The sequence below is a fragment of the Myotis myotis genome, unplaced genomic scaffold, assembly GCF_014108235.1.
Source record: "Myotis myotis isolate mMyoMyo1 unplaced genomic scaffold, mMyoMyo1.p scaffold_m19_p_4, whole genome shotgun sequence".
NCBI classification, from domain to species: Eukaryota; Metazoa; Chordata; class Mammalia; order Chiroptera; family Vespertilionidae; genus Myotis; species Myotis myotis.
Window position 1 is genome coordinate 13,083,092 of NW_023416346.1, and position 60,948 is coordinate 13,144,039.

Here is a 60,948-nt window from a genome sequence, read left to right on the forward strand (position 1 = left end):
AAGAACGGAAAAAACGGCAGCCTTCAGTTGACTCAAAGGCTGTTCACCCAACCACCACTGTTAAGAAGAAGGTAACCAAGGGAGTAGAACAACCGACAAGCATGGCCTTCCCACAGGAGCCGTGTCCCATTGAAACAGGAATGATGGTCTGGTTTAAATTTCAAAATCACCCGTTTTGGCCAGCAGTAGTCAAGAGTGTGAACCACACGGAGCGGACGGCCAGGGTGCTTCCACTTGAGGCAGACATGCACCATGACCAGAGTGGCCTTCGAGTGCCTCTTCGGAGATTAAAGCACCTGGAATGCAAAGCGAAGGAGAAGCTGCTGAAGAGAGCCAGGAAGGTGTTCGAGCAGAGCGTGGACTGGTGCTTCTCCCTGATTTCCCACTACAGAGAAGGGCTCGCTCAGGGGTCTTTCGCAGGCTCTTTCCTCGACTACTATGCTGCCGACATCAGCTACCCACTGAGGAGAGCCGTCCAAGAGGGGGAGCTGTACATTGCCTTCCCAAAGGTGAATTACGCAGACCTGGAAGATTCTGAGGAGGAGAGCTCCCCGGATGGGAGGAGGCCCCGCAAGAAGATCCTCCCTGACCGCATGAAGGCCGCTTGGGACCGAGACAACCAGAAGCTCGTGGACTTCATCGTGAAAAGGAAGGGGGCCGACCACCACCTTCTGGACATCCTCAAAGGCAGGAAGCAGTCCAGATGGCTGACGTCCTTTCTGAATTCAAGCAGGTATGTGATCTGCGTTGAAACCTACCTGGAGGATGAAGACCAGTTGGATGTTGTGATGCAGCATCTACAGGAGATCTACAAGCACATAGACAAGAACAAGTTGAGTCTGACCAGAGATGACAAAGTGAGTTTTGTCCTGGAAGTCCTTCTGCCAGAAGCCATCATCTGTTCCATCGCTGCCCTGGATGGGGTAGATTACAAGAAGGCAGAAGAAAAGTACCTTCAAGGGCCCCCTGTGCATTACCGGGAAAAAGAACTCTTTGATAAAAATATCTTGAAGAAAATAAGCAAGAGACCAGCAATCAGGGGCAGGGCTAGATAACTCTCCCCCTCCACAGAGAGACTCTTATTTGTATCATTAGTTAGAAACCCTGGCTGCACAAAACATGTGATCCCTCCATTCTCTATAGCATGTAAAGTCATTCTGGAAACTTGGAAATATGCTGAATTTGTTAAATATTGCCAATACTGTACTTCTCTCTGCTTGCTCAGATGTGTAACTGTCTGCACTTTTTAATAAAATCACTTTTGTATATAGTTTATTTCTATATATATAAAAGCCTAAGCAATGGTCCAACCATTAGACTGTCAGACCGGTAGCTATGATGTGCACTGACCACTAAGGGGCAGACACTCAATGCTGGAGCTGCGGAGCTTTGGTGACTTGGCAGCTGTAGTTCTCAGGTGATGCACCCAGAACCAGAGAGGAGGGAGCCTGATTCCAGAGTGCAGCACCTGAGAACTGCCCTCTGCAATCTGGGACCCCTCGAGGGATGTCAGAGAACCAGTTTCAGCCTGATCCCCACAGGCCAGGCCGAGGGACCCCACTGGCGCATGGATCTATGCACTGGGCCTCTAGTTTTCATATAAGACACAGGCTCTTGCATTACATGAAAGAGCTCTGGTAGCAGGTATTAAGCCACACTTTTTAAAATCTGAGATGTATTTTACAGAAACATCACAGGGCTTGCTCATCCTTTTGTGATTCTTTCCTAAGATAATTCCTGAGAGATAACTAGAATGTGTATATACAAGGAGAGGAAACAGAAAACACATTATTCTGAAATAAAAATCTTGATTTCTAGTTTGAATCTTGAGTTAATTATCTAAATATCTTGTGAGGCCTAGAGAAAACTGGAGATGGTTAGAATATGTAGATGAAGTCCAAAGGCTGAAATATTATATTTTCCTAAAATATAATTATTTTTTAGTTTTGAATGTGTTAGTTGATATACCTAACGGAACCTAGGAAATTATTTAACTAGAAATGACTAAAAATAACTAGAGTAACTAGTTGAAAGTAAGATTCCACAAATCACTTTTCAACACTAAATGCTTATTTATTGTTGGAATAATGAATTAGTATTATAGGTAAGTTATGGTATCTAGATGAGTAGTTGGAAGCCAGGAATTAGAAACATACTCCTCTCAAATGTATTTTTTCTCTTTAAATTAATTTGTTAGTTTTGTATTTCAGCTATGTATTTCTAGATAACTAGCTAAATAGAAATTACTAAATGTAATTAGAATAAAGACTTAGGGCTGAAAATCATGCTTTTCTCAACTCTAAATTTGTATTTCTTATTGAAATAACAGAGTAATATTATAGGTGATTAATGTTACCTAGGTAAATTGTTAATGGGATAACTAGAATAGCCACTTGATGTCAGGAAATGTCAGAATAAGAGTTTCTTTCATAATCCACACCCCCACACAGAACATTGATTTTGACGATCGTCCACACATGAGACTCTGTGAGAGTTCAGGAGTCCAGCAGAGAAGTTCCTGCACACTGTTGGAGCAAAAAATCTGAGAATAAACAGATTGAAAGGGGTAATAAGGATGGTTTCACTTTACCTGTGTCACTCCTTTCCCAAGGTGGAACAGCTCAGTACCAAGACAGTCTCTCTCAGCCCATGATTTCTTCCACAGGGAAAAGTGAGAACATTGAGTAATCAGACCCAACTTCCATAGCTGTGTAAGATGCTGTCCAAGATGCTCACTTCTTTTTTAAATTTATTTTTAACTGCAGTTGACATTCAATATTATTTTATATTACTTTCAGGTGTACAGCATAGTCATACAATGTTATAATTTATAAAATGATCTCTCCAATTATTCTAGTACCCACCTGGAACCATACATAGTTATTACAATATTATTGACTATATTCCCTATGCTGTACTTTATATCCCTGTGACTGTTTTGTAACTACCAATTTGTACTTCTTTCTTATCCCACACAGAATAGTGAGGTGATCTGCATGGGTGAGGAATTGGGAAGAGGGTGTGAGAACATCAGGGCTTGAAATCCAACAAAGGAGCCCTACTAACCACTTCATGTTTCATTCTACTGACCAGTTAATGGAATCTATAAGGAAACTCATCCATGAAATGATGAGGACACCTCACCTGCAGACCCCCCAATTGGTCAACAGGCACCCTCAATGCCCCACATACCTCATTGTCCCCAGGGGCCAGCTTCTGGAGTGCACATCTATGGACAACAAGTGAAAGCCTTTGCAAATGGCTACTTAGCACATGCAGAAAGGAGCACAACAATTTTACCAAGCCCCCCAAAATGAAGGTCTATGAATTCCTGATAAAGAATTCCAAACAATTGTGGTTATTTTACATTTTATTTTTTAGTTAAATTTATTGGGGTGACATTGGTTAATAAGATTATATAGGTTTCAAGTAAACATTTCTATGATATATGATCTGCATATTGCATTGTGTGCCCACCACCCAAGGTCAAATTATCACCATATATTTGGCTCCCTTTACCCTTTAGTACCCCCCACACCTTTCCCTCTGGTAACCACCATACTATTGTCTATGTCTATGAGTTTCAGTTTTATATCCCACATATGAGTGAAATCATATGGTTCTTAGTTTTTAATGACTGACTTATTTCACTTAGCATGATATTCTCAAGGTCCATATTTTAAAGAAATGAATGAATGAGATGGTAAGAGTAAAACTAGAGAAATAGCAGGGGTACTTAAGTTACAAATGAGCTATGACCAGCATAAAAAACAACCAGAAACAAAACCAAAACAGCCATAAATTTTCCAAAAACAACAACTCCCAAGGTCTTTTTAAGTTATGTGTAAAACAAGTTGTCCAAGCCCCTCTAGTAAAAGATCCTTGTGGTTCACACAGCAGTGCTCTCCAAATATCTTATTTGCTCCTCTATGTTTCCCAGTCCCTCTCTCTCCCACCCAAACTCCATGCAGTTAGGAAGAGTCATGTGATTAGTGCTGATCCATGGGCTATAAACTGGAATGCTGTGTGTTGCTCTGAAATCAAAGCATTTGAGAGCTGGTGTGGCCCTTGCCGGTTTGGCTCAGTGGATGGAGCATTGGCCTGCGAACTGAAGGGTCCTGGGTTTGATTCCAGCCAAGGGCTCATGCCCGGGTTGCGAGCTCAATCCCCAGGGTGGGGTGTGCAGGATGCAGCCAATCAATGATTCTCTCTTATCATTGATGTTTCTATCTCTCTTTCCCTCTCCCTTCCTCTCTGAAATCAATAAAATAAAATAAGAGCTGGTGTGCTTTGTTCTTTGAATATGAGGAAGTCATATGTTCCAGAGGAGAAAGCTACAAGGTAGTACAGCCTCCATTAACCTGGGTCCCTAAATGACTCTGTGGAGCCAAGACCCTTTGTTGATTTGTGATGAACATGCAGCATGGGCAAAAAGAGTAAGATTTTGTGATAAGACACTGGGATTAGAGGCTGTCAGTTCTTAATCATAGCCTGTTCTACCCTGACCAATCCCCATAGTCTGTATTGTTGTGATCTGGTCACATGGGGCTAGTGAGCCCTAGTTCATTATAGTTTTAAATAACTATAGATGACATCATTTCTATGGTTAATAGACAACACAAGTTATTTTTTAGTTCAGGATGACTTTTTTTCTTCTCTCAAGAGGCAATATGCATAGTCCAAACTCTGGCACCCAACTGCCTGGGCTTCTGTTCTAGCTTCTCCATTTAGAGTTTCACTCACCCGCCTCCTAACCTTACCTGAATAATGGATATGATACTGGAATCTGGGTTCATGAAGTTTAAGAGTTAAAACATGTACCTTGTACACTTGAACAGGATGTGAGGTAAATGTCCTTCTGGACATGATACTCATTGTCATGTGCAGAGCATTCTCTTTTCCTCCTCCCTAAAAACACCAAATTTTGACTAACCTGTCATCATACTCTGCTAGCCTCTACCCTTACTTACTGCAGTCACTGACTGACTCCAGGTCAGTCCCCCTCTTTCCTAGCAGACTGTTGCTCTTGGATGAATGTTCGTACTCTCCTTCAATCCATGATGAGGGTTGGCTCTCTCCTCCCTCTACCTGATGTTTATCTTTCCTCTCAGTACCTCTTCCTCCCCTGGACCTGAAGTTTTACAGTTCCCAGGATTCTCTTCTCTGTCCTGTGTTCACTCTATACTCTCCCGGAATAATCTCATCCTGGATTCAACTATGACCTCTAATAATGTCTTCCAAGTCTCTACCTCTAGCCTCTACCTTTCTCTCAAGCTTTACATTCAAATTTCTACGACTACTGGAAATTCCATAGTCATCTCATTTTCAGTGTGTCCAAAACCAAACATTAAACATTTCCTTCACTGCCCTTGAAATTCCTTCCAGAAAGTAAAACTCCAATTCCACCTACTCTCTGCATGCCTTGCAATTGTGCATCTCCACTGCTGACATTATTTCAAATGTAATTTACTGGTAATCCACAAATATGTAACAAGCATCCAATACAGTGTCATACTCCATTCAGTTGAATCCCAAAACTGTATGGCTGCCTCGTGTATACCTGACCCAGGAGAAGCAAAAATGAGAAATAGTCCTGCTCCATCGTGTGTGTGTGTGTGTGTGTGTGTGTGTGTGTGTGTGTGAGAGAGAGAGAGAGAGAGAGAGAGAGAGAGAGAGAGAGAGAGAGAATATACATAGCCAAGTGATTATAGTATGGGGCTGAGGTAAGTCTAAAAACCTGAGAGGGTGAATCTACTAAGGGAAAGATTAGTGGATCAGAGAAAGTTTCACAGAGAAAGTGACATTTGAATTGGGCTTAGATGAATGGATGGGGTATGTGTAAGTGTATGTGTGAAAATATATATGTGTGTGTGTGAGAAAATATGCATGTGAAATAATGAGTATGAGTGTATGTGAAAAAAGTGTTTGTGATTATGAGAACCTTGTGAGAGAATATGTGTGAGGATATGTGTGTTTGCGTATGTACGTATGTGTGAGAACATGTGTGTGAATGCATGCATAAATCTGCAAATAAAAATGTGTGTGTGGCAGAATGTGTATGAGTGTGTGTGTAAGTGTCTATATGTGAGGGCATATGTTCATGAGAGAAAATGAGTATGTGGGGAGCATATATGTGTGTCAGTAAGAGTGTGAGTGTGCAAGAGAACATGTACATGGTGTGATGTATGAGTCTGTAAGTGTGTATGTGTGTGAGAGTGGGTGAGTGCATATGGGTGTGTATATGGGCAGGCATATATATATATACACATAAGTATGTGTGATTTTGTAAGCGTGTATGTGAAAATATGAGAGAATGTGTATGTGAACATGTGTGAGAGAGAATGTGTGTGAGAATGCATGTGGAGTGTGAGAGAATGTAACTTGTGCTTGAGTGTGTATGTGTATGCTTACGTGTGTGCATGTGTTGGGGGTTTGGGGAAGAGCATAAGAGGAATTTCAAACAGACAGCCTGAAAGAGGACAGAGCCAGGCATGGGGTGATTTCTAAGGGTCATCTTTAATTCGTTCTTCTCTTTATTTGTCATCACCAACTGAGCACCAGTCTCACCCCATCCTCTGCTCTGAAGTCCCATGACCACAGGTCAGGCATTGCTCATTTTTCACTACTGGAAAATGGCTTACTTAATTGGCTTCCCTGTTTCCACTCTCTCCTCTAGACATTAAGCCTCTGAGGCTTTTGATTTCCAGTCTGGGGAACTTTTCTAAAATACAATACAGACATACCTTGTTTCATTGTGCTTCACTTTGTTACACTTTACAGATACTCCGTTTTCACCAACATTGAGGCAATACTCTCCACCAGCAAAAAGATTAGGGTTCAGTGAAGGCTCAGATAATGTTTAGCATTTTTTTTTAGCAATAAAGCATGTTTTAACTAAGGTACATATAGTTTTTTAGACATACTATTATTGCACATTTAATATATTTTTATTGATTTCAGAGATGTGTGTGTGTGTGTGTGTGTGTGTGTGTGAGAGAGAGAGAGAGAGAGAGAGAGAGAGAGAGAGAGAGAGAGAGACATCAATGATGAGAGAGATTCACTTGATTGGCTGCCTCCTGCATGCTCCCTGCTGGGGATCGAGCTCACAACCTAGGCATGTGCTCTTGACCAGAATCAAACCTGGTACTCTTCAGTCTACAGGCCAACATTCTATCCACTGAGCAAAACTGGCTAGGGCCTACTATTGCACACTTAATAGACTATAGTATAGTGTAAACATAACTTCTACATGTATGTCCTGTGGTCCCAGCCTTCCAGCACTCTCCAAAATATCCTGGTTTGGACAATAAAGTGTATAGTTGCTCTTGATAGAGCTATCACATAGAAGGTGGTCAATAAGTGTTTGGAAAAATACAGGTGGGGCAAAAGTAGGTTTACAGTTGTTCAGGTGGAAAATAATACATTTAATAAATAATAATACAAGAATAAACTCTGTTTTGCGTAATCACAACTGTAAACCTACTTTTGCCACACCTTGCATAAGATTCCTCAGGACACATCTCAATGAGTTCAGCAAGTTAGACTGAGGAGGGGGACCCTTAACAGACAAAGTATTATTATTTTATTTAATCTTCACCCTAGAATATTTTCCCATTGATTTTTAGAGAGAGTGGAAGAGAGAGGGAAAGACAGAGAGAAACATCGATGTGAGAGAAACACATTGATTGGTTACCTTCTGCATGGGCCCCCGACCAGGGCCCAGGCCAGGAGAAGCCTGCAACTGAGGTATGTGCCTTTGACCGGAATCGAACCGGGACCTTTGGTCTGCAGGCCGGTGCTCTATCCACTGAACCAAACTGGGCAGGGCAGTAGACAAAGTATTCTCATCCCCAGAGCCTACTCTTTCACACCTCCTCTCTGCAAACTTCCAACCTTCCAGCTGATGACTTTGTCCCATACTTCACTGAGAAGACAGGTGCAATGAGCTAAGAATCATGTCATCCACTACCATTAACCCTACCCACTGCCTGTGTCTGTGTCCCTATTCTTGCCTTGGCTTGGTGACTGTGGATGAAGGGCCTCAGACCCTATCTAAGACCAGCTTCCATCCCTTCCCACTTCCCATAGACATATGCTCATACCCTGCCCCCTTCCTTTCTCTGTACCATCACCTCTCTTTGTATTAAATCTCTCTCATCAGCAAACACGCACGCCCTATATCTCACAGCACTAGAAGGCTCTTTTGTCTCCACATTTCCCGCTAGTGACAGCCTTGCTCTCTGTGCCTGTTCTCACCAAAACTCTTCAGTAAAGTCACTTGCACAATTGTGCTCTTCCTCCTCCCCTCACTACACATTGGAACACTAGAGAGTGGTGGAGAGGATGAAGACACACTAAGAAATAAGGAGGCCATGGTGAAGATAGCCTTAGGTTCACCAAGTCCCAGGCCTTTGGGGTGGCCAGGACGCAGTGACAATCCCTCATTGTTCAGATGGGGGAACTGAGACTGAAGAGAAAATGGACTTGCCAAATGTGATGGCATCATATGCAGTGATGGCATCGCATATGCAGAACTGAATCATGTTCATTTTCCTAGTTCTCAAATATCCCAGCTGCCTTCAATTATTAAACTTTCTTTTGTGGGTTCTTATGGTTTTAGTTCCATAAGTAGTAACATGAAATATTATATGCCAAAGAATTTTAGCCAGACTTATAGGGAGTAAAAATCTAAAAGTACACCACGGCCCTCTTGCAGACCCACACACTGTATTCCTCTCCCCAGTGGTACACACTGTCAATATTGATAATGACAAAAATTGTCACACTTTACTGAACTGCCTCTGGAGAGCGTGCTGCACTTCCTCAAACTCTCATCTGCCCTGGAGGTGAACTTGCCTTAGGCCAGTCAATAATGAACTTAAAAGAGCTTAATATTCACTTGGGGAATGTACTAAAAACCACTAAACTGAACACTTTAAAAGCATGGATCTTATGGTATGTGATATTTTAAACTTTTTATTGATTTCAGAGGGGAAGGGAGAGGGAGAGAGAGATAGAAACATCAATGATGAGAGGGAATCATTGATCAGCTGCCTCCTGCACGTCCCCCACTGGGGATTGAGTCTGCAACCCAGGCATGTGCCCTGACTGGGAATCTCACCATCATTTCTTGGTTCATACATAGGTCGATGTTCAAACACCATGCCACACTGGTCAGGCTGGAATGTGATTTTTAATCTCAATTTAAACAAGATAACTCATAAATATTCTATATAATAAAAGCTTAATATGCAAATTGTCCCCTTAGGCGGTTGTTTGATGGGGAGTTCTACCACTCGTTATGATGTGCGCTGACCACCAGGGGGTGGCACAGAACATGGCGGGCATCGGCAACATGGTGCTGGCAGCAGGTGGCAGTGGAGGCACTGCTGGCCCTGATGGGCTCTGATGAGAGTAGGACCACAGCGGGATGGTGGAGCAGGTTAGCGGGTGGTGCCAGGCCAAGGCAGTGCGAGTGGGGGCCTGATTGCCCCGCTGATCACCCCACAGACAGCAACCAGCGGCTGCAGCACTGCCACCCAGCTCCCAGGCGCTGAGGGAGCCAGGCGGGGGGGCAGGCAGCCCCAACTGATGGCCCCCCATGGGGGGATGGTGGAGCAGGTGAGGGGGCAGTGCCAGGCTAAAGCAGGGTGCCAGGCGGGGCTGTGGGGCTGCAGGGCTGTGGAGAGGCTGGGAGCGCGAACTGGGGCCCGATCTCCACAGGTCACCGCGAGGGACCCGACCCATGCAGGAATCCATGGACTGGGCCTCTAGTCTCCAATAACTCAATACAAAGTAAAAAACAAACACCAAATCATTTTGCTGTAATGTGGTGTGATTAAGGGTGATTTTCAATTCATTGAACGTGATCTTTAATATTATTTCATCCTTAAAGTGAGAAAACGTTCACTACATCCCTCTTCTAATGTGAAAAGAGATTCCCTAAGGGTGCCATAGGCTTGCCCCCCTGAAGACTTTGTCTCAATAGGGGAAGAGAACCTACTGGTGCAGTGGTTGGCAAACTCATTAGTCAACAGAGCCAAATATCAATAGTACTTCTTCAAAATAGACTCGCCCAGGCCAAAAACTGACTTCTGCGCATGGGCCACGAAGTTTCAATCACACTGTACGCACGCCCGCACGTGGTACTCAAGGGGCCAAAGAACCGCATGTGGCTCGCGAGCTGCAGTTTGCCGACCACGGTACTGGTGTAATGGGATAGTAAGAAGCTAGGAAAATTCCTGGGCAACTAGAATGGGGAAACTGAGACAAGAAAATTAATCAAGGCCAAACAGTTTGGGCAGCTTGAAGTCAGCTTGCGAATTGCAAGACCTTATCTTCCCTCACCAAGGACACTTGAGAGCAAATGGTTTATACCTCTCCTCCCTAACCAGAGAATACATAGCTTAATTCACCCTGGCCTGGGAAAATAGAGAACAAAGACCCAATTAATGCCATCTGTGCTGGCTAAACCCAAGGACAGATGAAGTCGGGGAACAAATAACAAAAACCCCACTGATGCCAGGCAGACCTAAGATAAAAGTAAAACAATGAAACAGACCAAAGAATAATCCAAAACTCCCCTATACGCTCATTTTGATGCATCAGCATATTAACAGTGGACCTGGCGGCCGGCCGGTATAGCTCAGTGGTTGAGTGTCAACCTATGAACCAGGAGGTCATGGTTGATTCCTGGTCAGGGCACATGCCAAGGTTGCAGGCTCGATCCTCAGTATGGGGCGTACAAGAGGCAGCCGGTCATTGATTCTCTTTCATCATTGATGTTTCTATCTCTCTCTCTCCCTTCCTCTCTGAAATCATTAACAATATATTTTTAAAATGCACCTGGAAAGCTGATGAATATTCTTCTGAAACCCTCCCCTAAGTTTCTCCCCTGAAGGAAAAAAAGATAATGAAAAGCCCTCAGGACAAAGGCTCAATGTGGACTCACTCTAGAGCAGCGGTTGCCAATCTTTTGGACCTCACGGACCACTGGTTGGCAACCACTGCTCTAGAGCACACCCATGGCTAGTCCTCCTAGTACAGCTCCCACTTGTCTCCCTTTCACTGGCAAGGTACATGGGCCTTTCTGTTTCTTGAAAAGGTCTCTCTCTCAGAGGTTGCACCCTTTTGCTCCTTTCACTTGCCCAAACTCAATTTTTCCTAGTCTTCCGAAAACTAGGGCTCCTCATCCTTCCCTCATTTTTTAAAAGTGGCTTTTTAAAAATATAAATTTTTATTGATTTCAGAGAGGAAGGGAGACTAGAGATAGAAACATCAATGATGAGAATCATTGATCAACTACCTCCTGCATGCTCCCCACTAGGGATTGAGCCCACAACCAGGCATGTGCCCTGACTAGGTATTAAACTGTGACCTCCTGGTTTATAGGTCGATGCTCAACTACTGAGCTACACCAGCCTAACTAAAAGCAGCTTTTTAAACCACCATGTCTACAGTAAGCATCCTCCCTCGAAGCTTACTTTTCATCTTTTTGTCTTAACATTGACTATGATTTATACTTGTATCGATTTTTTCCTTCCTTGAGTTATTGTCTGCTCCACATGTACACTGTAAGGCCCACTGGAGCAGGCCTCTCTATGGCATTTGCTGCAGAATCCCAAGCATCATTGTGCAAGGCCTGGTCCAGATGAGGCCTTCCAGAAATGGCTCAGAATGAAGGGGGAGGTGATATCAGTAACAGGGTGGAAAGTGCTTGATGTCAGTACTCATCAGGGGCAGATCACCTTGCCTCCATGAGTATGGTGGCATTATGTAGAAATGAAATGATCATTTATTTGCCCCACTGCCAAGTCATCTGCCTTCCCTCTTCAATGGCCCCCTCACCTGGCCTCACTGCTAGTGCCCCACACTGGAGTACCATACTGGAGAGAATGGAGAGGACTGGGTCCTGCATGCAGAGCAAGAGTCCTAGGGGAAGCAGTGAGCACAAAGGGGCTGGAGAGGAAGAAGTGAAGGAAGAGAAAGCCAAGTTCACAGAGCGAATGTGGGGGACCCTTCCTATGAGTGGCAGGGACTGCCTGGTGGAAGCCCCTGGGCCCAGTTCACTTCTTTGTGGCCTTAGGGCCATGCCTGAGAGCAGGTGGGAGCCAAAGACCAGGCCCACCACGGGGCCTTTCTGCCACCACCTCTAGAAGTTCTGGCTCCACAGATGATTCAAGACTGCAGAAGAGGAAAGAGAAGCTGAGGACTCATGGCCATTGTGTTGCTGAGCACTGGCAGTTACTATGATCCTGTGGCACATGTCTGTCCAGTCTCTTTCTTGGAGATTTTAAAAAGACATGCACTGGGTGAGTTTCTTGTCCCATTGGCAGAAGCAACACATGTTCACCACTGGGAGAGTGCCAATCTCCGTGGCCCACGTGCTGTGGGTCCTTCCATCAGCCATGTTTCCTGGGGCTCTCATGGTTAAAAATCTGCCCGTGTCCCTCAGCTGTGTTTCCAGGACTGTCACTGCTAGCCACACACCTCAAGTGTCCTTCAGCCATGTTTCCAGGGCCAAGGTTGTGAGGTCTGCTGGCCTGGCCTGGAACCCCAGCACCTCCACTAAGGTGCTGTGGGGCTTCGGGAAAGTCCCTGAGCCTTCCTGTGCCCGGGGTCCTCATCTGCAGCAGATGGGTCATAGCAGCATTCACACCCCCACAGGGCTCCTCTAAGGACTCTTTAAAAAAAAAATTCTTCACCTTTAAAAAATATATATAAATATATATATATAATAAATATATATATAAAATATACATAAATATATATATTTAAAATATATATATAATATATATAAATATATATATACTTATATATTTATATATAATTGATTTCAAAGAGGAAGGGAGAGATAGAAACATCAATGATGAGAGAGAATCATTGATCAGCTGCCTCCTGCACACCCCCTACTGGGGATGGATCTGAAACCCGGGCATGTGTCCTGACTTGGGAATTGAACCTGGGACCCTTCAGTCCACAGGCTGATGCTCTATCCACTGAGCCAAACCAGCTAGGGCTCCTCTGAGGACTCTTGGGGAAAGATGCAGGCCCAGTTGCTCAGCCCACTGCCTGGCACATAATAACATTCATGTTACTTTTAGCTGTTTTTTCATAATTAAGGTCATGTGTTGTTGTTTTCTTTAATGTAATATTAACTATGTACACCTGTTCCTTAACTATTTTTGCATGATTGGCATATTCTGTCATATGCTATAATCTAGCTCAATTTAATGCCTTTGTAATGTTCTGATTTAGTATCTTTTTGCATGAATATTTATTTGCATTTCACATTATCTCTTAGAAACATCACTGGAGGATTGAAGAATATGAACATCTTTTTGACTGTTGACACATCTTTCCTAGCAGGCCTTTTGGCAAGAAACGCCAATTTGCTTTCTTAACGCCAGCAAATGAAAATACCCATTTGTTTTCACTCAAATGATCATTTTTAATTACTCTCTTACAAATGGCAAACTTACCCTCTCCTTATTTGCATTTCTCTGACAAATAATTACGGTATTACTTAATACTTAATGGCTGTTTGTATTTTTTCTTTAGTGAATTGCCTGTATTTATCAATTACCCACTTAGCTGCTGGAGACTCAGTATATTTATTCTCAAATTTTAAGACCAATTCATATATCAACCTTCTGTCCATTAAATTTGTTGTAGATTTTTACTCTATGCATCACATTTTTAAAAATATATATTTTATTGATTTTTTACAGAGAAGAAGGGAGAGGGACAGAGAGTTAGAAACATTGATGAGAGAGAAACATCGATCAGCTGCTTCCTGCATACCCCCTATTGGGAATATGCCACAACCAAGGTACATGCCCTTGACCAGAATCTAACCTGGGACCCTTCAGTCCGTAGGCCAACGCTCTATCCACTGAGCCAAACCAGTCAGGGCTGCATCACTTACATTTTAGTTGTGTTTATGGTGCTTGATGAAATATTTAAAATTTTTTATATTAAGATTTTTCTCTGTAATTTATTTTATTAATTTCAAGCTCAGAATGTCCTTTTGTTATTTTTATTGATTTCAGAGAGGAAGAGAGAGGGAGAGAGAGAAACATCAATGATGAGAGAAAATCACTGATTGGTTGCCTCCTGCACGTTCCCCACTGGGTTTTGAGCCCACAACCCGGGTATGTGTCCTGACCAGGACTCCAACCATGACCTCCTGGTTCACAGGTCAATGCTCAACCACTGACCCACCCAGGCTGGGCCAGAATGTTCTTTTCTATCCACAGAGGATATAAGTATTCCCTGATATTTTAGTCTAATATTTATTTACTTTCACCTTTAATCCTTTTGATATGTATTTCAGATTATGGTGTGTGTTCAGGTTTTACAGTGATTTTTTCCCTTTCAATAGCTAAATGTTCTGGTACCATATTTTAATCATCCTTGCATTGTGATGACTGCTGTTTCCTTTATTTATATGGTAGATATGTGTGTGTCACATATTAGTCTCTTTTTTAAAATTTTATTTTAATTGATTTCAGAGAGAGGAAGAGAGAGGGAGAGAGAAATAGATACATCAATGATGAGAGAGAATCATTGATTGGCTGCCTCCTGCATGCCCCACGCTGGGGATGGAGCCCATAACCAGGGCATGTGTCCTAACTGGGAATTGAACCTTGACCTCCTGGTTTATGGGTTGACACTCAACCACGGAGTCACACCAGCCGGGCCTACATTAGTCTTTTTTTTTCCTTTAATTAAATCTTTATTGTTCAGATTATTACAGTTGTTCCTCTTTTTTCCCCTATAGCTCCCTTCCACCCGGTTCCCAGCCCACCCTCCACCCTCACCCCCCACCACTGTCCTCATTCATAGGTGCACAATTTTTGTCCAGTCTCTTCCCGCATTCCCCACACCCCTTTCCCCCCCAAGAATAGTCAGTCCACTCCCTTTCTATGCCCCTGATTCCATGATAATTACCAGTTTATTCTGTTCATCAGATTATTTATTCACTTGATTTTTAGATTCACTTGTTGATAGATGTGTATTTGTTGTTCATAATTTGTATCTTTACCTTTTTCTTCTTCTTCCTCTTCTTAAAGAATACCTTTCAGCATTTCATTTAATACTGGTTTGGTGGTGATGAACTCCTTTAGCTTTTTCTTGTCTGTGAAGCTCTTTATCTGACCTTCAATTCTGAATGATAGCTTTGCTGGATAAAGTAATCTTGGTTGTAGGTTCTTGGTATTCATCACTTTGAATATTTCTTGCCACTCCCTTCTGGCCTGCAAAGTTTCTGCTGAGAAATCAGCTGACAGTCGCATGGGTACTCCCTTGTAGGTAACTGAGTTTTTTTCTCTTGCTGCTTTTAAGATTCTCTCTGTCTTTTGCTCTTGGCATTTTAATTATGATGTGTCTTGGTGTGGTCCTCTTTGGGTTCCTTTTGTTTGGGGTTCTCTGTGCTTCCTGGACTTGTAAGTCTATTTCTTTCACCAGGTAGGGGAAGTTTTCTGTCATTATTTCTTCAAATAGGTTTTCAATATCTTGCTCTCTCTCTTCTTCTGGCACCCCTATAATTCGGATGTTGGTACGCTTGAAGCTGTCCCAGAGGTTCCTTACACTATCTTCGTATTTTTGGATTCTTTTTTCATTTTGCTTTTCAGGTTGGGTGTTTTTGCTTCTTCGTATTTCAAATCTTTGACTTGATTCTTGTGATCCTCTAGTCTGCTGTTGGAACTCTGTATAATATCCTTTATTTCAGTCAGTGTATGCTTAATTTCTAGTTAGTCCTTTTTCATAACCTCGAGGGTCACACTACATTTATCGGCAGTCTCACCAGACTTTTGAGGGTCTTACTAAATTTATCGGCAGTTTCTAGGAAGTTCTTGAAAAACCTTAAAAGTGTGGTTTTGAACTCTATATCCAGTTGTTTGCTTTCCTCCATTGCTGTCATTTTTGATCTGTTTCTTTGTCTCTGCATTTTTTATGCTTCCCTGTGTTGGTAGAGTGGCTTTGTGTGCTAGGTGTCCTATAGGGCCCAGTGACTCAGCCTCCCTAATTACCTGAGGTGGACACTCTTGGTGCACCCCTTTGTGGGCTTTGTGCACAGTCTTGTTTTAGTTAAGCCTTGATTGTTGTAGCTGTCACTGGGAGGAATTGACCTCCAGGCCAATTGGCTGTTAGAGTCAGCTGCGTCTATGGTGGGAGAACTTCTGTGCTAAAGACACCCTTCTGAGCCAAGACTTGCTTCAGTGGGGCTTTGGTGCTCACTGAGTCTGCCCCCTGAGTGTGTCCCTTATGGATCTGAGGAGTTGTAATTGGATGGTCCCATCAGACCACTGGGTACACTGGTTCTTGGATCTAAGGAGGAGCTAATTTAGCCTCTTCCTGAGGCTACCCAGCAGGAGCTATGAAGAGATCTGCAGATTCCCCTTCCTTGTTTGGTGTTTGGAGGTGCCCAAATGAGGCCCAAATGTGAAGCAATACAAGCTGCTGTGGGGCCTTGGGCCTTCTCTTGGAAGTTCTGGGTCTGTCTGGCCCAGCTGCAGTTTGTTAGGTAATTTTCAGATTGCAAAGGGCCAGGGCATTCATATGCAAAAGCCTCTGCCACAGCTTGGGTGGGGCAGAGTCTCAGGGAATAAACAGGGCTGAGCAAGCAGCTATGGCTGATCCTCAGCCCTGCCCTAAGGAGCCCTGCGACTCAGTGTCCCAGTAATTGCTGCAAGCACCTTTGAGAGAAAGCTGCCCTCGAGATCCGAATTCTGCCCGCTGCCAGACAGTCCAGTTTCTCCCTGTATAAGTCTGGGTCCCCAGAGACTCACCTGAAACTGGAGTTCAGAGCAGTAGGGGGCTTGTGACTCCCTCCAGATTCAAAAAGACAGCCGCGTCCTCAGTTGCCAGCTTTTGCTGGAGTGCGCCTCTGTATCCCTGCTTTTCCGCACCTCCTCTGAGTCTCAGTGTGCTTTTCTCTTTCCTTCTAGTTGTAGAATTTCCACTTATCCAGCCTTCCTGTGGTTCTGGATGATGTCCATTTTGTCTTTTAGTTGTATTTTTGAATTTGTTGTCCATTAGTCTCTTTTTGATCCACTCATTTCTTTGATACCAAAATGACTTGGTTACTCTACAGTCTATGTCAGTGATTTTCAACCTTTCTCATCTCATGGTACACATAAACTAATTATTAAAATTCTGCCACACACCAAAAAATACATTATATTTTTTTGCCAACTTGACAAAAAAAGGTATAATTTTGGTTTATTCACATCGGACAGCTATTGTTGTGTTGGCTGTTGTCATTTTTTCATTTTACAATCTAAGGGAAAGAGGTCAGTGCCCCTAACTAAATAGTCAGGTACTGCATGTTTTAAAAATTCTTGTGACACCCTGGTTGAAAATCTCTGGTCTAGAGTTCTATCTTGTAGCACTGATAGAAATGTGAACCATAGGCAGAAATATATTTTAAAAAACAATTTTTAAATATCAAGTTTGTTGTGAAGATAATCTGCATCATGTTACTGCTTAAGTTCCAACTTGCTTCAATGAACAGAGTTCATTTTGTAGAGTATTTTGTAGAGGAAGCTTAACTTCAGCAAGAAGTAGGAACTCCCTCCACCTGCTGTACAAGTATGAGGGCCACAGCTCCAGGTATTTGCTGTGTAAGCTGTCCCACTAATGATCGCCTTCGATTGTTACAAGGCAATCACTAAGAGGCCTGTGTGTCTTCTAAAGTAAACCAAATGAGCCCTGACAGGTTTGGCTCAGTGGGTGGAGCATTGGCCTGCGGACTGGGGGGGTCCTGGGTTCGATTCCACTCAAGGGCATGTACCTTGGTTGTGGTCACATAACCAGTGGGGGTTGTGCAGGAGGCAGCTGATTGATGTTTCTCTCTCATCGATGTTTCTGTCTCTCTGTCCCTCTCTCTTCTTCTCTGTAAAAAATCAATAAAATAAAATAAAAATAAAAATAAAAATAAAAATAAAAATAAAGTAAACCAAATGAGTAGCAGCTGTGTGGCAGCCAATGAAGGGAAAGGAACACTTGGAAGAGGCCCAGAAGTAGGCAAAGTTACAGAAGTACAGTGCGATCTGACAAAATGAGGGTTTTCAAGAAAATCTGCTCTGTCCCACATGGCAGAGAGGCATCAGAGAACAAGGGTGAGGGTCCTCCTTCAGGGGTGGCAGGTTACATGCTGCATTCATACTGGAGGAATCTCTCAAATTCAGGAGACACACTTCACATTAGGTGGAAGAAGAAACAGGAATGAGCATGAAGTTCTGATTCTGGTGGGAGACAGAGCAGGCATGACTTCAGGAGGAAGAGATGAAACTGAGGAAGGGAAAGAAGACAATAATTAAGAGGGCAAGAGTCCGAGGAGGGTTCAGCCGGAGTGACTCAGTGGTTGAGCGTTGATCCAGGAACCCAGAGGTCACTGGTCAGGGCACATGCCCGGGTTGTAGGTTCTTTCATCATTAATGTTTCTCTTTCTCTCTCTCTTTCTCTCTCAAAATCAATTAAAATATTTTTTAAAAGAGTCTGAGGAGGAATTAAGGATTGGCTCCAGAGTACAGGTTGAAGGGCATGCTTCAAAGAGGAACCTAGAAGGAGTAGGAGAGACTAGATGTTCAGCTTAATGGTCCATAGGTCCCCCAGGAACCCTTTTATTAAAAGGGGAACCTGTGTGGGGGAATAAAAACAGAATGGCTAATAAAGACTTGAAAAAAAGTTCAAAATTAAAATTGTTTTCTTTTCAAATTCGCAGGAATTTTTAAAAACAACAGTGCATGCTGGCAGAGTGTGACATGCATTCTCTCATGCACTGCTATAAGAATGCACAAGGGAAGCGTTTTGGTAAGCAATTCATAACATAAATCAAACTCCTTGATATCCAGGTACATGACCAGAGTCCGTTTATAGGTATAATGTGTAACTATATCCCTATATACTTATATGTGCAGAGAAAAAATAGGGAAAAGAAATACAGCAAAACGTTAACAATGCTTTTTTTCTAACAAGTGATTTGATTTGCTTCTTTGTACTTTCCTGCCTTTTAACATTTTTCCTACAACTGACACATTATACTTTTATGATGAAAACAAACCGGCCAACAAGAGACATTATTTACAGACTAGGAGGGAGGAAATCCCAGTTCCCTGCAACCTTGAAGCTTAGGATTGCACACACGCAAATCCAGCTCTTCTGTGAAATTTCCCTCTGCCTTGAATAGCGAGCCAGAGGAGACCTTTGTTCCCAGAATGTGTGGGCTGATGTTAGCCTTGAACAATGGGGAGGGGAAAGAGATGTGGAAACAGGAATCACGGGTCAGCCCTGGAATGTTCTTTCACACACAAGAAGAGGCGTATGTCCCACCAAATGAATGCAGTAACTGCCACAGCTTAATTCAACTGAGTTGGCCAGGGAAGAGGGGTACCACAGGTGGCTCGCAGAAGCTGACTAGCTAGAGCATGGCGCACCTGTGTCTCTCACCTGCATGAACTTGCAGGGGAGACACATTGGCTTAGATGCACCTGTGAGCCTCTGGAGCCAAACCTCGCAGGTCTAACTTCTGGCTGAACCACATACTTGTCCTGTGAACTGCACAAAATACTTTCTCAGGACCTCAGTTTCTTCACCAATAGAATGAAGATGATGGTATCTGCTACCTAAAACTTGTTGGAAGATGAACTGAGCTATATTTGCAAAGCACATATAGGTTTGCATGGCTGGCACACTGTAGAGTATACACAAGTGTCTGCTCTTGTTATTCTTTGTTCCCATTGCCTGATATTGATCTGGGATGACCTCAAATACAAATAGTGAATGTTAAGGGGTTCCTTTCTGAAGTGGAGGCAACCTTCAATCTGTCAGGGAAGCCCAGAAGAAGTAGGAACAATAAATTAGATCCTTGGGTGAAAATAAGTTAAAGGCAAACCCCACCCCAATGTCATCAATCTTCCTCACAGGCCTAGGAATTGTTCAGAAAATGTCAATTGATTTTTGTTATTGTTGTTAATCCTCACCCGAGGATATTTTTCCTTTGATTTTTAGAGAGAGTGGAAGGGAGGGGGAGAGACAGAGAAAGAGGGAGGGAGAGAGAGAGAGAGAGAGAGAGAGAGAGAGAGAGAGAGAGAGAAACATCGATGTGAGAGAGACACATCCATTGGTTGCTTCCCACACTCACCCAACCAGGGCCAGCAATCAAGCCTGAAACTGAGGTACATGCCCCTGACTGAAATCAAACTCAGGACCTTTCAGTCCGTGGGCTGACACTCTATCCACTGAGCCAAAGAGGCTAAGGCTCGATTTATTTTTTTAAAGGCCAATTCAACTTTATTTTGCATTTAGTTAAAAACAACCCAGAAAAGAAAAGAAAAACAAAAAAATGAACTAAAGTAAATAAAAAATGACCTAGGAGTGTTCTGAGTTTTTTTAAAAAAATGTATTTTAGAGGTGTTGTGCTTCACCACCTGATCCATGATCCCACTGTGAGGAATGTATCCATAGGAGTCAGGCTGATAAGTTTATAAAGACATAGTATAAGTATAAGGTTGTTTGAATTTTGTGTTTCTTTTTTTGTGTGTGTGTGTGTTTCTTAGAATAAGGAAAACCTGGACAACTCTCAATAGTGGGTTGAGCTGAACAGATTATGGTGTGTTGATAAAGTAGAATGCTATGCAGCCATGAAAGAGGGTGAATATTTGTCTACGCCTATATATTCACTGGCATGGAAAACTGTCCACAACACACTACTGTACTGAGAGAAAAGTGGCAGATAAAGTATCACAGCATGTACCTTAAAGCATCCATATGTCCACGCATAATGTGCAGAGGATGCTCAGAAGAATGCTCATATAAAGGTGGATAGTGGTTGTCTCTGGGAGGTAGTATTTCAAGACATTTGTGTTTTCTTCTTTATGTCTCTCTCTATTTTTTAATTCCTAGAATGAGCACATTTTACCTTTGCAATAAAGCAAATGTGATTGGGTAAAAACATTTAGAAACTCATAATTACATGCATAAGTAATAACGGAGATATGATGACAAAAATAGATATGCAAATGGAAAAGACTAGAAGGAAAAACACAAATTTGAAATTAGTCTTGTTGAGTAATAGAGTTATGAACAGTTTCTTTTTCTCCTACAAGAAGAAATATTTTAGTGTTAGTGTTCATGTTGCTATAACATCTTTTAAAATAATTAAAGAAGATAGCAAGCAATAATGTACCGAATGATAGCAAGGCTTCAAAAGGTAAAGAATCTGCTTTTGGAATAATTATTCAAGTGAAAGAGCAGAGTGGACTAGATTAACCTCAGAAATCCTTACAGCAGAGAAGAGCCTTGAGTAAACAGTATGGCACAACAGCTACAAAGACCACATGCTGTACAGATGACCAAGAGAGTCAGGAACCAGAACAGGCTGGCTCTGGGGGTACAGGCAAATGGAAGGAAGTCAGACAATTCCTAGACAACAGAAAGTCTTATCCTGTTTGGTGCCTAGAACTGCCACCTATGTGGCTGGGACTTGAGAACACATCAGTTCTGTTGCATAGTTACCAGGGCCATATTCTTGCAGGTGAGGAAGTAGTGAATTCCCGGAACCTGTTATTCCTTTGGGAATGGCAGAAGTTTCTGAGGATGAGGGGAGGCAGGAAGGAAAATAATATTTGTCGATTGCCTACCATGCTAGGCACTGTGGTCAGAAGTTTACATGAAACAAATCTTCACAAATACCCCTGTAAGGTTCATATCTCTTAGTATGCCCTTTCACAATGGAAATACATTCAGAGTGGTTCTTGAACTTGCCTAGCACCCAGCTTGTAAGTAGCAGAACGATTTAAGTATACTTATAAGCATCCCAAAAAAGAATATAGACAAATGAGAGATGATCACATTGGACAATGAGATCATGGGTCCTTTTGTGATGACCTGTTAGTTTTTTAAATGTTGTTATAATAGTATTAAAATAATTTCTTTTGACTATAAGTTAAAAAGGAATTGGTTTGATGAATTCCTAGCTGTCCCCCCTCCCCATATCCACTAATGTGATCTAAAATCCAGGTTAACAAAGTTAACAATGAAGATTAAAAGTCTCAAAGAATGATTGTTATGATTTTAAAGGAACTTTTAAAAAGGCAAAATAACAAAATCAAGATTTTAAAGTACAGTATAGGAAGATCTGGAAATGCCAAAAACCAATCATTAAACTCTGTAAGCATTTTGTGTTTTATTTTTTGTTTGTTTGTTTTTTTTACAAATAAGAGAATGAAAATATATGGACAGTTTCCTGAGGAGCAGTCAAAGGCCAGGGATCTTGGATTAGATGTCTCAGCCATGGCAGGGTCGATGCCCCTGCCAACAGAGCAGCAGATATCTGGATGTTGGTGTTTCCATGGGAAAGAGAGCCCTCAAAGCAGAGTTTCTAAAGGAGCTAATTTTGTCAGAGGCTGCACTGGTGAGTCCCAGGCATGTCTCCAGGGGCTGACAGGGCAGATGGACAAGCAGACCAGGGTTTGGCAAGCCCAGCCTCCCATAAGTAATCAAGCACCTCTCAGCCTCTGTGTCCCCAAAAGCAAAAAGAAAAACTGAACAATCCAGTCCCCAAGAGAAAAAACTAAGGCTGATGCTTCAAGGTTGATGCCAGCTAACATTTTACACTCCACAGGCAAATTTTGACATCAATTCCAAATGACAACACAATTTTATATTATGGTGACAATAAAGACTAAAGAGGTTTACTGGTATACTATAACTTGATCTCATATCTGTGAAAGAAAGAGCTGATCCCTTTAAGCTGCTTCTCTGCCTCAGGTGTATAAATCATGTTTAGTAAATAAGCCTGTGATCAATTAATCTATGGCAAAGGAGGTGACAACATACAATGAGGAAAAGACAGTCTCTTCAATAAATGCATTGGGAAACCCAGATATTCACATGCAAAAGAATGAAATTGGACCACTCTCTTACAATGTATAAATGCTTTGAGGCACAGAGCAGGTCTCAAAGGTGTGATGAATGATTAAATGGTGGGTGGAGAGGAGAAAGTTACAGAAGGGTGTTCTATGGGTTCTGTCTTCTTCCAAGCTGGTCAATTTGTGAGAAATTTGAGGCTAGGGGAACCAGTTCAGGGCAGGGAGGATGATGCCTTCCCTTTATATGAGTTGAGGGATGCCCAGCTGATATTGTTTAGTGGTTGAGCATCGACCTATGAACTAGATCAGCCGTGGGCAAACTACGGCCCGTGGGCCGGATCCGGCCCGTTTGAAATGAATAAAACTAAAAAAAAAAAAAAAAAAAAGGCCGTACCCTTTTATGTAATGATGTTTACTTTGAATTTATATTAGTTCACACAAACACTCCATCCATGCTTTTTTTCCGGCCCTCAGGTCCAGTTTAAGAACCCATTGTGGCCCTCGAGTCAAAAAGTTTGCCCACCCCTGAACTAGATCATGGTTCCATTCTCGGTCAGGGCACATGCCCAGGTCGTGGGCTTGATCCCCATTGTGGGGTATGCAGGAGGCAGCCAATCAATGATTCTCTCTCAACGTTGATGTTTCCATCACCTTCTCCCTCTCCCTTCCTCTCTGAAATATATATATATTTTAAATATATTTTATTGATTTTTTACAGAGAAGAAGGGAGAGGGAATAGAGAATTAGAAACATCGATGAGAGAGAAACATCGATCAGCTGCCTCCTGCACACCCCGCACTGGGGATGTGCCCGCAACCAAGGTACATGCCCTTGATCGGAATCGAACCCGGGACCCTTCAGTCCGCAGGCCGATGCTCCATCCACTAAGCCAAACCGGTTAGGGATATATATATACATATATATATATATATATATATATATATATATATATATATATATATATATAAAGTTGAGGGAGCCTTTTGATAATATTTTTGATGATACTTTTACATATGTTTCAGAGAGGAACAGGAATCCCAGCTCACCTCTGAACAGACAGAACAGACTTCCAGGAGCCCATCAACATTGCCCTCTTCTTCTGAGTCATTCTTTGAGGGGAAGAGCAGAGTCCTGGGAAGGTAGTGCTGGGGGAAGAAGAAGAAGCCATTAGAGCAGCGGTTCTCAACCTGTGGGTCGAGACCCCCTTGGGGGTCAAACGACCCTTTCACAGGGGTCGCTTAAGACCATCGGAAAACACATATATAATTACATATTGTTTTTGTGATTAATCACTATGCTTTAATTATGTTCAATTTGTAACAATGAAATTGGGGGTCACCACAACATGAGGAACTGTATTAAAGGGTCACGGCATTAGGAAGGTTGAGAACCACTGCATTAGAAACTCTGACTCTGCCTGAAGCAATCACACTCCTAAGCTAAAATTATCCACCCTGATGGGTACTCCTTACCTGTGAAATGGCACTATCAGATGTTGTACCTGCCTCACAGGCACTGTAGTCAAAATTAGATAAGAAATATAGCAGTGCTTTGCTAAGTGGAAGCCTGAATGAAAGGAATGATTGAAAGCCTGGGTGGCAGAAACCTTGGCAAGACAAGGTTTCCACCATGCAGCAGGTGACATCTGAGCTACTCCTCTATACCCAGCCCCATGAAGGGAGAACACTGTGGCTGGGCTGTCCAGTAAGGCAGCCATGGAGCCACTGTGGCAATGAGCACTTGAAATGTGAGTCTGAGTTGAGATGTATACAGGTCAAATACACACCAGATGTTTAAGAGTTAGTTTTAAAAAAAACACAACAGAATAAAATACTAGTATCTCATCGATAACCTTATATTGACCACACGTTGAAATGATAATACTTTTACATATGTTGGCTTAAATAAAACACATCGTTGAAGATAATTTCACCAGTTTCTTTTGAATTCTAAATATGGTTATTAGAAGATTTGAAAAGTATACGTGTAGTTCGCATTATGTTTCTATTGGACAGCGCTGCCTCTGGGGGAAATGCTGCCTGGTACTCCACCATGTGTCTTCTTGACATCTCCAAAGCAACAGGTGCCTTATTTCCCCCAACCTTGCAGCCTGGCAGCCCTCTGCCCCAGTGCAAAGGTTTCCTCCTCCCCCTGACTAGGAAAAGGCTGACCTGCTCCTACTTCCATCACTGCCTCAGGGACATCAGGGTACTTGCCATGCATGCCTGCAGAGAGTGCAGTTGCCCTCCCCCTCTCCCCCAACCCCCCGCGCAGCTTACCTCCAGCGCCCAGCCTCACCGCCTCACCGATCTCCTCCAGCAAGCTCTTCTCCAGCAGTCACAGGCACCAAAGCCAGGCCATCACCATGGCAACTCGGCCTGACCAGCAGCCTGTCACTGGATGGCAAGAAGAGGGCAAACCTCTGGCCTTCCTTAGACAGTGGCCCTGGAAGGACGCCAAGCCTGCCACCTGCCCACGTGGCACATGCGCCCTGTGCCACACCCACACCTCCACTCCACCCTTCCAAGCATCTCCCCAGCCCGGGTCACAGGGTCGCAGATTCCTGGTCTGGCACTTCTCAGAAGGGGGTGTTAGCCACCATTGCTCACCAAGGAGACATAGAGGCGCTACAGTCCTCCCAAAGGATCCTGGGAGTTGTAGTCCATAGCCCAGGTGCAGGCGTGGTCTAGATTGGCATAGCCCCTCCGTGGGTGGCAGGCAACAAGGCAGAAGGGGCAGAGTCAGCTGCAAGACCTTCAAGGACCGAAGACTTTGGTGATGAGCTGTTTGCAACCACGCAGCTAGGGGCTCCCGTTGGCCAAGCTGCCTGCTAACACACCTGCAGCCATGTGTGTCAAGGTGGGGATGAGGACAGTTTGGGTCCTGGACAGACATGTGGTGTTCCTGTGGACTTCAGGGGGCACAGTGAGAATTGTGAAGGTTAATTTCCGCTGTAACTCAAGGTGGCATGCTTTCCGTGGCTCAGGCACTGCACTAGGTACCGGAGAGCAGGGAACTCAAGCATAGTCCTTGCTGTCGGTGAGTTTAGCAATGACACTGCATTGGATCAAGTTGCAAGGATGCATGCAGGAAGCTACTGAGAACGGTAGCTAATCACTAGTCCACAGCAAAGAAAAAGGGTGGGGCCCAGCAGGGAACCTTCAACTAGGGCAATGCCTAAGATAGCCAGGCCTCAACCTCCGCAGAGCCTGATTCAGTTATGGGTCTATAGACCAAGTGCATGTACCAGACAGAGCCCTGCTATAAGGAACAATAACAATACCACTTAGCCAGGCAAAAGTGAATGGCTAATACTAGTTACACCAACCATCTCTCTTAACACCCCAATCCACACCAAAATTCTATTCATTCTACCTTAAAATATCTTTCAAATTCCTTTACTTCTTTACTTCTCTCCATTGCCAATATTACCAACACTAGAGGCCCGATGCACAAAATTTGTGCAAGAGTAGGCCTTCCTTGCGCGGGACCCAGGCTTCCCTCACAGCCTCAGCTTCCTCCAGAAGATCATCCAGGAGAACTTCCAGTCTAATTAGCATATTACACTTTTATTATTATAGATAGTCCAAGCCAGAAGCCTACAACAATGGAGTTTGTATGCCTCTGGGAATGTACAAGGATTAGGTGGACAAGACCACGTTTAATTTCTAGGTGTTTCATATCCAGGTGCTTGAGATCTGACAGCTTGTGTGTCTGGGCAGTGGCCTACCTACAGGAGGTGTGTATGTGGTTGGCAGACCACTGGAACCCCTGCCTGAACAGCAATCACTCCTTCCCTCCTTCCTGGGACCCAACTGAAACAGCAAAACCGACAACCCACTGCCCACAGGGAAAGGCAGGCCCAAGAGATTAGGCTCCAAGTGGAGAAAGCAGTTTCTCCAGACACAGGACTTGCAGCCCACAAAATGGGAAACGCCCCAGCCAAGCTGGATACTAGGTCACCCTTTTTGAGGCAGGTCCTTGTCACAAGGGCAATGAATCCCTTTGGCCCACCCTGCACCCTCCGTGGGAGACACCTGTAGCCCCCAGCCTCCAAGTGCGGTGTGGGCAGCGTCCTGCGTGGTGTGTGTGAGTGCACACGTGTGCTTGTGGCCTCCACTCCAAGAAATAACATCAGGTGCACCTCTAGAGGAGGTGCCCCATGCCTAGCCTTGAGGCAGGACTAGTCCATCCGGGGTGGGGAGAGGGATGGGGAGGGGAAGAGCAGGTGAAGAAGTCCCAGCTCCCCACCTCTGGCCTGAACACACCCGTGGGGGCGCACCTGGGCCCGTCCAGTATTCTCTGGCAGTCACCCCAGCGTGTGGACCCCACCCCACGCTAGAGCCCCAATGGCATGTTCCAGGAAGGGCGGGAGGCAGTGCTGGAACCCAGGGGCTACCACTTGTGCCCGCTCCCCCTCGGAGGCGGGGGAAGTAGCAGGTGACGTCAACCGAGGTCCCCGGGAGCCCGCAGTGGTGGCAACCGCCCTGCCGCGTGACCCGCGCGCGCCAATGGCCCTGCGGTCTCCGGGGCGACGCGGAGGGTCCATGCTCCGCCGCTACTGCGCCCCCGCCCCTAGTCCGCACTGCAGAGAGCGGTGGCGAGCAGGCGCCAGAGCGCTGTCCCACGTGCTGCGCTGAGACGGGAACAGGGAAAGGAAGAGGGAGAGACAGCCAGAGAGCCAGGGAAAGAGGGGCGTCCGACCCCCACCCCCGCTGCGCGTCGCCCCGCGCCCCTCTTTCTGGGACTGATACCAGGAAGGACCCCACCCCAGGAGAAGGTACCAGACTTGGGGAAGGCGCGCTTGGAACCTGGAGACCCCGCTGCCCTCCACCCGCTCAGCGGGACTGCGGCAGCCTGCCAGGGCTGGGAGCGGTGTGGGGAGGAGGCTGCGGCCCCCTTGGGCCTTCGGAGGGTGGGGGTCCAGCCTGGGCTGCAGAGGCGCTGCCAGAGGAGGAGGGGCGGCAGCAAGGGGGTTGGAGGGGGGGTTTCAGCATTAACCTGGCTCTCGCCCCGTTCGTATTCACAGGCGGTGGAGAACTGGGCTGTCTGCTGTCGCCCTGGGAGTTGGCGCAAATTTCTGTGCATCGCTCACTGATCATTCCCCCTAAGTTAGACGCCGCCGGCATAGAGAGTGGGGCCATGCCCTTGAGCCTGTTGCAGGACTGGTGCAGGGGGGAACATCTGGACACCCAGAGGTCCATGCTCATCCTGGGGGTTCCTGAGGACTGTGATGAGGATGAGTTTGAGGAGACTCTTCAGGAGGCTCTCAGTCACCTGGGCAGGTACAGGGTCATTGGCAGGATGTTCAGGAGGGAGGAGAATGCCCAAGCGTGTCTCCTGGAGCTTGCCCAAGATATCGACTATGCTTTGGTCCCCAAGGAAATCCCAGGAAAGGGGGGGCCTTGGGGAGTGGTGGTAAAACCTCGGAACTCGGACAGTGAATTTCTCAATAGACTGAACCGCTTCTTAGAGGAGGAGAGGCGGACAGTATCGGACATGAACAGAGTCCTTGGATCAGACATCAATTGCCTGGCTCCCAGAGTGGCCATATCCCCTGATTTCTGGATTTGGGCCCAGAGCCTGGGGGCAGTAGTGCAGCCTCTGCTAGAACAGATGTTATACCGGGAGCTCAGGGTGTTCTCTGGGAACACCATGTCTATCCCAGGGGCGCTGGCTTTTGAGGCCTGGCTGGAGCACACCACTGAGTTGCTCCAGATGTGGCAGGTGCCTGAGGGGGAGAAGAGGCGGAGGCTGATGGAATGCTTGCGGGGGCCTGCTCTCCAGGTGGTCAGCGGGCTCCGCGCCCACAACGCTGCCATAACTGTGAAGGAGTGCCTGGAAGCCCTGCAACAGGTGTTTGGGCCCGTGGAGAGCCGCAAAATTGCCCATGTGAAGTTTTGTAAGGCCTATCAGGAGGCAGGAGAGAAAGTGTCTAGTTTCGTGGTCCGGTTGGAACCCCTGCTCCAAAAAGCCATCGAAAAAAATGCCGTATCCCGGAGGAATGTGAATCAGACGCGTCTGAAACAAGTCTTAAGTGGGGCGAACCTTCCTGACAAACTTCGAGACAGGCTTAAGCTGATGAGACAGCGGAGGAAGCCTCCTGGTTTCTTGGCCCTGGTGAAGCTGCTGCGTGAGGAGGAGGAGTGGGAGGCCACTGTGGGCCCTCCGAGGGAGTGTCTGGATGAGTTGGAAACAGGCTTCAGGTCCCCTGCCAGGGCCTGTGATTTCCAAGCAGTGTCTTTCCCTGACCCTGGCAAAATTCTGCAGGCCGAGCCTTCCCAGAGTTCCCGGCGCAGGAGGGGCAGGGGCCGCAGGGGGGGTGTGCCAAGGGCTGGCTCTGGAAGTTTAGGAAAATGGAAACACCACACATTCTGCTATAGTTGTGGAGAAAACGGCCACATCAGGGCAGAGTGTAGCAACGCTCCCAACCGCCGCTTGGTGAGGCAGATGAGACAGGCTGCCATAGAGTCGGGAAACGGCGACCGGGCTTGGGACAAGAGCCATCCCAAGTCCAAGGCCAGATAGGCTCAGGAAGACAGGGCAGCTCTTCTTCCTACAGGCGGGGGAGACGAAAGAGATCTTGGAAGAAAAGGAAGGGGCATTCCACTCAAATAACAGAGGACTTCAGTGGGGCAGAGGGGCAGGGCAGTGAGGACCAGGCTAAGCCCCCTCATCCTCCAGCAGCTGAAAGGGACCCCACCCATGAGGCCAAACTCCCCTCGGGGAGAGACAAGCACAGGGCCCTGAAGAGGTACCGGCGATACAAGCAGGCGGCCACCACACCCAGCACGTGGGGTGCTCCAGCCACAAGTGAAGACCCCACCATGGCAGAGGCTGAAAGAGTTGCAGCTGAGGACTTTGGCGTGAGCCCCAATATCTAGCCACCCCAAACACCCACCCTGTAGACTCAAAGCCAAGAATGCCTACAGGCCCACCAGCCCCACCAAGCCCAGAACCTTCCCCTTGGCCACCCCTGCCAGAAGAAGCCAGCACCTGTGAGGAAGAGCTGCGCGGTGGAAATGGGGTGATCCCCCGGAAGGGAGGCCGCAGAGTCCAGCCCGTCTTCAGAATTATCTACACTGCTCTAGGGAAGCCCCACGAAGGCACCACCCTTGAGCCCCTGCGCCAGTGAGACCAGGACAGCCCGGCCCCAGCCTGCAGGCAGTTCCTCCCCCTGCAGCCTGGGAAGACTATAGGGGCAGGAGGGCAAAGGGAGGAGAGCCCCAGGGGAGAGCATGGGCTCAGCCTGCAGGGGGGTGGGGACTTGGGCTAGTACCACAGCTGGCTTGGGTGCGGGTGGGGGGGCGGAAATTTGTTCTAAAGCAGGAGAAGAAGGGGGGAGCAGGAGGACAGGAGAAGGAGGGGGAGGAGGAAAACTAGGAAGAGGAGGAGGAGGAAAAGGTCATTAAGAGAGGAGGAGGAAGAGGAGGATAGAAGGAGGTGAGCAGGAGAGGAGGAGGAGGAGGAGGAGAACAAGGTGAGCAGAGAAGGAGGAGGAGGAGAACAGGAGGTGAGCAGGAGAGGAAGAGGAGGTCAGGAGGAGGGGGAGTTATTGGGAGGGGCAGTGTTTTGTTCTGTTTGTTTATGCAGGGCCACTGGAGGTGTGGAGCCAGCAGGCAGGAGAATGGGAACTGGCCTGGCGAACCACCACTCAGCAGCCACCAATGCCAAGGCCAGCCCCAGCCCCAAACCCTGCCACCTTGGGCAGCCTGCCTGGGAGCACCCCTGAGCAGCATTCCCAGGCCTAAATGAGGGGCACCTGAAGACATCTTCCACCCGAACAGACCTGGGAGAGGTTAGGGGCCATCTCGAGGGTGCCAGTCGTGGGAACCTCCATTCTTCATCCCTTGGGACAGGGAGGCCCCCTCCCATTTCTCTGTAGGCCCCATGGTGACCCACATGTCAAATAATCACCCCTCCCCACACATACAGACATGGTAGTCATGGTTCCTATGCAGAGCCTCCAGGTGTGTGTGAACACAGGTGGGTGTCCTGCTCCCCCACCCCGGGGCAGCCGCCTATCAGCTCCGGCACGTGCTGGGAGCTCCACTGCCAGCCAAGGCTCTGCCAGCTCTCGTCCAGTGTCGTGAGCTCAGCCTCTGCTTTCTCGGTGTAGATTTAGGCCATCCGCTGCTTGTGCTTGTGGAGATGTGTGTGTGTTCTTCTCTGAGCAGTTCCCCACCACCACCCTACCCCAGAGACCCCAAGCCCAGCCCCAAGAGACTCCGGGAAAGATGGTCAAAGGCATGGTCGGCGCTCACCAGTGACCTTGGGAAGGAAGACTGGACCAGGACAGAAGGCAGCTGCCGGAGGCTCCACGGAGTCTGTGCTCTGATGTATCACCCTGTTGTTCCTTGTGACTCAGTTTCTTAAGCTTGATGGAGTGTCCCCTGCTGTGTTTTCCAGTGTCTCGTGTCTGTCCTGTGCAGGCCACAGGGCAGGGCCAGGCCGCAGCATATTGTTCAGAGGGGAAGGGAGCCCTGAAGTGAGTGGACATCACTAGCACTCACAGTCTACAAAGGTCAATCATGGGGCCCTCAGGAAGGTACACTATGGTGGGAGGGCCGTGGTGCGGTGGAAGCTGAGGTACCTAATTAGAGACCTCAGGAGGTGGACGTGACCTATGGGCTCTAGTGGCAGTTAGAAGCTCCTCTCTGTGTTGTTACTCCCTTTCTTCAATGGATTCAGTAAATGTTTCTCTTCAATAAAGTTCATTGAATGTTTCAGCTTAGTCTTGCCTCTGCTTTGGATAATTGAAGGAAGGGTCTGCTGGGGGTGGAGGGTTAATAGTGGCCTGGTTAACATTGGTGTATGTTCTGGGCAAGGCCCATGAGGACCGTTAAGTGTCCTAATTGCAAAAGGCAGTGGTCACCATCCAGGGAATAGTGGCTTATGGATCAGGGCAAAGGAACAGAGCTAGGTAGGCTGGGTGGTACCCATCAGTAGGATGCTGATGGGAGTGGACAGTGGCTGCTTGGATTCCTAGGGTACTCAGGGAACTCTCCAGGAATAAGGCAGGGCAAGGGACAGCTGGCAGTCCCAGGATTCCTCACTGTCTTGTTGGGGATCAGAGTATTCAGACCTGGAGTATCAAAACCAGGCCAGCCTGTGTGAAAGTGTGTAAATGTAAGTGTGTGAAAGTCTGTATGAATGAGTTTGTGAATGTGTGTGAATGTGTATATAAGGCTGTGTGAATGTGTTAGTGATGAGTATAAATGTGTTTATGAGTGTGTTGAATATGAGTATTTGTATGTATTAGTTTGTATGTTCATGTGTGAGTGACTGTGTGTGAGTGTGTGTGAATGTGTGTTTACATGTGTTAGTGTGTGTCAGTGGATATGTGTCAGTGAATGCATGTGAGCATGTATGAATGTGTACATGGATGAATACGTCTAGTGTGTGAGTATAAGTTTGTGTGTGCAAGGCAGTATGTGAGTGATTGTGTTGTAAGTGTATGTGTATTAGTATGTATAAATGTATATTTGTGCCAATGAGTGTGTGAATATGTGAGAGTGAAATGTGTGTGAATATGTGTGACTGTGTGTCAATAAATATGCATGTGTATGAGAGATATTTGGATCAATTACAGTGTTCCTATTCTCCTGTATTTTTCAGTTCTAGAATTTCTAGTTGGTTTTTAATTGTAGTTGTCATTTTTCTATTGAGATTCTTTCTCATTAGTTCTTTCATTATAATCATTTTTTCCTTTTAATACTGGAACACATTTATTTACAACTAGAGGCCCAGTGCACAAAATTCATGCATGGGAATGGTCCCTAGGCCTGGCCAGTGATCAGGGTCAGTTGGGGCCTTCCTTCCCCTGGATGCCAGCTTCCCGCTGGGGCCTTCCTTCATTTCATGCCACCCCCTGGTGGTCAGTGCATGTCATAGCAAGAGGTTGAACTCCCATTCGGTCAAACTCCCGAGGGGACAATTTGCATATTAGCTTCTTATTATATAGGATTGCTGTCTTTAAGTCCTCATGTGCTAATCCCATCATCCTTGCCATTTCTGGACAATGGGCACATTTTCCCCTTGGTTATGGATCATGTTTTTCTCCTTCCCATGTCTTGAAATTTTTGCATAGAGGCTGGATATTTTGACTGTTATGCTGTTAAGTGTCTTGGTTTTGTTGTTTCCTTTGTTTCTGTGTTGAGTTTTGTCCCAGGAGGCAATTAGTTTACTTACAGACCAGCATGAGCCTCTCAATACTTGTTTTTAAGTTTTGTTAATGTAGATCTTATAGAGCTATCTGAGTCTTCCTCCTAATATGTGTTCTTTCTGGATTCTGTAAGGAATATCCAGGGTCTCTCCACTTTGGCTGGTAAGAATACTTTGTAAGCTCTGGTATTTCTCCAGCTCACAGCTTCTGGAAGGTGTTCTGTGTCCAACCATGTGGTATCTCAATCTGAGCATGCGGAGCTAGTCTTGGCTTAGCAAGAACTTTGTGCAGTACTCCGGAGCTCTTTCTATGCCCAGGTACCTTCTATCCAGTATACTGCTTGCAAAATGGAGTAGCATCCAATTCCATAACTCAGCAAGACTGCCACATGCTGTTTGGATTCTCTGTCTCTTTTTCATAGACTGGAAAGTACCTCCATATCAATTGCTGGCCTGATCTTTGGCCCCACATTGTTTGTTTATCTTCTGTCAGAGCTCACAGTACAGTGGTTGGGTTCAAATTGTCAGAAGATATTTGGAGAGAAGGTTTGTATGGATGGGGCACAGGGTGATAGTTGGAAGGTCAAGGAGAGGGAACAGGTCCTCAGGGAGGTTGGTGGGGCCATGAAGGGCCTGTGGTGCCCATGCTAAGAACTTTGGACTGCTACCCAGATGTGCAGCAGGCCACCAGAATCTCTAGGGAAGTATCACTACCCCAGAGGTTTGTGAAGGAGAGGGATGACCTCTCCTTTCATGTCTGTGAAATAGAAAGGTCAGTGTTGGAGATGGACTAGAGGAAACATTTGTGTCACACCAGAAATGACCACAGAGGTCCAGGCGATGAGTCAATCCAGAGATCACAGAATGTTGTCGTCTGCTGAGTTTAGAGGAACACCAGAACTGGGAGTCAAGCAGATTCCTGTTAGACAGCATCTCTTTGCAGATCTGGGCCAAACTTCTCCAAAGGAAACCAGCATTTTGCCTGGCCATCTTTCAGTCCCTAGAGGTAGCTGTTTTTGTCAGCTAGTCCCCCTTCCTTCTTACCCAAAGTTACAGGCCATGGGGGCATTCCATGTCCCAAAAGGGAGGGTCTGAGTTTGCCCTGGAGGCCATGCGTCACTGGCAGCCTTCTCTCCTCCCAGATGACCTTAAAAAGACTCCATTCTGCCAGGGAGTGTGTGAGGACCACATACTCAGGCAGGTTTGATTTAACCCAACTCTGCCCCAGTAAGTCATCGCATTGAAGGCCAGACATATTGCTTATAGTCATCTGTCACTGCTAGTAACAAGTGAACTACTGGATTGCTCAGAACTTCTTTGCCTACAAGGAACATTGCTTGTGGCATCCCCTCCTAGGATGCTGATCACTGCTCCCTAACACACATTCATGATATGAAGAAATCAGACTGACTCGAGCACTGTGGAAATCACCTTCCATTAAACCACCAAGAATGACACAGAGGAGCAGCTAACTATGGAAGTCCAATTGGGAAGGAAGTGACAGAGCAACATAACACAGCCAATGTATATGGTCAACTCCAGCCAAAGCCTGCAGAACAAATCTTTGGCAACCAGGGTCCCAAACCTGCCAAAATATGTGGGCAAGCCCTGCAGTGGCTTTGGAACCAGTATTTAAGGAGAAAGCCAAGCTATTCCCTGGGGTAGGATATGAATTCTAGGAGAGTCCAAACTTTCCCAGGTGTATTAGGCTCCTGACTGCAGCAAAAGTTACCATAGCCCTAACCGGTTTGGCTCAGTGGATAGAGCACTGGCCTGCGAACTGAAGGGTCCCAGGTTTGATTCCGGTCAAGGGCATGTACCCTGGTTGCGGGCACATCCCCAGTAGGGAATGTGCAGGAGGCAGCTGATCGATGTTTCTCTCTCATCGATGTTTCTAACTCTCTATCCCTCTCCCCTCTTCTCTGTAAAAAAAATCAATAATATATATATATTTTAAAAAGTTACCGTAAACTGGGCAGGAATTTCTCAAAAAGAGAAATTTATTGTCACAGTTCTAGAGGCTAGAAGTTTGAAATTAACATGTCAACAGAATTGGTTTCTTCTGCATATTATGATGGAGAATGTGTTTCATTTCTTTTTCCTACTTTATGGTAGCTTTGGATTGTGGCAGCAGAAATCTAATATCTTAATGGCATTCTCTGTCTGTGTATGTCTTTGTGTCCAAATGTCCCTTTTTTATAGAGACAACAGTCATATTGGATAAGAGCCCCACTCTACTCTATCTAAATTATATTGAGTTTACATTTTGAGATACAAAGGATTGGACTTCATCATACAAATTTGGGGGGAGGGGACATGATTCGGTCCATAGCACTAGGTGCTCCATAACACAGCCTTAAAGATGATGGTTCATACAGCACTAAGCATTCCACTAGCTACTAGACCAGTTAGTTTTTAGCAGTGTATGAAATGAGGAAATGTTGACCCTAATGTTTAACAAAATTATAGGATTTGTTTCTGAAGTTTACCTGATTATGACTTTTTATTCCCCAAAGACCAGCACTAGAGTAGAATACATGCAATGATGAATATCATGCTTCCCATTATAATGCCTTATTTGATAACATAAAATTTTAGTTACAAATTTATAGGTTGATAATAAAGTAGTTTTAGAAAATGGACAAAGTTTATTGCCTTTATGGCATTTAAATCTTGATGTTGTCATTTCTAGTAATATCTATATGCAAAGAAATAACCTATCATGTATTCCTTAGTGGTACAAAAATACTCTTCTAACCCAGTTGCCATGTCTCATTGGTGAGCATCAACCAATGGACCAGGAGGTCACCAGTTCGATTCCCTGCCAGGGCACATGCCTGGGTTGTGGGCTTGATCCCCAGTATCTGTTGTGCAGGAGGCAGTCGATCAATGATTTTCTGTAATCATTGATGTTTCTATCTCTCTCTCTCTCTCTCCCTTCCTCTCTGAAATAAATAAAAATATATTAAAATATTCTTCCAACTGCATGTTGACACAATTATTTAATTTGAAAAATAAAGTCAGTTGTTCTGACAGAAATGAAGGCTGATTTCCCTCAGTAGTGTGACAAATGATCAGGGTTTTCCCCAGTAAGATTACACAACATGTATTTCTCATATATTGAATGAGCTAGATCTGCAACTTTAAGGTTTTTATAACAATGTTGAAGACATGTATAAGGTAAGAGCGTTTTTATCAAAAAGTAATTATTATAAAAAGTGTATTTAAATTAACATTCAGTGTGCCCAGATTTTCCCCAGTAAATCAGGTAAAACAGAGTACATAGTTCTAGGTGAAAGAGAAAGAGAGACTCCATAGCCAGGTCTTCACAGAGGCTTTTTGGTATATTTTTCAGAAATTGTGAAATGAAGACTAATTAGTGGGGGAACCAATCCTTTTGCAGGTCAGGTTGTTTACAGTGCTCAGCAAAGGACTTAATCGAGTTGTCATCTGACTGATAGGTCCTTAAGTACAAGTGTTTTCATTTGTTTGTTTTTTAGCTTTAAACAACAGAAATTCATTTCTCATGGTTCTGCAGGCTGGGAAGTCTAAGATGAAGGTGCCAGCATGGTTGCATTTTGGTGAGAACCCTCTTCCTGGGTCCTCACGTGGTGGACAGGGCTAAAATCAAGTTTTGATGGGAGACCATTGAGTGATAGTTGACAGACCTCATGGAAGGAATTCACAGAATGAGATTGTTACCAGTCAGGGACTGGCCTGGAGCGGGTCTGCCTCAGGCAGGCCTGTAGTGTGTGGGTTCTTGATTTTGTGCAGGAAATATTTCACAACATGAGTCCAAATGGGTTTGAAAGTATGTTTATTAGAGCTGGGGACAGTGAGGCAAAGGAAGGAATTAGGGGAGAAGAAACAAGGAGAGCGTAGGTGGTGATCTGCTTAGGCTGTCTAGAATTGTTATAGGAAAAAACTGAGCCTAAACAGGGCTGCTTTAGCTCACTGGGAAGTCAGAGACAGGATCAGGAGGTGAGTCCAAGTCAAGCTGCCGCTGCCCACTGCTCCCCTGGTTGCAAGTATCCTGGAGACCCTTAGAGTTTAGGGGGGAAAAAAAGTTCATGCCCCAGAAGGGGCATGGGTGTGTTCTAGAGTAAGCCTGAATTGAGTCTTTGTCCTGAGGGCTTTTGATCCTTTTTTGTTTCTTCTGCAGGCGAGAATCTTAGGGGAGGGTTTCAGTAGAATACACATTGGCTTTCCAGGTTCATTTTTGATATGCTGATGCATCAAAATGAATATAAAGGGGAGTTTGGGCTTATTCTGTGGTCTGTTTCATTGTTTTACTTTTATCTTAGGTCTGCCTGGCTTGAATGGGGTTTTTGTTATTTGTTCCCCGACTTCATCTGTCCTTGGGTTTAGCCAGCACAGATGGCATTAATTGGGTCTTTGTTCTCTATTTTCCCAGGCCAAGGTGAATTAAGCTATGTATTCTTTGGTTAGGGAGGTGAGATATAAGCCATTTGCTCTCAAGTATCCTTGGTGAGGGAAGAGAAGGTCTTGCAATTCACAAGCTGGTTTCAAGCTGCCCTAACTGTTTGGCCTTGTTTAATTTTTTTGACTCAGTTTCCCCATTCTAGTTGCCCAGGAATTTTCCTAGCTTCTTACTATCCTGCCACAAGATGACATGCTATATTAAATCTTCTTTTGCTCCTATCCACTTCCTTAGATGAAAAAGACAGGTAGGATTACAGTTAGAACAGGATCCTAACTCATATTTGTACACGTCATACTCGTCCATGAAAACATTAATCGAAAAAAAAGTCCCATCCATTTCTTCTAAAGATTCATTTCCAACCAAATTTTACTTTCCATGTTAATTAATTATAAAAATTGTACTATCTCTGTTATTCTGAACAACGGGGTGCTAGGATTAATAATTGTAATGATGAAAAATTTTTTAAAAATTAGTCTTAAGGTCACAATGAATAAAAAGGCATTTCAATTTGTTAGTATATATTTATTGCAAAGAAACACCATAGGTGTCCATAAAAGATGGTGAGAAAAACAATAGATCACACTCAAATAAAACTATGTGAGGGAAGAGGGATGCAAATATGAATTCAAAGTAATGAAATGTGGATGCCAATTTTCCATCTTAGAGAAGAACCTTTTCATGTATTTTTAAATGGATGATAATGGATATCAAATTGCCTGGGTATTTAGATTTCATTGGATACCATCAAAATAATTAATGAAATTAAACTTGTACTCTAAAATGTCAACATTTACAACATAGCCAGAAAATTTGTGTTTACAACTATTTAAACTTAGGATCAAATATTTTAGATGTCAACTTCCATGTGTGAGGACGGTTGTGAGCAAACACTGACTATTTCCCATCTAAGCTGTTTTCCGCTGGCTAGGATTCTGAAGTAGCCCACTAACTGGTCTTCTTAAAGACTACCTTGTCATCTCCAAAATTTTGTCTACACTGCAACAAAGAGTGATCTCTTAGGATGCAAACCTGATCACATTAAATCTCTTGTTCAGAAATCTTACAATGACTTCCCATTGTGCTTTGAATTAGGGTTAAAATCCTTAACCTGGTTGAAACAGCCTGAAAGGTGTGGTATCTGTCTGCCAATCACAATGATCTTGAAACAGCCTTCCACCCTTACTCAATCTGCCATATTTCAGGCCCTCTTAGATAATATTGTCCCCACTGCTGGACCTTTGAACACTGCTATACCCTCAGCCTAGAATTCTCTTGCCTTCCTCCTTCCCTTAGGTCTCTCCTACATGTCCTTTAACCCCAATTACCAGCTCCATTTCCTTAGGAAGACTTCATTGACTTTCCAGATGAACTCATACTCCCATAGAGAGTTCCCATATAGCACTGAGCTTCCTTTGTAGCACTGATCATATTTGCCATATTACATGTATAAGCAGGTCCACAAAGACTCAGGAGTGATTTTTTAAAAATCAAGATTATATAGACCCTCCACATTCACCCCAACACAATCCACAAGTCAAAATCTCAGTTCTTTCTAAGAAAAAGAACAGCTCTTGGGCTTGCCTCTATTGCTCCTCACACTACAGTTTGCAGGGCATTGTCCATGCTCACTTCTCATACACTTGGTGACTCTTGACAGTAAAAGGGGACAGTTTTCTGTTTCAAGCACCTGGCTCTGACAATCAAGAGTAATGGTTGTTAAGGGGATTGACTTTGCTCCGTAGAAGTGAAAAGGTAAAAGGCCAAGATTTACACCCTTTGTTCTCTTTGGAATTTTTTAAAACTGTGCTCACTGCTCAGACCCCTGAATTCTAGGGCTGTACCTGATTTGGAATAAGCACTCAATGAATATTGGTTGATTCTTTGCATCTCTGCAGCACCCATTCCTGGAAGAAAATGCCCATACAGAGCTTTTGCTGCCACCTGAATGGATGCTAGAACACTGCAGTGGGGGTGCAACGGATCCCCTTGATGGATATGATAGAGTTTATTCCCCAGAATTTTTTTGAGGAATAATTTCCTAATGGTCTGTGGTCACCCCTTAGATAGTGCAATGAGTTAGGGTAGGATCTATTTCTTCTCTGGCCCACAGGCATAGACTCAGCACATACTGCAATGAGTGGAACATAGCAGGTACAGCTTAACTCCTTGTTGGGTGAATTAAAGAAGGTACTTGTTTTGTCTGGTGGGGGTCCTGGGAGCTCTCCAAGTGCACAGGGTGTATTTTTTTTTCTCCCCTGTGTGGAGTGGGGAGGGAAATGGCAAAGCATGTCTTCCTTACCAAGGGAGAGAGACAGAAAGTCCTCCTTACATCTGATTCCCTAGAGCAGCGATTTTCAACTTGTGTGCCGCAGCACACTGGTATGCGATAATAATTTTTAAAACATACAATAGCTGATTATTTAGTCAGGGACATTTACCTCTTTTCTCTTAGATTTGTGAAATTAAAAAATGACAACAGCCAACACAACAATAGCTGTCTGATGTGAATGAATCAAAGTTGTACCTATTTTTTTTTTTGTCAGATTGGCAAAACATATATCTTTTGGTGTGTGCAGAATCTTAGTAATTAGTTTTTGTGTGCCATGAGATGAGAAAGGTTGAAAATAGCTTCCCAAGGGGCTAAAAGTGTGCTTGCATTTGGAGAAGACTGGAGGCCAGTCAGGAGAGTGAGGGCCCAGGAAGGGGAGCCATATGCAAGTAGGCAGAGCCTTCAGAGCTCACGAAGGACCCACTGCACTGGGCTGGGTCAGTGTCCTGAGGTAGGAAGTGAACTCAGTCACTGGGGTCAAGGAATTATAGGGCAGAATACACCTTTATTACATGCACATAAGTGGTGGATCAGGAGAGGCAGACCTGCCCTTCTCCCTGAGGAGGCAGGGCTGGGAGAGTAGGATACAGCCTAAGGACAACACTGGGCCAGGCCTGCTTTGCAGTAAACCAACTCTGCAGCCAGGATGTCACTAGGCCTAGAGTTTTAGTGATTAAAGGCTCCTGAGTTTCTGCTATCCCTCCCTTCCCTATCCCTCTGACCCTGGCCATACCCTTCATGTCAAAGAAGGCAAAGCCTGGATAGGGGTACTGTACCCATCATGGCAGGGAACACAATATCTATGCTCTTAGCTAAGCTGGTCATCCCCTGGACTTTATTCTCAACAGCTAGTACTAAAGAAGGTGTGTTATGGAAGCATCCTGTCACCTTGTGGCCCTGGGCCTCTGTGAATCCTGATTGAAGCATCTCCACACCACCTCACCATGAAGTGCTTCTAGGTTTATTTCTTCCTGTGGTCTGGCCCAGTGTCGGCAGTCAGGGGCACTAAGCTGAAAGATAGAAGTTCTCCTGGTGCTGAGTTGAGCAGATAGCACAATCACAGTTCCTTTACCTTAACCAGGGAGCCAAGCTGCCCATAAGGCCAGGTGGGGGAATGGGTACAGGTAGAGTGATGAGGGTAGAAGGGAGGAAGGAGGAAGAAGGCAGAGTGTGTATCTATCTGGATGTGACACAGGATTCTGAAATAACCGTGTGATCACAGGAACTCATCCCCACCCATCACCCCATTTCTCTCTTCCTCTCAAAAAGGTGAAGGAAAGACAGCTGCTGCTGCAATCCCCACATCAGGGAAGGGCCTTTCCTTCCTCTGGGTTCACACGCCAGTGAGAAATCTGGGACCAGGCTTGAGCCCTTCCTGTGCTTTCTCCATTTCTGGAGTCTGTATCTTCCCTTTTCTCTTAAACTCTTCTGCCCAAGGAGGCCCAGACCATCACCCTCTGGCCTGGACTACTGCAGAAGACCTTCTCTGCTCCAGACTTGCCTACCTGCTACCCAGTTCACCACACAACAGGTCTTATTCATGTCATGGCCTCAGGTCGCAGGCCCCTGGCAAATGCTAGCAGGCTGACAGATTAAAGTGCTTGCTCAAAAGAAGGCACCAAGGGCCTCCTCTGGGCCAGACTTGGTTCTAGGACCCTTCTCTTGGGGAACTTGTCATCTGGGGAGGGAGCCCTTGGTGCCCCAAATCAAAGACCCAAACCATCATCTATCATGTGATTACATGGAGAGTATTCTGGGGTTCACGTTTGATGTGACTGGCAGGAAGAGGAAGCCTCTGGAAGGAGGGAACATTTCAGCTGAGACTTTAATGAAGGAAAGGAAGAGGAGGAGAAGGATGCCACCATGGGAAGTTCTTGCCGTGGATTGTCCCTTATAGCAGAAGAGGGAAGGCAAATACCACAGGTGGGGATGAGCTGGGTGTGCTCTGGGACCAGCTGAGAAGGTCAACGCAGCAGGACTCTAGTGACAGGGACTGGGGGTGGGTGGTGAGGAAAGAGAAGGCCATCTTCGGGGTGGGGGGACTGTTGACCACGGGAGGAGGACTTTGGAATTTACTCTAAGGAGATGGGGAAACACAGGGAGGATCTGTCACCAGGGAGGAGAGGAGGCTGGTCTGGTGGTGTTGCAGAGTTTGCTTTGGCTGCCATGTGAGTGGGAGTGAAGTAGAGAGAGGGCAGAGTAGAGGCAGAGAGAGAAGGAGGCAGGTTCAGGGACCACAGATACATGGAGAGGGGCAGCAATCACTGACTAATGTCAATAAAATCTTATGCTGGATTAGACTGAGGTCAGGAACAAATGAGAGGGAATAAAGAATCCTGGAATTTTTGCTTGAGCAACCAGGTGGTAGGTGGAGCCCTTGGGGAAGCCTGGGGAAGAAGTAAGTATGCTGAGGGGGATGAAGTGCTCTGGCTTGGACATATTCCTTCTAAAATTCCCATGGAGCATCCAAGTGGGCAGTTTGATGAGCACATGTGGAGCTCAAGGAAGAGGAACATTTGGAACCATCAGCAGGCAGACAAACCCTCCAATGAGAGGACCTTGGGGTTTCCAGGCCTGAGGCTGGGAGTCCGCCATCACACTGAACTGGGATGGGCAAATAATCAAAGCCAGACCAGATCAAAGGATGCTCAGGCTGTGGGGCACACAGAACAGCTCCCATGCTGCTGGTGGGAATTCCAAGGACAAGTAGGCAAAGAGGGAGGAGGCCAACCAGAAGGTGGGGTGTCACAGAAGCAGAGAAAGGAAAGTGTTTTGAGAAGGAAGGAGCATCAACTGTGTTGAGAGGTGGAGCAAAATGAGATGACAAAGGAGAGGCAGTAGATGCATCACAGCCTAGCCTTGGCAGAGTGGGTGCTCTGAGGCAGAGCTGGAGAGTCAACAGGAAGGGACAAAAGGAAGGTAGAAATAGGTGAGACTGAAAGCAGTGGAACTGAATCTACAGTTGGTGACATGGGACCCACATATGCTCCCATGGGAATACCCTAAGGAAGGATCCCAAGCAAATCATGGTGGAAACCAAGAAAGAGGACAGCATGAAGTGCAAGCCATGGCAGGTGGGCTAATGCTGAGGTTCAGTGGACAGAAATTTGCCAGGCGGGTGTTAAGAGCAGCAACGGTCCTGGCCCTCAATGGGGACAAGGGGAAGGAGTCTATGCACAAGGTCAACTGGGAAATGTAGTTTGTGATGGAACACTCATGTTTCTTCATTTACAAGCCAGGAGGCAGGAAAGTTGGGGGAGGGATTAAGACCATATAGGGAAGCCAAGGTGCAACTATGAGAAGAACTCCAATGTGGTCTACTTCACAGAGATAGGTGAGTGTAAAAATATGAGAGTGCCTTTGAACTTGACACTAGGACCTTCCTCCTAGAAACAGGTCAACAATGCTTCTCAGCCCTGGAGAGAAAACAAGGAAAGATTCACAAAAGTAAAACTAGGAATGGCCAAAAGACTTGTGCAAAGATGCCCAACCTCACTGAGACCAGGGACATGGAAGATACATGGTAGCAGGGTAGTGCCTTTCCCCATGAGATGGGCAAATGGTCAAAGCTAGACAAGACCAAAGGCTGCTCAGGCTGTGAGGTACACAGGACTATACCTGAGCTGCTAGGGGGGGTGAAAGGAGCCACATATGGGAGATAATGGAGTAGCAATGCCTAATCACGGCGGCAATGGGCACAGCCATAGTTCCAACAAAACCACTTCTTGGTATACATGCCAAAGCCTTAGTCCTGACAGTGGCTCAGACAGGTATGTGCAGGGTACTGCTGACAACAGTGTCTGTAACAGCTGAAGACTTGGAACAGCCTGAATGCCCATCCATAGGGTCATAGACAAATAAACCAGGGCTGTGATTTAAGAAGGAACATGAGCAAGCTGGACACTCGGGAAAACTTTGAGCAGTAAAGTTTGAGTGGGGAAAGCAAGTCTCAGAGAAGGATTCTGACCAGATGCCAAACAACAAAAGAGAAGGGGAGGGAGGTAGCGAAATACCTGGGGGTGTGACCCCGAGGAAACCTGTTTACCACCTCTCAGATGGAGAGTCTATTCACAGGGCCCCAGATCTCATAATGAGACAGGTGCAAGATGATGAGACCCTTGCGATTGGAGCTCTGTTTTGAGCTGAGGCAGCACTACCCTGGTGCAGTGTCTACCCCAGGTGGCAAAGAAAAGAGGAAGGACTCCGGGTCAGACAGACAGAGGTCTCTGGAGAGGCACAATACTCATGCTGCCCTAGGGGACTAGAGAGCACTGTCTCAGAGCCCACGAGGCTGGCCAGGGCACAGGGGATAAGAGACACATTGTGGGTACACACCAGCTCTCCTATACACACACTCAGGCAGAGATCCCAATTCTTCTGTTCCACCAAAGCAGGGCTATAAGAAGGAAGGAATTGCCAAAGATGCACAGTAAAATACAGTCCCAAGGAGTAGAACTTTAAGTAGCACAAGCCCATTTTTTAAATTGAGACTTGCAGCAAGCTAAATGGGAGAGGCCATGGCACCTTTCACTGGACTGGCCCCGTCACAGGGCAGTGAATCGCTTTGGCTCACCTTGCACCTTCAGTGGCAGACACCTGCAGCCCTCAGCCCCCAAGGAATGTGGAGGCACCGTCCTGCGTGGTGGGCCTGACCATGCCTGAGTGCCTGTGGCTTCTAGACCACAGAATCCCACCAGGTGCCCCTCTAAACCAGTTGCTCCTTGCCTAGACTTGGGACAGTACCAGCCCTGGGAGGAGAGAGGGAGGGGGAGGGGAAGAGCAGGTGAAGAAGCCCCAGAGGCTCCCCACCCCTGACCTGAAGGCAGCTCTGGCAGGCACACCATGGACCCCTCCAGCCACTCCAGGGCTGGCATCACAAGATGTGGGTATCTCCCAATGCTGGCGCCCCCAAGGGTCATTTCTGGGAGGGGCGGGAGCCAGGATGGAATCCCAGAGGGACACATCAACTCTCTGACCCTATCTCATCCCACTTGTGCCCTCACCTCCCCCCCCCCCCTGCTTGGGGAGGAACCAGTGACATCACCAGAGGTTCCAGGGCTCCAGCAGCTCTGGAAACAGCCTCATCACGTGACTTGCACGAACCAATGGCCCTGCCGTCTCCCAGGCGACCAGGAGGGTCCCAGTTCCTCCCCCACCGTGCCCCTGCTATTGGTCCACACTGCAGAGAGCCCTGGCAAGCTGACAGGCTCTGATGCGCAGGCCCACATGCAGCCCTGAGATTGGGACAGGGAAAAGGAGGGGAAGAGACTGCCTGAGAGCCTGGGAAAAAGGAGCGTCCCTCCTGCATGGGACCTGGATCAGAAACAACCACCTCCAGGACAAGGTAGGAGACTCAGGGAGGGTGAGCTTGTCCCCTGGAGACCCCAAGGCACTGCACCCACTCCAGCTGCAGCTTGCCTGCCTGGGAGCAGTATCAGAAGGAGGCTGCAGTCCCTGTGGGCCTTCCAAGGGTAGGGACCCAGCCTGGGCTGCAGAAGCACTGACAGGAGAGGAGAGGCAGCCGCGGGTGGGAGGAGGGGATCTGCATTAACCTCTCTCTCTCCCCTTTCCTATTCACAGGCAGTGCAGACCTGGGAAGTTCTCTGAGTCCTAGGCTCGCCCCCAATTCATTTCCCACCCTGTGCCGCCCTGGTCTGCGCCCAGAGCCAGTTCCCGCCCCTAGTAGCAGCCCCCACGCTGGCGCTGGCAGACACTGAGGCCATGGAGGTGAGGATGCTGCGGGACTGGTGCAGGTGGATGGGCATCAGCGCCCGCAGGGGCCTGCTCATCCTGGGCATCCCGGAGGACTGTGACGAAGACCAGCTGCACGAGTCCCTGGAGGCCTCCCTGTGGCAAATGGGCCACTTTGAGGTGCTGGGCAAAGTGTTTCGAGAGGAGGACAATGCCAGCGCGGCCCTGGTGGAGCTGGACCGGGAAGTCAACTATGCTTTGGTTCCCAGGGAGATCCCAGGCATCGGGCGTCCCTGGACCGTGGTCTTTGTGCCCAGATGCTCAGGGGAGGACTTTCTGGGTCGCGTGTTCCACTTCCTGGAGCAACAGGGGCAGACTGTGGAGAGTGTGGCCGGAGCCCTGGGGCTGGGGCTGCGCAAGGTGTGCTGGCTGAGGTCTGTCAGTCAGGCCATCCAGCCCTGGGTGGAGACAGTGCGGTACCAACCCCTGGGGGTGTTCTCAGGGAGGGACCAGCCAGCCCCGGGGGAGGAGTCCTTTGAGGCCTGGCTGGACCACACCACTGACATGCTGCTTGTGTGGCAAGGGGTCTCAGAAAGGGAGAGGAGGAGGCGGCTGATAGAAGGCCTCCGAGGGACGGCCCTGCAGGTGGTGCACGAGCTCCTGGCGGAGAACCCTGCCAGGACGGCCCAGGATTGCCTGGCCGCCCTGATCCAGGTGTTTGGAGACCACGAGTCCCAGGCCACCCTGCGGCTCAAGTGTCTGACAGCTCAGCGACGGTCAGGCGAGACTCTCTCCGCTTTCGTGTTGCGGCTGGAAGTCCTGCTACAGAAAGCCATGAAGGAGGGGGCCCTGGACAAGGCCTCAGCCGACCACTTGCGCGTGAGGCAGGTGCTCACCAGGGCCAACATCATTGAGCCACTGCAAGAGGCCCTGAGGAAGCTGGGCACGGTGGGTAGGCGTCCAACTTTCCTGGAGATGCTGGGGCTGGTTCATGAGACTGAGGCATGGGAAGCCAATATAGCCAGGAGCCTGAGAGCCCAGCCGGCACAAGGGGCTGCTGCCAGGGCCAGTGCCCAGGCTGATGCCAGAGCAAAAGCTCAGGCCGAGGGTGACAAGGTGGTGGAGAAGCAGCAACTGCAGGAGATTAGTGACAACCATGCCCCTGCCCTTGCAGGCCTGGGTCAGACAGGGCCCTCAGAGGCCCCTGGGGGACCCCTGCCTGCCCACATGGGCAGTGTTTCCGGGGCAGGTCCAGGAGGTCCTGGCACTGTGCCAGAGGGCCTGGCCCAGGTGGGAGACCGGGAGGCCGAGGAGCACCCACAGGAGGGGCTCAAGCCCATCCCGGAGGAGTCGGAAAGTGAGGACGGGGCTGGGGAGCTGAGCCCCGTCATGTCCTCCCCTGGCAAATAGCTAACAAGGCCTGGCACCCTCCTCTCCTTTCGGGCAGCAGAGCCCTGGAATCAGGGGAGGCGGGGAGCCAGGCCAGGGCAACCTCCTCACCCCACATGGGGAGCAGGGCTCAGGGAAGGGCCAGCCCAGCTCATACCATACCCCCTACTACCCCACCATGCTATGGGCGCCTGACCACCACCATCAGCCCTTCCAAGTCACCAAGCTGACAATGTTTGACACCCAATGGGATGAGGAGAGGTGCCCCCACATGGTAGCCTCAGCCCCAACCCCTACCAACTTGGCCAGCTGGCCTGGGAGCACCGCTGAGTACCCCATCTCAGCCTAGGAGAGGGGCACCTGAAGACATCTGCCACCTGTGTGGAGTGGGGGGCTTTAGAACCCATAACAGGGGTGCCACTTTTGGGGACCCCCATTCTCCATCCCCTGGGGAGACCCCAACTCATTTCTCTATAGTCCCATAGTGACCCATGTGTCAAGTAATCACCCCCCTCCACACACACACACACACACACACACACACACACACACAGACACACCATGGCGCCTGTGCAGAACCACCTGGTGTGTGTGAACCCAGGTGGGTGTCCTGCCCCCCCGACCCTGGGGCAGCCACCTCTCAGCCCTGGCACATGCTGGGAGCCCCACCGCCAGCCAAGGCTCTGCCAGCTCTTGTCCAGTGTCGTGAGCTCAGCCTCTGCTTTCTCAGTGTAGATTTATGTCAACCGCTGCTTGTGCTTGTGGAGATGTGTGTGTTCTTCTCTGAACAGTTCCCCACCACCACTCCCACCCTGGATGGAGACCCCGAGCCCAGGCCCAGAAGAACGGATGAGAAGAACGGACCAGGGCATGTCTGGCGCTCATCCAGTGACCCTGGGAAGAACTACAGTGGCAGAAGGCGGCTGCCAGAGGCTCCACGGACACCCTGATGCTCTGATGTCACCCTGTTGTTCCCTGTGACTCAGTTTCCTCAGCATGCTGGAGTGTTCCCTGCTGTGTTTTCCAGTGTCCTCTGTCTGTCCTGTGCAGGCCACAGGGCAGGGCCAGGCCCCAGCATGTCATCCATAGGGGGAGGGAGCCCTGCAATGAGTGGACATCACCAATGTCCATGGTCCTTTAAAGTCCAATCAAGGGGCCCTCAGGGAGGGAGACTACGGTGGGAGGGCTGTGGTGTGGGGGAAGCTGAGGCAGCTGGTCAGAGACCCCAGGAGGAGGTGGGGGTTGTGACCTATGGGGCCTATTGGCCGTTAGAAGTTCCTCTCTGTGTTGTCATTCCCTTTCTTCAATGAATTCAGTAAATGTTTCTTTTCAATAAACTTCATTGAATGATTCAGCTGAGTTTCGCTTCTGCTGTGGGCAATTGAGGGAAAGGTCTTCTTGGTGTTGAGGGCCCAGGAAAGGATTTATGCCCAGCACCCATTAGAGACTTTTTCAGGACATCCTAATGGCCATGTCTACAGCCTCCTAGGCCCTATGTAGCTTGGCTGCTCCCCTTTGTGGGTTTTCCTGTGCTGGCTGCTACAGTGGTTGCAAAGATTGCTGCTGCTCTTGGGTGCCTTCGTTCTCTGCACATGACCTGGACATTTCCAAACTCAGCCTTCACTAGACACTACTGTAGTTTGGTTTTGATTCTCGGGTATGCAACACTGTGGCAGGTTGGGGAGGGTAGAAATAGTTCCTCTGTTGAATGCCTGGGTTGGCTGTCCCAGCCTTTCCCCCCCACTGGCATTGCTAAGCACTGTGAATCCCCAGTTGGCCCACTTTCCATTCTTCACCCATCACACACTCTTGTCCCCCAAACATCCCTCATTGTGAACACCAAGGCTGGCCACTTGTCAGCTGGCAGGAGTAGGCTGATCAAGGATGGGTAGGCAGTCACCCCAGTATACCCCGGAGCCCTGCAGAAGTACTTGCAAGGGCATCTGACCTTATTTCTGGGCCCTTCTATGGCCCTCTGGTCTCTGAACTGCACACGTGATCTTCCTGAACTGATGACACTCTGGGCGCCCACACCCCTGTCAAGGGTCCTAGGACCTCTGGTCCTACCTGCTATTCCTCCCCTCCCTTCATCCTATAAACTGATTATTCCTGGATCTCTTGGGACCTAAATAGCCACTGCCATGCCTACAAATTCCTGCTATCAGTGCTTCCAGCCCAAGGGAACTGGCAGACCTTCTTGGACCCTGCCCCAAACATAGCCCAAAGATGATCCTAAGTACAAGATTACTATTGCCCCTCCAGCCTCATCCCCAGAAGACCCTTCCCTCAATTGCCCACAGCAGAAGCGAAACTCAGCTGAATCATTCAATGAAGTTTATTGAAGAGAAACATTTACTGAATTCATTGAAGAAAGGGAATGACAACACAGAGAGGAACTTCTAACGGCCAATAGGCCCCATAGGTCACAACCCCCACCTCCTCCTGGGGTCTCTGACCAGCTGCCTCAGCTTCCCCCACACCACAGCCCTCCCACCGTAGTCTCCCTCCCTGAGGGCCCCTTGATTGGACTTTAAAGGACCAAGGACATTGGTGATGTCCACTCATTGCAGGGCTCCCTCCCCCTATGGATGACATGCTGGGGCCTGGCCCTGCCCTGTGGCCTGCACAGGACAGACAGAGGACACTGGAAAACACAGCAGGGAACACTCCAGCATGCTGAGGAAACTGAGTCACAGGGAACAACAGGGTGACATCAGAGCATCAGGGTGTCCGTGGAGCCTCTGGCAGCCGCCTTCTGCCACTGTACAGTTCTTCCCAGGGTCACTGGATGAGCGCCAGACATGCCCTGGTCCGTTCTTCTCATCCGTTCTTCTGGGCCTGGGCTCAGGGTCTCCATCCGGGGTGGGAGTGGTGGTGGGGAACTGCTCAGAGAAGAACACACACATCTCCACAAGCACAAGCAGCAGTTGGCCTAAATCTACACTGAGAAAGCAGAGGCTGAGCTCACGACACTGGACGAGAGCTGGCAGAGCCTTGGCTGGCAGTGGGGTTCACAACACGTGCCGGGGCTGAGAGGTGGCTGCCCTGGGGGTGGGCAGGACACCCACCTGGGTTCACACACACCAGGTGGTTCTGCACAGGCGCCATGGTGTGTGTGTGTGTGTGTGTGTGTGTGTGTGTGTGTGTGTGTGTGTGTGGAGGGGGGTGATTACTTGACACATGGGTCACTATGGGACTATAGAGAAATGAGTTGGGGTCTCCCCAGGGGATAGAGAATGGGAGAATGGGGGTCCCCAAAAGTGGCACCCCTGTTATGGTTTCTAAAGTCTCCCAGTCCACACGGGTGGCAGATGTCTTCAGGTGCCCCTCTCCTAGGCTGAGATGGGCTGCTCAGCGGTGCTCCCAGGCCAGCTGCCCAAATTGGTAGGGGTTGGGGCTGAGGCCAGGTGTGGTGCTAACATGTGGGGGCACCTCTCCCCACGCCATTGGGTGTCAAATATGGTCATCTTGGTGACTTGGAAGGGCAGATGGTGGTGGTCAGGTCCCCATAGCATGGTGGGATAGTAGGGGCTATGGTATGAGTTGGGCGGGCACTTACCTGGGCCCTGCTCCCCATGTGGAGTGAGGAGGTTGCCCTGGCCTGGCTTCCCCACCCGCCCACCCCCCGCCACCAGGGCTCTGCTGCCCGAAAGGGGAGGAGGGCGGTGGGCCTTGTGAGCCTATTTGCCAGGGGAGGACATGACGGGGCTCAGCTCCCCAGCCCCGTCCTCACTTTCCGACTCCTCCGGGATGGGCTTGAGCCCCTCCTGGGGGTGTTCCTTGGCCTCCCAGTCTCCCACCTGGGCCAGGCCCTCTGGCACAGTGCCAGGACCTCCTGGACCTGCCCCGGAAACACTGCCCATGTGGGCAGGCAGGGGTCCCCCAGGGGCCTCTGAGGGCCCTGTCTGACCCAGGCCTGCAAGGGCAGGGGCATGGTTGTCACTAATCTCCTGCAGTTGCTGCTTCTCCACCACCTTGTCACCCTCAGCCTGAGGTCTGGCATCAGCCTGGGCAGCATCCCCTTCTGCCGGCTGGGCTCTCAGGCTCCTGGTTATATTGGCCTCCCATGCCTCAGCCTCATGAACCAGCCCCAGCATCCCCAGGAAAGTTGGACGCCTACCCACCATGCCCAGCTTCCTCAGGACCTCTCGCAGTGGCTCAATGATGTTGGCCCTGGTGAGCACCTGCCTCACGCGCAAGTGGTCGGCTGAGGCCTTGTCCAGGGCCCCCTCCTTCATGGCTTTCTGTAGCAGGACTTCCAGCCGCAACACGAAAGCGGAGAGAGTCTCGCCTGACCGTCGCTGAGCGGTCAGACACTTGAGCCGCAGGGTGGCCTGGGACTCGTGGTCTCCAAACACCTGGATCAGGGCGGCCAGGCAATCCTGGGCCGTCCTGGCAGGGTTCTCCGCCAGGAGCTCGTGCACCACCTGCAGGGCCGTCCCTCGGAGGCCTTCTATCAGCCGCCTCCTCCTCTCCCTTTCTGAGACCCCTTGCCACACAAGCAGCATGTCAGTGGTGTGGTCCAGCCAGGCCTCAAAGGACTCCTCCCCCGGGGCTGGCTGGTCCCTCCCTGAGAACACCCCCAGGGGTTGGTACCGCACTGTCTCCACCCAGGGCTGGATGGCCTGACTGACAGACCTCAGCCAGCACACCTTGCGCAGCCCCAGCCCCAGGGCTCCGGCCACACTCTCCACAGTCTGCCCCTGTTGCTCCAGGAAGTGGAACACGCGACCCAGAAAGTCCTCCCCTGAGCATCTGGGCACAAAGACCACGGTCCAGGGACGCCCGATGCCTGGGATCTCCCTGGGAACCAAAGCATAGTTGACTTCCCGGTCCAGCTCCACCAGGGCCGCGCTGGCATTGTCCTCCTCTCGAAACACTTTGCCCAGCACCTCAAAGTGGCCCATTTGCCACAGGGAGGCCTCCAGGGACTCGTGCAACTGGTCTTCGTCACAGTCCTCCGGGATGCCCAGGATGAGCAGGCCCCTGCGGGCGCTGATGCCCATCCACCTGCACCAGTCCCGCAGCATCCTCACCTCCATGGCCTCAGTGTCTGCCAGCGCCAGCGTGGGGGCTGCTACTAGGGGCGGGAACTGGCTCTGGGCGCAGACCAGGGCGGCACAGGGTGGGAAATGAATTGGGGGCGAGCCTAGGACTCAGAGAACTTCCCAGGTCTGCACTGCCTGTGAATAGGAAAGGGGAGAGAGAGAGGTTAATGCAGATCCCCTCCTCCCACCCGCGGCTGCCGCTCCTCCCCTTTAGAGCCTCTGCAGCCCAAGCTGGACCCCCATTCTCTTTCTCCACACACTGCTCCCAGGCAGGCAGGCTACAGTAGTCCTGCTGTGGGGGGGAGGGTGCAGGGCGGAGGGGTCTCCAGGGGCCAAACTCACCCTCCCTGAGTCTCCTTCCTTGTCCTTGGCATGGTCTGTCCTGATCCAGGTCCCATGCAGGAGGGACGCTCCTTTTTCTCAGGCTCTCAGTCAGTCTCTCCCTCTCCCCGTCTCAGGGCTGCATGTGGGCCTGTGTGTCAGCGCCTGTCAGCTTGCCAGGGCTCTCTGCAGTGTGGATCAGGAGCAGGGGCGCAGTGGGGGAGGAACTGGGAACCTCTGTGTTGCCTGGGAGACGGCAGGGCCATTGGCTTGCGCAGTTCACGTGGCCGGGCTGTCACACAGCTGCTGGTGCCCTGGAACCTCTGGTGATGTCACTGGCTCCTCCCCAAGTCCCCGAGGGGGTGAGGGCACAAGTGGGGGGTGGCCCAGGGTCAAAGAGTTTATGTGCCCCTCTGGGATCCCATCCTGGCCCCTGCCCCTCCCAGAGATGACCCTTGGACACGCCAGCATTGGGAGATGCCCACACCCTGGGATGCCAGCCCTGGAGTGTCTAGAGGGGTGCATGGTGTGCCTGCAAGGGCTACCTTCAGGTCAGGGGTGGGGAGCCTCTCGGGCTTCTTCACCTGCTCTTCCCCTCCCCCTCCCTTTCTCCTCCCAGGGCTTATCCTGTCCTAAGTCTAGGCAAGGAGCATCTGGTCTACAGGGACACCTAGTGGTATTCCATGGACTAGAGGTCGCATGCGCGTATGCGTGTTCATGCACACCATGCAAGGCACTGCCCACACCTCAGTTGGTGGCTGAGGGCTGCAGGTGTTTGCCACTGAGGGTGCAGGGTGGGCCAAAGTGATTAGCTGCCCTGTTACAAGGGCCTGCCTCAAAGTGGTTGACCCAGTGTCTAGGTTGCCTGGGTCTTTTCACAATCTGTGCACCACACATCCGGTGTCTGGAGAAACTGCTTTCCCCATTTGAAGCATATCCCTTGGACCTGCCTTTCCCTGTTAGTGATGGGCTATGGGTTTTGCAGCATCAGTTGGATCCCAGGAGGCATAGGAAAGAGGGAGGGAGTGACTGCTCTGCAGGCAGATGGCCCAGTGGTCTGTGTGCTCCTGGCCCCCTCTTGGCAGGCCTCTCTCCAGTCACACCAGGAGGGGCTTGTGGTTGTTGCCCATGTGGGGCTCATCTACCCAGCTAGGTCTGGGTGGCCCTGAGTAGTACTGGGTGTGACACAGAACTATCCATATGCCCTTGGACCCCACATGAGATGGTGTGTTCTGCTTGTTTGCCTACTAGTTGTCAGGGAGGGGCCTAGTAGCAATGTTGCTTAAGGGGTTTTCCCTGGTCAACCTTCCTGCAAATATTCATAGGAGTTATTTCATCACCTCCCACCAGAACCCTGGCAGGTAGGTACTAATATTATCCTTATTCTACTCATGAGGCTCAGATAGGTTAAGGCACAGGATAAATGTACCTTATTGCAGGTAGAGCTGAAATTGGATCCTAAATTGTTCCCCACAGCCCATTCAGTAGACATTTCTCCCCTGGGGGCTATATCCACATTAGAACTTCCTTCCATTATTTCTGTCTACTCACAATCCCTGTCACATTTACAAGAGAGGAAATTGGCTCAACTTCAGATTTGCAGGTTTCCTTCTGCTCAATCATGTATGAAGATGGCAAACTTTTCTAAAATTGTCTTCCTCCAAAAGTAATGATTTACTTTCTATGGCATATGGAATGGGACCTTGTCAGGATCTTTGAAAGTCTACCATGTGTGTCTTTTGTCCCTAAAGACATCTCAGAGGATACTCAGCATTCATCTCTCATAAAATGCTTGGTTTCCAGTTTCTAAATCAGCTTTTTGTGATCCTAGAAACGCAATGAAATAGGATGCTGATCTACTAGTAAAGGACCTCATCCTGATCTGAGTTTTGCCACTCTGAGGGCTCAACCTTCTACTCAACTTACAGAGGCAGAAAGTGCAGCCAAGAGAAGGGATGTGACCAGCCCAAAGTTGCACAGTGAGTGAATGGCAAAGATAAGAGGCCTCAAGGAGAGATGTTCAGTATAGCCAAGGCAAAGAAGCATCTGGAATTTTTCTGGAAAGAGCAATGTAGAGGTCCCAGCCAGGTGCAGTGAAGCAGATATGAAGATGTCCTGGATGTCTAGAAAGAAGGATTTGGGGACACCAGGGTCGAGGTGATAGTTTTAATATGTTCAGTTTTTGGACCCTTTTGTAATTGGAGTTAACCTTAATCCTGGTGTAGGGGCTTCTCCACTTTGTGCCCAAAGAACAGTGAAGAATAGTGTCTCCTCTGCTCAAATAGAAGACCCTTGAAGCCAGTACAAGTGTGTTATTTTTAATTAAGAAACTTGCAGTTTTTTTTAATTTTAGGTTCACAGCAAAATTGAGTGGAAAGTACAGAGTTTTCCAATATACCCCCTGTCCCTCACACATGCACAGCCTCCTGCACTATTGGCATCCTGCACTAGTGGTACATTAGTTACAATCAGTCAGTGAACCTACCCTCACACATCATCATCACCCAAAGTCCATAATTTACATTAGGGTTCACGCTTGGTATTGTATATTCTCTGAGTTTTGACAAATGTATAATGACATATATCCATCATTACAGTATCATACAGAATAATTTTACTGCCCTTAAAAAGCCCCTGTGCTCTGCCGATTCATCTCTTCTTCCCCACTAAATTCTGGAAACCACTGTTTTTTTTATTGTCTCCATAGTTTTGTTTTTCCCAGAATGTCATGTACTTGGAATCACAGTATGGAGCCTTGTCAGAGTGACTTCTTTCAGATATTAATATGCATTAAGGTTCCTCCATGTCTTTTCATGGCTTGATAGCTCATTCCTTTTTAACACTAAATAGTATTTCATTGCCTGGATGTACCACAGCTTATTCATCCATTCACCTACTGAAGGGCATCTTGGTTGCTTCCAAGTTTTTGCAATTATTAATAAAGCTGTAATAAAGATCCTTAAAATTATTTACTAATCTTTATTGTTGAAAATATTACATATGTTCCCATTTTTCCCCATTGACCCCCTCCATCCCGCCCCCGTACCCCACCCTAGACCTTCACCACCCTATTGTCTGTGTCCATGGGTTATGCATATATGCATACAAGGTCTTTGGTTGATTATTTCCCACCCATCCACCCTCCCCAGCCTTCCCTTCAAGATTCCACACTCTTCCATGCTTCCATGTCTCTGGATCCACTCCGTTTGTTATAAACATGTTTGTACAGGGTTTTGTATGGACATAAGTTTTAAGTTCCTTCAGTTGAATACCAAGGAGCACTATTGCTGAATTGTATAGTGAGACTATGATTAGCTTTGTTAGACCTGCTGAACTGTCTTCCAAAGTTGCTGTACTATTTTCCATTGCCACCAGCAATGAATGAGAGCTCCTATTGTTCAATATCCTCACCAGCATTTGGTGTTGTCAGGCTTTCAAATTTTGGCCATTCTAAGAGGTGGGTAGTGGTATCTCATTGTTTTAATTTGCATTACCTTGATGACATATGATGCATCGTGGCATATGTTTAGTTGCCATCTGTATATCTTCTTTGGTGATGTGCCTTTTCAGGTCTTTTGCTCATTTTTTAATCAAGTTGTTTATTTTCTTATTGTTGAGCTTTAAGTGCCCTTCGTATATTTTGCATACCAGTCTATCAGATGTGTCTTTTGCAAATACTTTCTTCCAGTCTGTGGCTTACTTTCTCATTCTCTTGATACTGTCTTTCATAGAAGTTTTCAATTTTAATGACATGTAGCTTATCAATTATTTCTTTCATGGATTGTGCCTTTGTTGTTGTATTTAAAAAGTCATCACTGTACCCAAGGTAATCTATATTTTCTCCTCTGTTTTCTTTTAGGAGCTTTATAGTTTTGTTTTACTTTTAAGCCTATAGTCATTGTAAGTTAATTTTTGTGAACGGTTAAGGTATTTGTCTAAATTCATTTTTTGCAGGTTGATGTCCAGTTATTCCAGCGCCATTTGTCTAAAATAGCAATTTTCAACCCTTTTCATCTCATGGCACACACAAACTAATTACTAAAATTCTGCAGCACTGCAAAATTTACATATATTTTTTGCGGATCTGTCAAAAATAGTTATAATTTTTATTCATTCACATCAATGGCTATTGTGTTGGCTGTTGTCATCTTTTATTTGACAATCTAAGGGAAAAGAGGTCAGTGCCCTGACTAGTCAGGTATTGCATGTTTTAAAAATTCTTGCAGCACACCAGTGTGCTGCAGCATACCAGTTAAAAATCACAGGTCTAGCCCTAACTGGTTTGGCTCAGTGGATAGAGTGTCGGCCTGAGGACTGAAGGGTCCCAGGTTCGATTCTGGTCAAGGGCATGTACCTTGGTTGCAGGCAAATTCCCAGTAGGGGGTGTGCAAGAGGCAGTTGATCAATGTTTCTCTCTCATCAATGTTTCTAACTCTCTATCCCTCTCTCTTCCTCTCTGTAAAAAATCAATTAAAAAAATCACAGGCCCAAAGCATCATCTTTGCTCCTTTGTATAAGATCAGTTGACTGTATTTATGCTGGTCTATTTATAGGCTCTCTATTCTGTTCTATTGATCTATTTGACTATTCTTTCATTAATACCACTGTCTTAATTACTGTGGCTTTATAGTAAGTCTTGAAGTAGGGTAGTGTCAGTCCTCCAACTTTGTTCTCCTTTAATATTGAGTTGGCTTTTCTGAATCTTTTGCCTCTCCATATAAATTTTATTATTTTTAAAAATATATAGTTGTATTGATTTCAGAGAGGAAGGGAGAGGGAGAGAGAGATAGAAACATCAACGATGAGAGAGAATCATTGGCCGACTGCCTCCTGCATGCCCCACACTGGGGATCAAGCCTACAACCCTGGCATGTGCCCTGACTAGGAATCGAACTGTGACCTTCTGGTTCATAGATCTATGCTCAACCACTGAGCCACACTGGCTGGGCAAATTTTTTAACATATGTTTTTATTTATTTTAGAGAAAGAGGAAGGCAGAATAGAGAAAGAGAGAGAGAGAGAGAGAGAGAGAGAGAGAGAGAGAGAGAGAGAGAGAGAGCCCATACACATGTGCCCTGACTTGAAATCAAAATAGCAACCTTTTGGTGCATGGGGTGGTGCTCGGCCAACTGAGCCACACCAGCCAGGGCTCCATATAAATTTTAGAATCAGTTTGTTAATAACCACAAAATAACTTGCTGGGATTTTCTGGGGGGACTGCTTTGAATCTATAGATCAAGTTGGGAAAAACTGGTATCTTGACAATATGGAGTCTTCCTATTTTTTTGGTATTATTTGTTTTGGATCATTTCCCCACTTAACTGGGAGAAGCACATAACCTATAATATTATAGTACTGGGAACTGGGGCCTGAATTGATGCTTTGAATGGAGATCCTGTTGAAAAAATATAATGATGTTACATAGAGAAATAGTGGAAAATAAGACTAAGCAAAGAACTACTTGTTTCTAGATAGGAGGAAGATGGGTAATAGTGTCATGGATGAAGAGCACATTGGTTCATTCAGATAATGAAAAACACAAATTAGAGATTTTGTATACTTCCTGTGTATCATTATTCTTCATATAATTTTTGCTTTGGACTTTGGGAACCCTTGGTGGTTGTCCTGGGAAAAGGTGTCTTTTTCCCCCCTTATTTCAGTCTGGCCTTTGCTTTCACATTTATTTGACTTGACCAGTTAAATCACCATGATTGCCACTCTAGAGTACATGATGACTGGAGGCTCTCATGAATGAGGTTGAACTTGACACTTCTGGCGAAGATACAGGAGGTTCAGTGATGCTTTAGGCTAGAGAGTGATGCTTAGCCTGCCTTTGGAGTGGCAAAGGAGGATTGGTCTGTGGTGACAAAATATTGATATTGCCCACTTGAAATCAATAGTGGTTAAGTCTGAATTTGGACCAGCTGGAGTGTCCTTATCTTGACCAATAATTCATGTAGTTAATCACTATACTGGAAACCTTGATCAACTCATAAAGAAATAAGGTTTTGTTCATGCCTACCTGGTGCTGTCTTAAGTCCTAGTCCTGGGCAATGATCTTATGTATGTGTGAGTGGTGACATGCCAGTAGCTGGTGCTAGACTTCACATTTCTAGTTCCAGAAATGGCAGGTTTTCTGTTGGTCCTTAGGGAAGGCCGTCAGTTTCTCATTTGATCTGTATGTGTGTGTGTGTGGGGAGGGGGCGGGGGGGGGGAGGATCAGGTCTCAAAGGGTGCTGAATTCATAGACCAGGATAGTTCCCTATCCAAATACTCCATTCAGGGGCTTACCATTTCTGCTATAAACTTTTTAGTCTTTCACTTCAAAACCTCACCAGTAGTTCTTAGCAACCAAGGGGATGGAGGTGGAAACACACAGTATGTTTAGCTATCCCTGCATGCATGCATGCTCTTGATTGCCGCAGCATAATTTTCAGTATACAAAAAGTTCCCCTTGCTCCCATAACCAAATGAGTCACAAAACCTAAACTCCATACTTCAGTGATAGCTTAAACTTAAATCAATATCTGTTAAAGAAAATGAAAATAGCTTTTGGAATCACCATTTTATAAAGGGAGTCTTAAGTGTCTTTCTCCTTAATAAGGAACATACATCATTTACATCTAAATCCTCAGCCCCAAGGGCATGAGTAGGAGAGGATTGGAAGCAAGGGAGTATTTTCTAGGTGACAGAATGATGGTTCAGGGATTCTCCAGGGTGTGGTTGGCTTTGCAAAAAGGAGTATTTCCTGAGCTGGGTCTGGAAATACCAAATCTAGTTGGCCTCTAAGAGACTTCACTTTGAGTATGTTAATTTTGCAAATTAAGCATTGAGCTTCTATGGCCACATGCACTTGGGTCTCTGAAGATAACAGGGAGCCAGCCCAGATAGCTTCTCTGTTCTGGACAGACTAGTCAAAGAGATAAAATCTTAAATGCACCAGCATCATTAGCTGCCAATCCTCTGCAGTGGCAACTTCAGTGCCCTTTCTCTGCATGGGATCCAATGTCGAATCAGGGAGATTCCCCTGGGTTGACAACAAGGGTTCAATGTGCACATCAGAAACTTTTTGATAGCAGTGTCTTTGTTACCACTAAGAACAAATAGGGACATATCTAGTCAATCTGAAGAATACTAGAGGCTAATTTGATTTTTTAAAAAGCAATGGGGATTCTTGAAAATTTTAAATTATGTTGCACAAAATAAGAAAAAACAACATCAGAAGGCTGATGAAACTGTAGATGACTAAATTAGAGAGCTGGAAGTTAATGTTGTGTAACTCTCCCAGGAAGACATAAAAGTGGAAGCCATGAAAGAAAGAGCATTATCTGGATTTCCCAAAAGTAAAACAAAGGAAAAAGGAAAACAACTTCTTCCATTTGGATGTGGAGCGCTTCATGTCCTGGGAGTCTCTGTCTCTCCCACGCACCTCCCCATCCACACAGCTTTATAGGATCTTGTCTTCCTCCCTGTGTGTTCTCCAGTGGGAAAGTTTGTTCCAGAGGATTCTAACCTGGCTGAATGCAAGCCTCCCAGAGCAATTGCTCAGAGCTGCCTGGGCAAATCAACTTGAACTCTAGTTGAGACATTCAGACAGGTTATGATCCACCTGCATTTGGATAGCATATGTACCGCATGCACATACTCCATGCATGAATCGTGAAGAAGTATCCCAGCATCCTGTGGGGAGACCATATCCCAGGCCATCCAGGCTTGTGAGAGGCTGCAAAAGGCACGGCGATATCTCCAACACCTCTCAGAGCCCTCCTCCCTTCCTGAGTCCAGAGACTGCTCTTTCTGGACCACTGCTGCTGCTAGTGGGAGGTCCCAGTACGGTCACAGCCCTGGAATCCAGCCTGGGCCACTGAGAGCCTAACAGTTAAAACCTCGTCCCAGTTCCCACCTGCTTTTAAAGGCATTTAAAACACTAAGGACAGTCTGATATAGCAGGAAGGTAATTTTCATTAAGTTTTTAGAAGTGTTTGATTAATTTTGTCCCCAATATTTAAAAGTTTGTGGAAAGTTACTTTGTTAAATTCATAAGTAACAAGGGACTATTCATTCAGAAGAATCCTGGTCATTTTCCTTTTAAAAATTAACTAGTTGCTTTCAACTTCATAAGACTGATAAAAAGACATTAAACAAAGTAGAAATATCAGTCAATATTTTTCTCTATGCCTTACCCCCTTCTCCTGAGCCTTACACACAGACATGGGTGGTCTCTAAGGTGGCCAAGGGCATCTTGACCTCCAACAGGTCTCTGTCTCCATTTATCCAACATCCTGCCATCCACAGCCATCCCATGTCCCCAATTTTCTTTTTTTAAATATATATTTTTATTGATTTCAGAGAGGAAGAAGAGGGAGAGAGATAGGAACATCAATGATAAGAGAGAATTATTGGTAGGTTCCCTCCTGCACACCCCCTACTGGGGATCAAGCCCACAATCTGGGTAGGTGCCCTGACCGGAAATCAAACCGTGGCCTCCTGGTTCATAGGTAGACACTCAACCACTGAGCAACACCAGCCAGGCTCCCCTGGATTTCTTGTGTACCACTGTGATGGCAAATGTATTCTAGCGACAAATTTCAGCTAGAGGGCCATTAGTTGAGAATTCATTAAGATGGTTCCTGGTATTACTGGCCTATGACCAAGCCTTTCCCCCAGAGTGCTCCTTAAACAGCT

The 60,948-nt window shown here is 47.1% G+C and overlaps 4 protein-coding genes across 5 annotated transcripts in view; 3 read left to right on the forward strand and 1 right to left on the reverse strand.

The window, feature by feature from the left end:
- The window catches only part of LOC118654010 (PWWP domain-containing DNA repair factor 3B-like), a 2,013-nt gene extending 958 nt beyond the window's left edge, over nt 1-1,055 (forward strand). Inside the window, exon 1 of the mRNA XM_036305092.1 lies at nt 1-1,055. This exon is cut by the window's left edge and continues 958 nt beyond it. Coding sequence (XP_036160985.1) covers nt 1-1,055 — 1,055 coding nt within the window.
- Nucleotides 1,056-27,436: 26,381 nt separating this feature from the next.
- On the forward strand, nt 27,437-30,131 carry PNMA3 (PNMA family member 3). Its single transcript, XM_036303944.1, has 2 exons — nt 27,437-27,657; nt 27,907-30,131. Exon 2 carries the CDS (start codon nt 28,020-28,022, stop codon nt 29,403-29,405), a length of 1,386 nt encoding a protein of 461 aa, XP_036159837.1. The 5' UTR covers nt 27,437-27,657; nt 27,907-28,019; the 3' UTR covers nt 29,406-30,131.
- A 14,910-nt stretch (nt 30,132-45,041) lies between these two features.
- Nucleotides 45,042-48,214, forward strand: PNMA6A (PNMA family member 6A). 2 transcript variants are annotated; one of them, XM_036303973.1, is made up of 2 exons: nt 45,042-45,158; nt 45,395-48,214. In XM_036303973.1, the coding sequence occupies exon 2, from the start codon at nt 45,536-45,538 to the stop codon at nt 46,913-46,915; it is 1,380 nt and encodes a 459-aa protein (XP_036159866.1). In that variant the 5' UTR covers nt 45,042-45,158; nt 45,395-45,535; the 3' UTR covers nt 46,916-48,214. The 2 variants fall into 2 exon arrangements, with proteins under 2 accessions (XP_036159866.1, XP_036159864.1); XM_036303971.1 differs by having other exon boundaries at nt 45,147-45,176.
- A 1,000-nt stretch (nt 48,215-49,214) lies between these two features.
- LOC118654777 (paraneoplastic antigen-like protein 6B) lies at nt 49,215-52,454 on the reverse strand. The gene is made up of 2 exons (XM_036306217.1): nt 52,285-52,454; nt 49,215-52,077 (listed from the first exon to the last, which is right to left on the reverse strand). The coding sequence occupies exon 2, from the start codon at nt 51,934-51,936 to the stop codon at nt 50,575-50,577; it is 1,362 nt and encodes a 453-aa protein (XP_036162110.1). The 5' UTR covers nt 51,937-52,077; nt 52,285-52,454; the 3' UTR covers nt 49,215-50,574.
- Between the last annotated feature and the right edge of the window lie 8,494 nt (nt 52,455-60,948).

Coding starts and splice junctions, on each gene's coding strand:
- PNMA3 (XM_036303944.1), top strand. CDS start 28,020: ATGCCCTTGAGCCTGTTGCAGGACTGGTGCAGGGGGGAACATCTGGAC.
- PNMA6A (XM_036303973.1), top strand. CDS start 45,536: ATGGAGGTGAGGATGCTGCGGGACTGGTGCAGGTGGATGGGCATCAGC.
- LOC118654777 (XM_036306217.1), bottom strand. CDS start 51,936: ATGGAGGTGAGGATGCTGCGGGACTGGTGCAGGTGGATGGGCATCAGC.